The following is a 72,089-nucleotide window of genomic DNA, read 5'->3' as shown; positions in this document are numbered from 1 at the left end:
GTTTAATCTTTTAAGACTAGGATTAAACGAAATGATTAAGGTTTTGGGAAAGGAGAAATAATAATAATATCTTAAGTGATGATCGGAGTCGTTAAGATAAGTTCTCGGCAAGAGATCCAGAAAAGCAAAAGTTATTTTTTTTAATTGTTTTTTTTTACATAAGAAACTCAACAAACCCCACTAATCTCCTACATATCCCCAACTAAGGATGATTTACCCCAAACCGGATAGACAGACGTTACACCGGTTCTAGATGCGGTCTGCACATCTGTATACATTTATACAATTTGTTTGGGGGTCCGCGCACCTCACAGAACAGTAAGCTTTAACCCCTTATGTACCAGAAAGCTCATCACTGTCCCTTAAATTCATCAAATAGTTTAAAAAATTACTTGTGCCAAAAAAGAAAAAAATGAACATTAAAAATTCAGCGTGTTTTCTCGATTCTTGTAGTTTGATATTTTAAAAAAATCCCAAACTGTACAAATAGGAATCGATCAAATCATTTCAGATATTATAATTGGCTTTAATTAAATGCACTTCGTTCTAATTAAGTCTGAAATTTTAGCATGCACTGGGAGGCTGGTGTCTGATTTGATATTGTCAGTCCAGATGTCCTAATAAAATTCAATCCTCAATTCAAGGCTTCAATATTCAGTATGAACAAAATGCAAATTAAATGTAAAATCAGAAGTATCGCCAAAGGTATAATCAGGAAAGGTGTCTGAGAAGTTCTCACTTTTTTATTACTCTGTAGTTAGAAAATGCAGATCCCTTTCCTAACAGGACCTCTATGAATAGAACAGTGATTAACTCTTTCAGGAGGCATGTTGTAGTTCGAGAACTAGGCACTGAATCAGCCTGGAAATACCGGGGCAGTTAGAACATGAAACATTCATGTATATTCTTAAATCAATTCCAATCTATTAACTATCATGCCGATGTGTATAATATAAACTGAGCATGGGAAAAAAGACAAAAAAAACCTTAATTGGAATTCATTTATGACATAGATGTACATGTATGTGTGAATGAAGTATATGTATTTGAATGAATGTATACATAATCATCACCATGTAGTAAACATATTCTTAAATAATATTTGCTCAGTTGTCTTCAGGCTAGTGAATGGTAGGCATTAGATTTATATTAATGTCATGATAAAGTGTATGTCATGATAAAGGGCAAATGAGTCCTTATTTGCCCTGTGGAGTGTTCAGTCATCTTATCAATTAAGGAAACTGTTGGGATCATTAGGGTCTGACGGCAGTTTTTGATAAAAGGTAATTCCACTTCTTCAATACAGACTGAGATAACCGGGCACTATGTGCATTGTTGCCTTGTATATGTTCAGTCTGGAAGAAGCCTTGGACCTTTAAATAATTAAACCCTTAAAAGCATCTGTGTGGGCAAACGTACACAACGTGCTTTCAGTATGAGATCTCACATCACATATATAGTATATTTATGTGTATATGTATATATATACATGCATACACACACACATACATATATATGTATATATTAAAATTAATGGAGTATTTGCCCCTTGTGACTATGCCCACAGCATAGCTGGGGGCATGTAGGAATAAACACTGGAGATGGGAAGAATAAAGGGGGGAGGAGGCTTCTATTTCAGACTATTAATAAGCATTTTGTCCCACTGAAATTTACATGGCAAAGAAAACGTGTACATCTTGCTTTTGTCTCTGCTCCCTGTCCAGCCTGAGTATTGAATTCAGGGACATTAATGTTCCAATTGGTATCATGCAAATGATACGTATACAGTAACTGCACATCTCTTTGCTATTTTCTGGATTAGTTCTAGATACACTTGACATTATTATTACGCCTGAAATAATAAATAACTTAAATAGAAACAATAGCACACCACAGGCCCATGTTGATGATGAACACTAAGGGGTTGTTTTTTTAAATTGAGAATTAATGTATCATCCTCCTAAATTATAGAGTATGGTTAATATATGTGTATTTATTTTGTCTAAAACAGTTCCAATGTCGTTTCCCCTTTTCTTTTAAACAACAAGTGTTAAGTGTAGATCTCAGATTTCCTGAACGCTCCCATTTTGACACTGATAAGAATTAGGCTTTGGGATATTCTAGAGTGGGGAGAGAGCGCCACCTACAGGAGAAAGTGATAATGACATCACGTCACTTTGCCAACTTAAAAATAACAAGAAGCGCCTGTTCGTTATTGGAATTGCTATTTAAATCATCGGGAAACAAATATATATATATTTTTCATGTCACTTCGATTAGGAAACATTGATCACTTAAACAATAAACTTTTTAAACAGAGTGAAAAGTTTGAAAATAAAGCCTCTTGATTCATGGAATGTTTACCCATTAGATTAAAAAAGATATGAAATTGTAAGATAATGTAATTTGATTTGTTAGTCTAACTCTGTGAATTCGGAGTTGATGTCCCAAAAGACCAGACTTGCTTTTCCCCCCTTTATTTTTTTTATTAAAACATCAATCTACTGTAGAGGCTGGTGAACTCCATTTCACCTACAGAACATAAAATTCTCCATACCCAGGAAATACAGCACCTTCCATAAATCACCAGAATTCTTGACAGATCGATCAATTTTTGATTGCTAATCCGAAAGGAAGAGTTTTAATTGCACTCCGGGTTTTAGATTAGGATAGTATTCCTGAAATGTCTTCTAGATCAGGCTATGTATCCAGACACCCAAAGTCACCAGGGGTAAGGTATCTAATAATCCATCATCTCACGTCATTATTGCTTTTTGTTTGCAACTCATAAGCCAACAAGTATTGTTCCATATGGCATGTCATTTGCAATAATCTCAGCAATAAAATATAGGAACCGTGGCACTTGCAAAACAAAGTGACCTCATTGGGATGCAGTAACTGATCTGCGTCTTCTTTTGACGCAAACGTAATTGGCGCATTGTATTTCCTGACCCATCTAGAAAGGAGTGCTACAGATTTATGAATCAAACTGCTAGGATATTGGATTCTGAGACAATACGGATCAAAAAGACTAACATTTAAATATTGTATTTTATTTGTCTTGATTTACTTATTTTCCAAATGAAAGTGACCCCAATAACCGAGATGCCTCTTATTTTGACGCAATTGGCGCAGTGTTTTACCTGCAGTGCTACAATATTAAGAATCATAATGCTAAGAAATTGGATTCTGCAGAAATATGGTTCAAATAAACCTACAATTAAAAATATAGATTTGTATCTGGTTTTGCTTATTGGTATTATGACGAGTGAATCATTTATTCACGCAAAGGGTTATGTTGAGATTCTGCAACGGTCTTTAGAATGTCTTACATGGTTAGTTTACATGTGTGTCCTATCGTAGAATGTATCTATGTATGTATGTGAAATTCACACACAACAAGCCCTTTTGGACTGGTGTTTAGCAGGGATAACGAGGCCATATACAGAGAAGCCAAGAACTGGCAGTGTGCTAGGGCTGTACTTTCTAGGGTGCAGTCAATTTGGCAAGAATGCCGCATTCATTCCTAATAGATGATTTATCTTGTTAAATAATGCAACAAGCACCACCTGAATTATGTGGACCACAATTCACATAAAGCAAAAATGTTGCTTCTGCATACTGGGAGTTGTATACCGGATTCTGGTGTTAACCTATCAGCCATTGTATAATACCTATTGTTTATAGAAAATCTCTGATTATGTTTAACCCTTTACCTCTTTACCACATGGCAACCTTTTTATTATCAACCTGAGTCCAAATATTCAGCAGAGATCACTGTGTTGCTTGGTTATATAACCCACTAGCTGAAAAGTTCATATACATATTTCAAGAGTTCCAACAGAATAGATAGAACTGAACTGAATACTTCTAACGTTCTTTGCATTTGCTGCATGGATAAGAAGCAAGTCATTTCGTCCACATCTGGGATGTGAAGGGTTAAGCAGGATATCAGTGCATTTGAGTAATTTATGGGAAAGTCCAGGTGCATACTAGCTACATACTAGCTAGAGGTATATACATAAGGTTCGGGCACTCAATGAGTTAATCGTTGTGTGAGAACTAAGTGGTTTGGCTGTAGGAAAAGGGAATACAATCAGTTTAATTAGATCATCTTTTATATTTTTTGTTTTTAAACGAAAATCGTTATCTTTTTTTTTTTTTTATATTTCCCTGTTTTCGACATTAACTATGTCGTTGCCACATGTTAATTACATTGTGGCGAACTTTGTTAAAGGCATCTTTTAATACTTTGTATTAATTATGCTCACTAAACAGAACATTATATCACTTTTTGTTTTTTCAAACACAAAAGTAACAATTATATATTTGACTCGGTCTTGTACCACCAGTGGCTTCAGAAGGCTTTTCTGGAACGGCTAATATCAACACTATAGTATTTAGTCCATCACCAAATTGTCTATGAACATGTAGTCTTTTCTCATTTAATTAACAGATCTGCCCTAGTACCTGGCTTGACAAAGTCTAATAGAATATGTTAAATGTACTAATATAGGTATTCCCCTATGGCAATCCTGTTAACCCTTTACTTGGCCGAGAAAATTAATAAATTACCCACTGTTTAGAATTTCCGTAGGACAGTAGTGAGCTTTCTCACTTGCATATAAAACTGTATTTTGTGTCTTTGACACTAGGTGAACTAAAGCTTTTTTATACACGCATGGTAATTAAGTTGAATGCATTAACATGTTTATAAAAGTTTAACTTTTTGTTTAAAACAACATTTTAAAAAAACACCAAGATGTTCTCTCTAATTAATTTATGTTTAAGAGTCTTGGTACCAACACATCCTCAGAGCAGATCTGAGATCTGTAAATCAATACACCAATTTGGGACAGAGACACATCCTCTACAGATTGGAGTGAATGGGGTGGAAATTGAGATGTCCACAATGGATAAAAAAAAATCTAAAATGTAAAAAGTTTCAATCACTTTACATGAGTGAGTTAATGCAGCACTACTGCTGGTATTATCATTCAGAGGGCTTCAGTTGCTGGACTGCAACTACCATGACTCTCATCACTCTCAGGTGAGCATAACATCAATCAGCCAGCGAGTTAGATTCACTATCAATGCTTAGAATTGATCGGGTTGTATTTAACAGTTTTGGATAAGGAACATATAGGGTCTGGGAGAGTTGTAGAGATTTAAGACATACTGTTATACTACTTTAAGGATAAATCCATGTGTATTCACTTGTTCTACCTTCCAGTAATATGGGAAATTAAATAGTTGATCCAAGGGACAATTTGTCACTTTAATAAGAAACAACTTTAAACAAATATTCGATGTGCTTTCCCCATAAATATTAATGCACTCTTTTTATTCCAGCAATTAATCAGTGTAATAACCCTCTTATCAGTATTATTAATTGTATATGATAAATGTATATCCAGTGAAATTCATGTTTGTTGGCATAGCAAGTTAATTCCAGCTACTTCAAGTGTCACCTTCTTGCTTTGTCACTTATTGTATAGAATTTGTTCCCTGGAGCAGTATAATGTCACTGTTATTCAATCCTTACATTACTTAGGGGAGAAGGTGTGTGTCTATATCAGGCATCTAGACAGCTTGTTATAATTTCCATAGTGATCTAAGAGATGGATAACACAATTACCACTTAATGATATGTTTAGAAACTACACCTCTTTTGGGTCAAACAATTTAAACAGTTCCATTTATCACATCATGTAAACATCTTTTTTGATGGACAGATAATCTCTTTAAAAGGCAACCTTCAAAGTTGAGGACAATCTTCCTGTTCTCTGATAATGTGGTTACACATGCCAATAATATTTTACATTTCTGTATTATAAAGCTCTGTAGAGTGTATGGGTTTTTCATAAATAAGCAATTAATAATTCAAGATAGTCAAACTGACAGCGAGATAGATGGAATAGAGCCAGGTACACTTAACAAGGTAGATTTAGCCACTGAATGGTTACTGATGCTTTAAAAAACAATTGTTGTACAATGGGTAGACAGGACATAACAAGTAGTATATAACATAACAATAACAATTCAGAGGGTTGAATGATATCAACCTATTCTTGGTAAGGCTAAAAATGTTTGACCATGAAGTTTCACTACCTAGGTGTCCTTCTTGCCCATTCACCCCATCTATTCACTGTTAGCTTTGTCATATACTTGCCTGAATGTAATATTGTTTTGATAAGAACATTGCCTATAGGGTACCAGTGTCCAATAAAATCAGAGGTTGCTCTAGTAGGTAGAGAACCAAAACATACAATAAATATGGACTCGCCTTTCACACAACTGATGGGTTTAAATATACTCGGTTTGTATACAAACCAAGAAATGCAATACATTTGAAATGATTTGTTTAAAATACACGTGTAACATTATAGTAACATGGAATGGCAGATTACATTCAATAAAACGACCTAAATTTGCTTTACCCAGTGTTAGACTGTTAGTCTGTGCCTAGGCCTTTACCTCTCTTATGTCCTAATGGGTGACACCAAACACAGGTTAGTGAGCCAGCTAGTTGTGCAGAATAAGCAACGCTGGCACCAAAAGCCCTCACTGAGAATTTTGAGCCATGCATGAGATAAGTCAGACTTGTCTACCACATTAAGCACTATCTTGTGAGTGTCTGTTACGGCCAGAAAGCCAGGCTGAGCAAGACATTAGACTTGTGGCTGTCCAAAGCCCACGTCGACTCGCTCATTTGGGGACTGAGGAGCTTCTGAAGCTGCTTATATGGTAACATCATCAATACATACAGTCGTTAAGAAAATAAGACTTTCATAGTACATAGTAGCAGGGTTTTAACCAAGTATAGATCAGATGAGGAAATGGGCACCACTCGACCCTTGCCAGCCCTGGTAAAATGCATGCAAACAGATATCAATCATAACATACTGGTATCAAAAGCACTAATTACGAGTCTCAGATATCATCCGATCAATGGAGAGTATGAATAAGCCAGTTCCAGACCGTGTGACCTTGAGATTTTGTCCCTTCACTCTGAGACCCCGAGGTCGGAGCAAAAACCCTGAGACACCGGGTCAAACCCCGAGAGTTCCCAAATACGAGCGCAGAACTACATTTCCATACTCATAATTATTCCAGATAATACTTTGTTATTCGTTACAGAATAAATTGGTTGAACAAGAGAGATATTTCATGAGTTAAGCCTCCCTGGAACAAATTACAATAACTCCCTAACATGCCGAATCTCAGAATTTACCACTGTTTATTAAATATGACTTGGTTGGATCTGGCGCACAAGAAAACTGACAAGAAATATTGCCAGCACTACCCACAATGACGCACATTCACAGCTCAATAAAGTTTATTGTGGAAACAGCGTCCTAGTTCAGCAGCGGCTTTCCAGATGAGAGGGTACAAAATAACTGCAAAATAACTTTACTTGACAATAACCTTTAATACAAACTGGCGTTCATACACAGGTCTGGCTTCATGTGCAAGGTGCTTGTAGTGTATAAACACTTTTATTTCACCTCATCTATATGATGTTCCTGAGAACCTCTAGCATCTGGTTTAGGTTGCAAGAAATATGCCACGTTTCGTTGATTCTATTCTTCCAATAAAATATGAAACTCAGGGTTAAATTTGCAGAAAATGTAATGTTTGTTTCAGCTTTCTTATCTTCAGTCAGCAAACTCAACGCGTTTCCAATATATTAAATATCTCAGTAACCACAAACCAAGTATTTGCCATGGAGTTGCTTTAAAAATACACAGATGAAAATAAGGCATATTCAATTTTGTTTTTATGATCGTTTCAATTGGCACATGATAATAATTACATAAGCTGGCAAGAGCACGAGACATTACTGATATTTGCTATTTGTAAGAGTTTCTGTATGACACAACCTGTTTGCATATGTTGCTTTGCCATGGTAAAAATGGACCACCCTAGAGTGTAAATCCCAAATGTTGTACTCTCAATGCAGGTATACATGTGGAACAGTTAAAAAGTGCTGAGATGAGCTAAATGCCCTGGTCTAAAGCTAAAGTCTGACATTCTAAACCAAATTTTCCCTTCTGATATGGTAATCTAGTTACAGATAAATAATGATAATAATAATAATAAAGAAGAAGAAGAATTTGTGTTTTCTCACGTCATTGTAAGTCTCTGGGAATGTTGATTTCTCACCTACAGTGAAAATTATTTGATCCCTTTTGCAAAACATGACTTAGTACTTGGTAGCAAAACCCTTGCTGGCAATCACAGAGGTCAGACGGTTCTTGTAGTTGGCCACCAGGTTTGCACACATCTCAGGAGGGATTCTGTCCCGCTCCTCTTTGCAGATCCTCTCCAAGTCATTAAGGTTTCAAGGCTGATATTTGCCAACTCGAACCTTCAGCTCCCTCCACAGGTTTTCTTTGGGATTTAGGTCTGGAGACTGACTAGGTCACTCCAGGACCTTAATGTACTTCTTCTTGAGCCACTCCTTTGTTGCTTTGGCCGTGTGTTTTGGGTCATTGTCATGATGGAATACCCATCCACGACCCGTTTTCACTGCCCTGGCTGGGAATGTTGAATTCTCACCTACTGTATGTGAGCTGTTTGTGGATAGCAATTTTTAATGTCCAGTGCTGGTCATAGACCAAATGCAACCTAAGGCAAGAAGAAAAATCATTCATACAGAGGAGAACATCTAGAGAAGGGCTGATAAAATTTTGAATGATTTTCAGTATACACTTACAAATACAAATGCAATAATGAACCATATAACTGGAAAAGTCATATTTTAGTCTCCTTAATGCCTTATTGAGTAGCTGTTATTATGTTAAAAAAAATCCATAATTTAGCTCATGATTACTGTTAATGTGATATTGTTGCAGAATGTTATGGACCACCTTTAAATAAGATGGTATTGTTAACATTTCATGAGTGACTCAAAGATTAGGGTCACCCTTTCCACATAGTTTACTCTATTAACTGTAAATGCATGGTTTATACAAACCTAAATTATAGATTAAAGAGACAGTATTACTCCCATAAAGATCACAATTAGAAAAGCTAGATCCGTTTTAATGCATGTAGCATATTTTTCTGTATACACCATTGCAATGGTTCACTTAGTGAATTGCAAAACTTAATATAGGAAAAAGTAACCTATAGCTTATGTTTTTTGTTTTAAAGGTTTATGCCAAGGAATATGAGGCCTGTCTCAGACAGTGAAAGAACCAACGTTATCTGATCAATTTCCTGAAATTCTCTTCTTTCTACTTACCCTTCCTTACAAAGGCTGACAAACAAAAACAATGAGCAACTTAATGTTCCAAGAAATTGTTTTCCCCCATCTCTTAAGAAAAATACTACACAAACTTTATCTGGATACACATAATCTTATGGGAATCATTAGGAGAGCAACTACTCACCTTCTTGCCAAGTGGTATGGGACAAGGTTAGTGGCATATGAGTGCAACATTTATTTGGTGCGTCCAAATACTAACTGGCACACATACTAACAAGGAAACTTGCTCTAACACTCACTCTAACACCATAGACTTACATATACATAAATTCGCACATGCATTATTTCTCCTCTCCCATTCCTATGCACTACTAACCCTAGGCAATCCAACAACGTAAGATGAAACACATAATCATGCAAATGCCATAAGGTGACATCTACCACCACACATACTAACACTAAATACAGACACATACTAACACTATACACTAACATACACTAAGACACACTCCAACACCATACAGCAACAAACACACATACTAACACCCTATGCTCACAAACACTAACACTTTGAAATAACACACACTAAGACTGGACTGGGGATGATGAGGACTCATGCTATGTTTTATGCTCACACAGAGTACTGATGGGCATATCCAGCTAGTGGCCTCACACTGTAGCATCCGTTCTGCCATTGGAGAGGCAGATCAGGTGTGTATGGAACAATATATCTGCACAGACTTATTCTAACATTACACACACACAAGCACACAGACACTGACTCTAACAATATATATATATATATATATATATATATATACAGTGGGGCATATATATATATATATATATATATATATATATACTGTACATACTAATTGTGATACTATACATATACACAATTACTGGAGGGCCGTCATAGTGATTTGACCCTAGGCAAACATTTGCATGGGTGTTCCATCACCGTGCTGCAGGGGTCACATGTACTTGCAGCACCAACTGTAGATTAGGAGGACACTGTCAGAGACTGACCTTCTGCGAAGAGAATGCAAGAAGTAGGCAGTCTAGTTCAGGTAGCTCAATAAGAGAAAAAAAGGACAGTAAAAGGGGAGAGTGACTTGAAAAACATGGGAAAAAAAAAGAAAAATAAGTCATTAAAAGAGATGCAAAAAATATAGTAAAAGAAACTTTTTTGCAGACTCTTTTTTTGTCCTGCATGAGAACAAGACAGCAGGAGAGAAAAAAGGGTAGAAAATGGGAGAGGGACTTAAAAAGAAATCAGAAAAAAAGAAGAAGAGAAGTCATTAAAATAGATGCAAAAAAGAGATAGTAAAATAAATTTTTTTCCGGTGGTACAAGTGGTGGACACCATAATTCTCTGTGGCAGACACCGGTGTCTGTACGGGCACCTTGGCAAACACTGTTCACGTAAGGTTGCAACCTTTCCCCCCCAAAATACCTATCATAGTTGGCGGGTTGGCGAGGGGACCTACAAGGTGAGTACCTCGTTGAATTGGTTTAATAGAGTACCTTTTTTCGGGATAATGTTTGGTGTTCTCCCTAAAAACACAATGTAGACCAGGCACGGACCCCTTCAAAATTGGAAGAACATTTGAGGTCATGATTACAATATGATGTTTTGGAAACAGTATATGTCACTTAATTTGGAATCCTCAAAGAAAATATTTAGTGAAACAATATTATTCCTATTGTGAATTACACAGGGTTTACACAGTATATGCAATTAAACTTTTTAGTTACGCCTAAAGTAGATCCATTGAAAGCCACTGATAAATCAATAAATCTAAAAGTTACTGTCACATAATAGTTATATTGTTGTAGTGCAGTTGGTAAAATCAGTAAAAGGACTCCCTGCCTCAACTCTGAACTTAAGATGGATAATACTACAGGCACCTAAAGCAAGCACAAGGAAATCAGCATATGTTAAAGGGACAGTTACATATCTATCTATCTATCTATCTATCTATCTATCTATCTATCTATCTATCTATCTATCTATCTATCTATCTATCTATCCATCCATCTCAAATAGAAAAAAATGCACATATTTTATTAATTCATTCTTTGTTTAGTGCATTTTATAGCTAATCTAACAGTTTTAGATGAGAGCACAAGCTGCTTTCTGAGACAGGCAAATAACTAGCATTATGTAATCCATTTACTATCCTGAACTCATCTGCACCCTCCACCCGTATGCTTAGAAAGGCTGCCTGAACCAATCACCATCAATCAGCAAAATAAGAATGGGGAGGATTAACGTTATACATTGAGAACAGGAAGGTAGGACGGCTGTTACCATGTTATACGCATAAAGTTGATATCACATTTATTTTCTATTTTATTGTATTTTAATCTGTCTAAGGGAAAAATATTTTGTTTAGTTAATCCAATAGTTTTTTTTATAAAAATGCTTCCACCAAGCTGGGCTGACATATAGGTGCTGTGCAGCTAACAGATGGAAAATAATAAGTACATCCTCTCATTGCTACCTCTGTCTCAATTTCTAGTTTGGAAGTGTGTTCTCCCGATGCGCTCTGTTTTAAAGGCCAGAGTCATGGCTTCACCACTGCTGACCCGGTAGACATCCCAGCTGAGATATCTAACTTGTTTTCAGTTCAGCTGAATAATACGCTGTGAGCTCTTTGAATATTCAGAGCCATCAGGACTATATTGTTACTGGTACACAGGGCTGGTGCAAGGATTTTTGCCACCTTAGGCAAAACATAATTTTGCCGCCCCTAGCTCCACCCCCACAAGCACCTCCCATTTTGTCACACCCACTTATAGTAGCTGACTCGCTCCCACTCCTCCCCATAGTGACCGCGAGCGGCGGCCGCGCTTACTCAATGACTGCAGCCTGCACTGCCTGTGAGGCTGCCTGCCTCCCATCAAGCTGCCTATAGGTGGCGCCGGCCCTGCTGGTTCACTACCTACCACTATCTCCCAGATCTTTTCCTCTACCCCCCATATCTGATGTGGTTTGTTTCTGCTGCCAGGACAATTATCAACACAGTGATCCTCACAGCTTGGGGCCCTAAGAGCCATCAACGGTAGTGGTGATGACCCTGACTACCTCTTCCTCCATTGACTTTACAAAACTGATAGACAATGCAGAAAGAACTAAGAAGCATGTGCTGAAAGCATTTCCATGAACAGAGTACAATTCCACAATGGTAATTTCAAAGCATATATAGGACTGTATATTAATCACAAATTCATAACCAAATGGTATGAGGGTTTCACACCATAAACATGATTTATGGGTCCCTTGTACTAAAGATGGGTAATGATGCTATTAGCCAGCTGTTAATATCCTTTAAGTGTTATTAAAATAAGTTTTATATACCAGGTCCCAGGGCAATGTTTTAAGCATACTGCTCAGTACAGCCAAACAGGATGAATAGATGTATCCAATCAGCTGAAGAGGCGTATTAACCCTTTCCTGTGTCTCCGGTATGATTATAAGTTAGTTTGTAAAGATGGATCAGTATCAAGAAGCATAAACTCTTTGAAAAATACACAGTGAATGCCTTGCTGAGTTGGTCTTACCTTAAAAAGATGTAAAATCGAAGGTCTTATTAGCACATACAGAAGGACAGGCTTGCTTTCCATAGAACTTCTGCAGCAAAGTTGGGATGTTTGATCACGTGTTAACTCCTATTATTGTAGCCCAAAGAAACAGTTAAACAATTTTAATTCCAACGTGTTGTCAGCACCCATGAGTTTCAATCTGGAAGAAATAATCATCAAACATCTAGAGGCCCAAGGCAGCAATAAACTTTCTGACACATTTAATGTATGCAAGTTGAAATATATTATTCATTTCTTGTACTTTTTTGTATTATTTTTTAGTGCAAAACCTAAATTTTAAAACTAGATTTCAGTCTACTCAGACGCTTCTCCCCGGTGAGTTCCTCTGGCATTAGCCTTGCTCTTTGCAGATGACTCCCCTTCATTTCTTTGAGTGAAAAGGCAACTTGTCTGTGACATGACAGCTAAAAGCAGAGGGATAATGAAACTTAAACAGAAGCACAATACACAAGGGAAGGGTCTACTTTTGGTTTAAAGTCTTTACTACCTAAAATCATAGAAGACTGGCGTTCATCGTTAAAGTTATATTGTACGTCTCAAATGAAGGTGACTGCGTAGTTTACAGTTTGCCACAGCAGAGGAATAAAATATCCAGTTGGCTCAACAGCCAATACCACATTTCTTTATTCATTTTAGGTAAGAAAAATAATAAATGTTCAATATGGGAATAGAGGGAAGAAGAGGCTAAAACTTTGGGATATCAATAGGAACTTATACTAGGCCTATGGTGGCAGGTCCGGGGGGGGGGGGATGGTAGACTCCCCACCGCAAAACCAAGAGGAAGATGGCCCTCTTCGGTGACCGGGCCCCCCAGGGTGCCTCTGCTATAAGGGAGATCTCTGGTGCCAGAGGATGTGGAGGGACGGCGGCCATGGAAGTAGCTAGGGGCACTGTCCTGAGTGACGCCTAGGCATCGTTATTCTAAAAAACATCTAACGTTAACAGATTAATGCAAATATATGTATTAAAACACAAATTTCTATAATCAATACGTCCCAGCTAATGCAGCCACCGAGGGAGCAGGGATCCTGCTAACTTCCTGTTCTGAAAACCTCTATTATTTTTTCTCCCCATTAAACTTTCTTTCATTTTTTAAACAGTCCAGTTGTCTTATTGTGACTATATGTAACAAATGTCTTTTCTTTTTCTACACTTGTAAAGCGATGTATGAAGTGCGTTGATAAACCCTTACACTCAGCAACACAGACAAGCTCAGTATTGCTGTGTTGGGGTTGGCAGCCAGAGCTGACGTAGGTAATAGTGGTGATTTGGCAATACAAGGCGATGTGGTGAACCTTATATTACCTAATATTAGTGGCTTTAGGCCTCCAAATACAATAACAACATTGGGTGTAATATTTAAATTAGTTGATTTCTTAAAGGTGTAATCAGATAAAATTAAAGAGAGAAGATTGTATGTTAAGAGTTGAAAAACCTATTGACTTGAATGGAAGGGTCCTCCTCGCCTGTTGTCTCTGTAAGTCAATGTGTTATGTTACATACTACTTGTTATGTCCTGTCTACCCATTGTACAGCACTACGGAATTTGATGGCGCTATATAAAACAATGAATAATAATAATAACAATAATAATAATAATAATAAAATAATAATAATAATATATTATTCAGCACCATGGACAGAGTACTAAGCTTCAATGCATCATGTTAACACAACTCCTACACATCTTCACAGAGGTCTCTGCCATATCATATATGCTATTGTCTTAACTTTATCTAAGCAGAGTTTCTATTACGTACTAATAGACTTCATATATATTACAAGAAAATATTTGTATCCTTGGCTTGTTACGAGTAAACAGCTAATCCTCTTCCACGCTCCTGATTTCTGCACCATTAATAAACCTAATTTTAAAAAAACCAGAAAAAAAAATAAAGAAAGAACCAATCAGAAGGAAGAGGATGGCTGCATTCCGGGGAAATTATAGAATGCACAATACACAGAAAATTTAGATGCAAAATAGCTATTAAATTGCTAAATTGTTTAAGTGCTCAAACAATGTATTTTATATCCCTCTAAAGGTTCTGGTAAAGTTTGCTTTTCGATGAGATAGCAATTTTAAGTGACTCATAACATCAAAAACAAACTAATAAAATATATCCCTGTAAGCAAACCCAAATGGTTTTTATTTTGAAGAATATGTTGAATATGAAAACATGTTAATAATATTTTCTTAAGTAACAAAACTTATTTTTAGGTCTTAAATCTATCTTTTATATACATATTATCTTATGCAATTATTGGCAATGCATATTCATGTTTTGTATTTTGTGACAGTTCTCAAGTTCTATAAAAAAAGTTAGTTATAATAATAATTCAATGTAAAATAAAATTGTTACTTTCAATTAAAAAAAGCATACTGGTTCTCTGCTAAAACCTGTGAAATTGATAGTTCCCCTTTAAAAGGCAATTTGTCAATATATTAAATTAAGAATTGTAATAAGTTCAATTAATGCACCTGTAGATTTTGTTATTGTGCGATATTTCAGAAAATCTTAAAAGCATGTATAATATTCATCTTGTAGGTTTAGTATAACCAAAGAATCAGACGTACCAGGGAACCTAACATGATTATTTAATTATAGACCATTTGAAATAGTGTTACCATCCCTGCTAAAATATTCATGGAGATATCCGTGTGTAAGCAGTGTGGTTCAGTTTGAGTCATTTATATGAAACCCATCCTCTCCTACCCCCTCTCTCCTCTAACCCGATCAAGCCAGGCTTAGTGATACATCTGTAACTGTCTGCATTATATGGATCATTGACCTTCAGCAGTGTATCTATTGGAACAACTGTCCATTTATCTGGAAAATTACCACATGGCAAGATAGCTTGAAAGATTGTTCCAGTATATCTTCATTTTACTGGACTTTATACTGAGCGTGTTACCTTGTACAGCTAGCAATTTCAAGCCTTAGACTTATAATGCGACTTTTAGGTTTTTTAATGTGAACCTGCCAGCTAATTTTTTTTTTAACAAACTTTAAATCATCTGCTCATTATATATATATATATGTAAGGAATCAAAAAGTGACATACAATGTCTACTTACCTGCACGCCTCCACCTAGAATTCCAAAGGAGCTTTGGAAAATTTTCACTTTTTGTGACTTCAGAACAGTGTTTTTTTTAGACATAGGCATAGATTTCAGATATAGGTCTTTTCATGTCACACACATAACATGGACATGCCATCATGTGAGTTTGCAATATAGCCTACATACTGACGGAAGACCCACAAGATCTAGATATCCCAATGCCAGGGCCTGGAGAGCTTTTTGATTCTTAATCGACAATTATCTAGGCGATGTTATACATCGCTTTGAATATAGCACAGATTTAAATTATAAGCGACAGAGAGGTCCAACTACATACATACTTTTATGTTGTACACATATGACAATGATTTTGCTTGTTTCCCAACAAAAATGGATTCAGAATAGTTTTTTTGAATCTGGTTCGTTGAAGAGATTTTTGGTAGGGGAGGCCGCTGGTGTTTTAGCTGCCATTTCTCCTTGAAAATATGAGTGGTTGCCCTGCATGGAAGATCTAGCTCTCTTAATGACTTTTTGGTTAGAAAGAGATCCATTTTGGGGCGTGAGATCCCAGAAGAAGAAGACAGGGGACCTGGTGGTCTACTGTAACCTCAATGCACAGTAACAGTAAACGACTGACAGTAAACAACAAGCTCATTATCATTTTTATGAACTTTACCAGACATGAAATACAGAATTTGAAGCCCCTTTCTTTTTATTAGTTGTTAAGCTCTTTATACTGTTATCGTGTTGCAGTAAGTTAGAAGTATATGACTTATTGTGTTTTGTTATTGAAACCCTGGATTCCTCCTGCCTTTTCCCTCAGGTCAACATTTATCATGCATTCCTAGTTTTTTAGAAGAAAGTCTTCCTGGAGAGAGGTAAAAAAAAGCAAAAGTATAATATACTTAAATCCAATGTATTTGCCTGGCTAGACACTACTGCTGCAGTGCTTAGAATTGCTTTTCTTAAGGTTGGTAATGTATTCCTTAAAGGAAAAGCATCACCTCCACACTGTTTAACATAAACTAAATAGAATTTTGTGCTTAATGTTTTGGACAGTCGTTGTTTTGGAGATGTTTGGGTATGAGATTATTTCACCCTGGGGAGAAAGAATCTGATTTTTGGTAAAAAGTGACAAAATTACTTTCTTGTTCTGATGCCCCCTTTCTTCTTTTAACTTTAATCTGTAAACACCATTACATAAACATGGGTAGGTGCAGGGGTGTAACTAGAAATCACAGAGCCCTGGTGCAAAAAATTGCCCCAGGGCCCCCAACTTCAACAGCTGGTGGGTGCCATCATGGCCTCCAAAATTGCCCCTTGCCCCCCTCTTCCAACACTTTGGCACACATTTGATTAAAAAGATACACATCTAAAATTGTTGATCAGGTATTCATTTCTATCCATCTGTTGGAGAATAGAATTTTATATTTATTCCTGAAAGTTCTCACACCCTTTAAAATATTGAATTTATGAAATATGTCTCTAATAGTGCAAGCAACGACCCTAGTAAAGTCATAAATGTCCCTTTATTACAAAGGTTTACCTATGACACGTGTAATTGTTACTCTCTAATGATGGAGCCTTTTCCCATTAATGCTATTAATATGTAAGATATATGTTTAACTCTCATGAGGTTTTTGTTCATAACTCAGCAGAACGACACTCACATTTATTGCCTAAACTTTGAAGACTTTGCCCACCAATTTGTACAGAATTAGGCATTATTACCCTGGAGTCATAATTTAAGGTGTTTGAAGCTTGTACAGATATGATATAAATTGTTCAAGTCAAGAATCTCAAACATCTGGTATTAACTATGAAAGAGAACTATAAAAGACAAAGACATATTTGTGATCATTCTCAATAGTCTTTTTATGTAAGGTAATTACCAAAATAATCTACAGACATGGCTGTGATTATTAATGGAAAAGATAGCTTACAAACTTCTTGTGCAAGTCAGACGGGGAGCTGTATAATCTTATGAACAGCCTGGGGTTAGAAAATGGTTCAATTCATACTTTCAAATCTGTTGCTGCAGCTAATGTGCTGTAAAGGGAATCTGCCCCTTGTTCAAATTTACTTAGTTCTGGAAAAGTCATTTGCAAAATCCTTCAATTTTAATATCAAAAGGCACTCCAGAAAATGCTCTCTGCAGGGTTCAAATTTCATTTAGGAGATTCAGAGGGATCATAATTACAATTGTTTTCTGTATCAGAGGAAACGGTGTTCTGTCTAATGGGCTTTACAATCTTTCCACCACACAATAGATATGTATGTATGTATATATATATATATATATCTCACTGCTCAGTGGCTACTTTATTGGGTATACCTTGCTAGTACTGGGTTGACCCCCTTTTGCCTTCAGAACTGCCTTTGTTCTTCATAGCATACTACATAGCATTCTACAAGGTGCTGGAAACATTCCTCAGAGATGTTGGTCATCTGAACAATCAACAGCTTCAACACATCATTGGAACCAGATCAACTCATTCCCATCCAAGCAGTCCTCTCCTATTGTCTCACTTCCCCCTCAACCACCGACTACATTGTAAGCTAGCAGGCCCTCCTCTCCTTTGCACCAGTTTGTTATTGTATGTGTTTCTGTATGTGAAATTGTTCTACTGACTGTAACAGCGCTGCGGAATCTGCCAGCGCTTTATAAATAAATGTAATGTAATGTACTAAGGGGCCCAAAGTGTGCCAAGAAAATGTTCCCCACACCATTACACCACCACTACCAGCCTGAACCGTTGATACAAGGTAGGATAGATCCATGCTTTCAAGTTTATGTCAAAGTCTGACCCTGCCATCTGAATGTCACTCATCAGACCAGACAACATTCTCCCAGTCTTCCATTGTCCAATTTTGGTGAGCCTGTGTGAATTGTAGCCTCAGTTTCCTGTTCTTAGCTGACAGGAGTGGCACCCGGTAGGGTCTTCTGCTGCTGTAGCCCATCTGCTTCAATGTTCAATGTGTTGCGCGTTCAGAGATGGTATTCTGCATACCTTGGTTGTAACGAGTGGTTATTTGGGTAACTGTTGCCTTTCTGTCATCTTGAACCAGTCTGTCCATTCTCCTCTGACCTCTGACATCAACAAGGCATTTTCAGCCACACAACTGCCGCTCACTGGATATTTTCTCTTTTTCAGACCATTCTCTGTAAACCCTAAAGATGGTTGTGCGTGAAAATCCTCAGCAGTTTCTGAAATACTCAGACCAGCCTGTCTGGCACCAACAACCATGCCACATTCAAAGTCACTTAAATCCCCTTTCTCTCCCATTCTTATGCTCGGATTGAACTTCTGCAAGTTGTCTTGACCACGTCTACATGCCTAAATGCATTGAGTTGCTGCCATGTGATTGGCTGATTAGCTATTTGTGCCAACAAGCAATTGAACAGGTATACCTAATAAAGTGGCCACTGAGGGTATATCTACAAACCCTACTCTTCCGTACAGAGTAGATCAAGCAAAATAAAATACACTTATGTTTAAAAACAGCACTTAATTTATAAAAAGTGCACATTTTGCAAAGAACCTTTAAAGTTCTAGATGGCGACATGCAGATATGTGGCTTGCTGCTGTTCTCAAATTTTGTTGCATGGTTCAAACTCTTTCTATTCTTTACTGGTGAGGTCTAATGAGTATTGCTTCTTGGTCTTTGTGATTAAGTACAGTGCCTGTGAGAGAGGACCCTTCAAATGTACCATTTGCTTAAACTCTCCACTTAAATTGCCCTAGACTATGGTTGGTGGATGAAGGACAATTTCTATGATATAAGCCTTGTGTTTAATTTTGCTCAGTTTTTGTTTATTTTTGTGCACGAGTGATTGATTTGAAATACACTGATTTTGAAATCACTGGCCAATGCCACAGTGGGTGCCTGAAGACTTTTGGGTGGAGGGGGGTGGTGTTGTGCCTTTTGGCGCCATACCCTGTTGAAGATTTCAGGGGGTTTCCTCTTTGAGGGAGACCCAAGAAGATCTGCATCTCCGTTCTGCCAGGGAGTGAAGGAACGTGAGGCATATCCTACCACAGGTTGTCCTATCACTTTGGAGAACCAAGTTCACCTTATTTTTCAAGTGACAAAGCATCTCATATTGAAAAAACATTCTTGTATTGAAAAATTAAAATAAAAAAAACTACCAGAGAGGGAAAGCTTGATCCTTAAGGCTGAGAATGCAAGGAAGTCCTTAATGTCTTTATTGAGCCCTCAGGTCCACTCTCTTCTCAAGGTGATCAAGAAGACTACGGCTCAGTCCATTGTGGCTGGTTCTCTGCAAAGAACATGTGTTTGGCACATAACGCAACCTTGTTTTTTTATATATGGGAACACAACCCATCAAATTAAAAACCATTAAATACTCTTGCTCTTGACTAAGATCAAATTTAGAACCAGTGAGAGAGGGCGAACTTGGTCCTCTATTCTTGTGGCCCCGGTAGCTTGAAGACCGAAGTACTTAGAGAACTGTTCTGCTACATTTTTTTCTTTCCTCCTCTAACCTTATGTTTGAATAATACTTCTTTATCCTTAGGCGTTAGCTACTGTAGAACAGACCATTAGGATCCTCTTACCAGCAAAAATAATAATAGTCATTCTATCACAATTGATATTGTACAGAGCTTTCTGAGTCATATAATGGAATCTCTGGATGAGTTACAAAGTTTTAGGAAGTGTCTGTTGCTTTCAGCCTGTGCTAATTACCTTCCACATGTCTATGAATCAAAGCTTCTTAACAAATGCTGATTATTTATATGGTGAGCTGTATAGTGCCCCCCATCAGATGCTTCCCTGTAAATACACTCCAATTCCATAAATTTTTGCATTTTCCTAACATGTAAACTGTGTATATTGCGTATCACTAAGCAATGTGCAAATCATCCTGAAAACCTTGTGTGTGTCCCTTGGAGGACACTTCCCCCCCCCTAGTGATTCTTCCAGGCTGACTGACAGGTCTCTTAGAACAAAACTAACATTTGTGCTCTACCAAGTTTCAGTATCAGCATTAATTGTCTGTCTCATGTAATGCCAGCACTTTACTTGGCCATTTTTAATAAAGTGATCAAATACCTTTTTTCTGTTTGTCATCTAACAGGAAAAAATCCCTACCTTTCAGTGATCAACCTCCCAGATTTGCATAGCATTATATGCATGTGAAGGCAGGTGCCAGACGGCACATAAATCTGTATGCAGTGGTATGGGCTTACTAAAAGCAATTCATTTTAATTATGTTTGACATAAAAAGACCACCTACAGATGAGACAATACAGCTGTAAGATTCCCGGGGTATCTGTTGGGAATACTTTATAACTGAAGTATGTTTTCCCATAGGAGTCTTACAACCATTTGATTTAATTTTTTATTTTTACATTTGAATCAAAAATAGATCAAACGGAAGAGATGTCTCTGGGGACACATACTTCTGATTTAAAGCAGTGTATGTTTCTTTTAAATACGAGATGCTGCCATTTACGTGCAACTCAGGAATGACACCCTGTGTTGGAAACATACACCATGCAGAGTTACCCCAGGTAAGTTTCCTAATAGCAAAATGATCAGTTGTCAAACAATGAAAAACATGCATTTCTATGGGTAATTTCACTTTTTATGGAGATTAGTTGCAAAATTGAAAGAGATGATGATTTTGCACAGAATCGTGGAAGTTAAAACTTGTTTTTAGTTGTTTATTCTCACTTTAGTTCTAAGTTGTGTAGTAAGAGGTATTAGTAGAAGTAAGAAGGAAACAACTATTTGGTATGAGTGTCTGAAAATTAGGATGGACCCCATGAAAAAAACGAAGCAGAGAGATAAACATTTTCAATTGAATTTGTTTCTTTCATTCCTCTCACACTCATCCTTAGTCACTCTCTCACACTTTCACTCACTCTCTCACACACTCTCATTCACTTTCTCAATTTGTCCCTACCTTCTCCACTGACCACTGACTGTCTCCTTTTCCGCAGCTCTGCTTATTCTCTTGCCTGTTCTTTTTCTTCTGTCTCAGCCATAGCGTGCACTCCTGAACACAGGATCACCCCCTGTTCCTCCAATCGGGCAGAAGGTGTGCACAGAGGCTCCATCTTACTGTACAAGTCCAGAGAGCTGATACCGCTGAGAAGCAAATGAAGAAAGGAGACAGAAGAAAGAAGAACAAGAAGAAGCAAGAGAAGAAGCGGAGCTGGAGAAAAAAAGATACAGGAGCATGGAAGCGGTCGGCGGAGAAGGTAGGGAGTCATTGAGATAAAGTAAATGAGAGTCTGAGAGGCAATGAGTGAGGGTGATTGACAACAAATTTTGTTTCTGAATGGGAAAAGTCCTCCGAATTTTATCTGAATCGAAAGGGAAATTAAATATGTTGTCTGAAGTTAATGGACCAAAAACGCAGTAAAAACAATATAGCTATTCCTGAGCAATTCCAAAGACTGCCTGCTAGTATGGTTTTTGGCTTGCAGGATACCCATGACCAGGAGAGATATATTATATACATATATATATACCAGGCACAGTTAAATAAATCAAATTATGAATTGGATTATGTGATGATTACGTATTGCAGTTTTTTTCCTAAATTAGTTCTGATGCTTAAATTTAAGAAAGCACTGCAAAGATGGTGGATAAGACAATTAGCCTTCCAGTGAAGTATAAGTAGTCAATTGGGGGGTGAAAATTTAATGATAATTTGAATAAAATCTGAATGAGATAACAAACACACAATACCAAGCCAAATGTAATTTCAATTTGTGCATAAGTAATATTGATACCTAATCTTTCACTGGGAAAATATATACCATTTAAAATATATATAGTGAACAGTAACTGTAGGACTTAATAGCTTTAAAAAATGTTGGCAGTGCAAGACGAGTGCTTGAGGGGTATTGCGATGCTCAATTTAACAGACAACGAAAAAAACAATACATCATCTTGTGAGATCTGAAGAAAAAGGTTATGAGCTTGAGGAAATGTGGGATATCTCAAACTTAATAAAAAGAAACAAAGAGAAAAAGCAGGACATCCCTGCATTCTCCACTTTTGTTATTGGATGTTTAAATTAATTTTGGAGGCGGGTAAGTAGCCTGAAAACAACCCTAGTGCAATAAAGAGATGTGTTGGCTGGTAGTTAAATGTGGAGAACGTAAGAATGACAACTATACACGTCTTTTTAACAAATGGCAATCCTAACCATTGTAAGGTTAGTTAGGTCCTGCCTATTAGAGCACTGTGATTACCTGTAATAGAGAGAAACCTAGCATCCCACTAATGTATCCCTCGGTAGTACAAGAAATGGGTTCAATAACACATGTAAATTGAATAATTTTTCACATACATAAATCAAGAAGAATGAGAAAAGAATGTGTCCAAATCCATATATAGCCACAGGACGTAAAGTCAGAGCATGGTTCTATCTTGAAACCCATCTTGGACTACTGGAAGGTGGCCTTACTACAACCCTTTTTAGTTTAGGAATATGCATAACTTACTAGGCATGGCAGGTTTAAAAACAAACAAACACATTTTTAGGTGAAACTCTATCAATACAATTCACTTCCTTAATTGGGAACATGGAGTCTCATTTCAGTATGCCCACTCACCATCCGGGTTGGGAGATAAAGGAATAAACCTGAGATTTTTGTGACTTCTTGGGTGAGGAGGGGGCGGGATGAGTCTAACATCCACCTGATGTATCCGTTTGTCTCAGTCTGTCAATTCTAGTCTTGTCATACCCCTTTAACATATGTGATGTAAGAAACGCTGCATAAATTGTTGGTGCTATATAAATAAAAGATAATAATACTAATAATAATCCCAATACATTGGGCCATGAGAAATAATAAGGACATTCTTCCATTCCAAATACTTCTACAATAATTGCATTGATTGAAAAACAAAATGAACAAGATAGAGGTAGTTTAAAAAAAAATCAAGTATGACAGTTCCAATTTAAGTTGGAATATTAACCATTTAATGTGCAGTATTAAATCTAAATTTGGCATTTTATTTATTGTCTATTCTCAATTTGCATGTTCTTCTCAGTAGCAATCAAAGACAATAAATCACTCATTCTTTGTAAAATGTTTTATTAACCATGGTATAAAAATACTGCCTGATATTCACAACCATCATCCACAGTTACCGTTATATATATACTAATCAGACATTGTCAAAAACGTAGCAAAAGGGGAGAATTTAAAAATAAATGCCATTTTTTAAAAGTTACAAAAATATTAATTCATAGCATTTTTATTAAAAAAAACCCCACAAACCCAAATTCGGGTTAATGAAATTAAATATTGGACTAGTACAATAATCAACAATTGAACTTTCAAGCCCTTTTATAAAAATATTGAAAAAATAATGGTTATCCATATTATTATTTTCCCTTTACATAGAAGGTTGTGTTAATGCCCTGCACATAAAAGCTTTTGGGGAAAAAAAATAGTGGTATCAAAACCCTAAACATTTTAGATTTATAAAGCCTTTTATTAGCTAAAAAGGAGTGTGTGTTAATTGCTTTATTTTCTAATGTAAAACCCTGTATAGAAAAGAGATCAAATTCTGCCACCGCTACTGCCAGCAGTTTAAGTGGTTGCGCAGAGAGAATGTTTTTCTTGGCCAAGTGTATGGTATACAGTTCGTGACACATATAAATGGTGGAGGTAGTGAGCTCATAGCGAAATCTTCATTCAGTGGTAAAATCAGGAATTATGCTGGATTTCACCACTATTCTCTCTTCTGGACACAGCTCCAAATACATTACGCAGCTCTAGACACTCTACAGCCCGAGGATATGGTTGATGTGACCCTGGAAGGTTGAGAAAAAAAATTATTAAACAGATCTAAATGCATTTTATGTGTAAATAAATATGCTTTATTCATCTCTTAGCTGTGATCAAAATATTGGAATTTACTGTCAGAATTATGAAATCATTTTAATAATAATTAAGTTCATAATTTAGTTAATTAAACATAATAAAAAAAAAAGAACAACATCTCATGATCATCATTGTATTCTTATATGAGTACCCTTTTTGGAAGAAGATGTCAAATATTTGATAAAATTTTAAGCTGCCAAATGACTAATTTAATATGCATAATTGTTGCAGCAATTGATAAACAGTAATCCTTGATCCTGTCCATCATTTTGAAATACACTGTCTTTGTTCAGGTGATAGTAAACATGTTCTAAACCTTTTCTATGGAATCAGAGAGATTTCTCCCATTTTTTAGTTTACATACTTAAGTAAATTAAGTGAAAGCGTGAACAGTGAACTCACAAAATGAGTTATTGCCAGTATTATACATGTGCCTGTTCCCCGATTCACTTTTTAGAAGGAGCCAAACTATGATATGGCTGAAATGCTATCTTAACTATAGCTGCTGCAGGACTACATCTCCCCTAATGCTTTTTCAGCTAAGGGGCGGGCTGAGGAGGATGGGAGATGTAGTCCTGCAACAGCTGGAGGGCCGCAGGTTGGACGCCCCTGCATTAAGACCCCCATCTGGCACTGGGATACCTGGATTAATTTACAAATGTCAACATCTATACCGAGCCCCAATCCCAAAAAAGACATTTTAAAGAGGGTATCATTTTGTCTATAAACAGAGTCTGCCAAGGGTTTCATTGAAATATTTTCTTACATTACATTAGATTATATTAGATTGTAAATTTGTGGGTCGTCTTTTCCTAAAGTATAGGTTTGTCTTAATCTGTCAGTTCTAGTTTTGTCACGCCCTTTGAATGTATGTACTGTAATAAGTGCTGCATAAATTGGTGGCTCTATATACGGTAAATAAAATAGATACCAATAATAATAATAATAATAAAAGGCTTAACCTTGCATTAAAAAACAAAAAAGGTTAATTCACATGTGGCATCAAGCCCGATTTAAAAAATCATTCTGATCCCCTTCTAGGGGAGTGGCTTAATGTGGGGGTGGGGCTAGCCCCAGGCAGCCTTTAGTGAGAGAAACTGTGCAGGCAGAACACAGGTGGGAGTGGGTGTGGTCATGGGCGGGAGTGGGTGTGGCCACACACCTCTACCATGCCCTGAGAAAGAAGAAAGTGAGCCAGAGACCCAGGGATGCAGGACTTGAGCCAGAGACCCAGGGATGCAGGACTTCACCCAGAGACTCCAGGTCAAAACCCGATGAGTCCTCAAGTACGATGGTAAGTATGTGTAAAAATAGATGTTCTCACAGAGGGTAGTAATAAAGCCAGTTCAGGCTTACTGGTGTAAATTGGCCGGTTTGGGAGGTCTCCCTTGGAACTGGCCCATTGTGCAGCAGCACAGCGGAGGGGCAGATCGCCCATGAAGACGATTTGTATGCTGGTTTTGCAGCAGTCACACTGGACCTTCCAGCCTAGGCCAGGATACATAGTTTATACATAAAACATAAATACAGGTCAGTGCTGGTACACGCTGTACACAATGTAATTCATTTCAACATGCAGCTTAACAGGGGTTACACAGCTCCCCAGGCTGATACACCATGTAGGTAAAGTTATCAGCTTCCTCTCCTGCTTTATCTAAATGCTCATCATTCTGGAGACTCAGACAATGAAAATAAAAGATGAGACTGAGCAATGCATTTTCAAATGTTATTTATAAGATATGCAATCAATACCGCTACAAAGATAAAAACCCACTCGCACTTTCTCCCCGCTCCACACTCATTATTTGTATGTTCAATATTTACTTAGTCAAATCAACATAAAATGTTATTTTATTATTTCAATGTGTCCGGCTTCTTAAAATGCATTGAAAAATGTTTCCTTTCTAATTACATTTTAAGCCTACTGCTTGCCCATGAGGAAGGCGATTCATCTCACTTTATCATTTCCATTGCCTTATTTCTCAAGAACATAATTGCTATTTTTTATTAACTATACTTTACAGATCTAGTTGATGAACTGGTAGGATTTTGTTTGTGTTAATATACTTACAGATTCCCCGGCAATACATCTCTGGCAAGGCTGCGTAGAAGCACCACTTTCCTGATTTTCAAAAGCCTAATGAAAAAATAATAAGGTATTATTAGAAAGCTACATAGATGCAGCAATATGTACAGATATGTGTCCTAGGAAAGTAACCATACCATACAGTCCATCTGTATCTCAGGCTTCGGGACTAATCCAGGCATAGACTTTGTTTGTTCAGTGGAAATCTGCATTTGCCAGTACAGCATGTCACATTCATTAAACTGGTTGAATAAGAGGCCATCTCCATTGGCAAGGCTTCCCAATCCAGTGCATTGTCGCTTCTACACAAAAACAGGAACACAAAGGTTGTATGTTTGCATATACTGTAGACACACATTTGAAAAATCAGTTTTGACCAGCGTAGTACTTGGCAGGGGCTTCAGTAATTAGTTATCTCGAAGTTCTGAAATTCTGTTGTTACATTATTTCATTTTTATCAAATTTTGGATGTAGAATTTAGGTATCCAAGCATCAGTTTATCAATTGCAATGGAAACTTAAACAGACAGAAACATAGAACGTGACTGCAGCTAAGAGCCATTCAGCCCATCTAGTTTGCCCGTTTTTCCTGATGTAAAGAATCAGACATTTATCAGTCGTTGGTTTCTTCTTAGATTCAGGATAGCGTTATGCCTGTCCCATGCATGTTTCAATTCCCTCACTCTAATAGCTTCTACCATTTTTGCTGGGAGGCTGTTCCACTTATCTACCACCCTATCAGTGAAGTTAAACATTCATACATTACATCTAAGATGCCCTTCGCATAGAGGCATTAGTTCTTATGACACTTTAACCACTGAGAGGCAAAGTGCTTCCAGAAATGATTTTCCAGAAATGAAAATAAAACCTTAGCATTTCATACTATGTACAAGATCTGCTATTAAAATGAGTTTCCCCAGGAACGTTCTGGTTTACTCGTAAGGAATGTCCAACTAAAGTAGTAAAATATAGCCGAGAACACAGAAGGAATGGATTCCAGAAAGAAGTCAATGTTTCGGGGCCAGTGCCAGCTCAGACGTCTTTGTAACTTGTCACTAGCTACACATTTAACCTTTCCATCTGTATATATCTTTTTAATTATGATCTAAGAGCAGTCATGCATCAAGTCAAGGTGAACGTGAACACTTCTCCCCCATATACTTATCTCGCACAGTCAACCAACCATGTCTAATGTAAAATATATGAATAATACTCAAAGTATTGAGGGGATTATCCAGAGAAGTTCTCCTCTTTTTTGGACAGGTGACCCTTCATTTTAGGATTAGATGTGAATCATTTAATCCACTGGTGGCCGAGAGCTCCCACAGCAAGCACTAATGGAATATACATTTGCACTTAGCATTGGAAAATGTTCCAAGATACCATCAAAATTAATTCTGGTCTAGTAACCGTGGAGCCCATCCAAGAACTGGAGCCTTAAATCTTGTACATCAGACACAGAAAAATAAATAATGAAAACATATTTGAAACTATGAATTCCATTTAAAAAAAAACAAATAAGAAAAAAGGTTTATATGAAACGTATTGTCGCAATAGTGTTTTTTTTTTTAATACAATTGTTGTTAATGCTGTTCCTTTAATGTTTATACCAAGCCCATATTTTCCAAAGGGGTCACATCATCCCAAAGGAGCGTGGGAAACTCAGGGAATAATGACTTGCTCTGGTGATTAGATCAAAAATAATTTAAAGCTTTAGCTCCACAATCTCATGGTTCTCTTAAGACATAAACAGTGACATATTTATAGACAACAAATACATAAGTTTTCTAATATCTGATTAAAATAGAGAGATGGATGGGATGGATCTGAGGACAAATGATGCATACAAATGTCTCAATCATAAAAATGTGAGAACATGGTCACTTTGGGATTTATTCACTTAAGGGAGAGTTTGCAGGAGAGTTCTGGTTTTAACCCCTACACCTCACTATTCATGATGATGGGCCAACACTAGTAAGTTTCTCCATCAAGAAAAGCTGAGTTGGTCCTGCATAATGCAGAAGTCAAAGGGTGGGCAAAACCTCACTGATTTACCAATACATTATACAGGGCTGGCCAACCTCTTCCTACTGAAGCTCAAAGCGGCCTTCATAATGTATAATGAAGTCAAGAAGCTTAAACACAACTCTTTCACAAACTCTACTGTCCCTTTGCCCTAAAAACAACAATATTACGGATTTTGCCAACTAAATCAAAAATATATTACGAAACCAGTGAATTATGTTTTTGTATATTTCAGGTTTGGTCAAGCCGGCAAGCGTTAAATCACAATACAAATTCAAAACTGCCAACCACTACCAGATTAGCCTTAATGGCGACCTGCTCCACCCTTTTTGTGGTTAATACATTATCTTATTAAGTTCCAGTGAAGGCCTAATATTGATGGCAAATACATGCAAACCACTTAAAAGACGTATTTATTGGAAGCACGATGCTCCTGGCATGTGGAGCGCATCTGGCTTACAGAGCTGTTGAGTAGCTATGGAAACTTTTCTAGACAGGACTCAATGGCCTGAAAGCCAGAACAGGGTTTTCCTAAATGAATGTTTCAAATGGCTACTTAATATTCTCTCCCAATAACAAGGCAGACAACAGCGTAAAAAGGAATATAGTTTGTGTTCTTCTCCGTTTAAAATAATGCTTAGTATTGGATTCTGGTGAGGTCCATGAAGACACGACTAAGTGAAATAATGAAATAATAAAATATGAACAGAGGAGGGAGGTAGACCAAAAAATGATTGAAGATAGTCCCTAGTTAACACAAACTGATCTCTTCCTGATGTACAAGCTCAGGCCTTAATAAATTATTGGTCTCATCTTAGATTCTGGATAGTCATATGCCTATCCTATGCATGTTTAAATCCCTTCACTGCTTAGTCTCTATCACTTCTGCTGGGAGGCTGTTTCCCAAGGCAGGTTAGTGTAAGGACTTAATTCAATCTAGAATGTTTGGGGAATGTTCTTGGTGAGTTGAGCCAACACCAATATCAACATGATATTTGAGGTTTTTTGAAATTATGGATTATCATTGAGACAATTTAGCCATTAGTAAATGCCCCAAACCATGGTCTCAGGAGGAAAGCAAAGAAAAAGACCAACATTAGCAAGGTTTTCCTGCCAGGGCGGATAAGGTGGTCCTGCAGTATGTATAGTTTGATTGGTGATGCTACTATGCATTATACAGCAGGAGATACTCACTGAATTTGGCCCTTTCTTACATTCCATTTACAGAAGTAAATTTTATAACCCGTAACGTGACTGATAAATAGCATGTCAAGTTTCAACAAAGCAGGTTTTCACTTTGTTAGTGAACTTTACACTTTGACACCTAAGTCATATAAACTTGTAAACTTACAGTAAGGATTTTTTTTTATTGTTTTACTGTCTAGTAAACCTAGTTGTTAACATAGCATAACACATAACGCGTCAATGAAAAGAATAAAATAAAGTGAACATGCTAAATGATTAAAGAATGACCCTTCCATTATGTTAAAACTGGTAGAGAACTTAACAAAAGTGATCTCCTATTTGTATGGAGATGTATGGAGATCCTTCAGTGCCTGAAATTAACTATCCTTTACAGGGATTACTCATTTTATTACAAATTACAAGTGGATAACATTTATTTCCCAAAAAGAGTAACCTTTTTATGAAAATGACACAAACACTCTGAACACTCGCAGGCGAATTAATGTATCTTGTCAGGGCCATTATTTTAGTACAGTTGGGGGAGAGAGTGCACACAATGGGGAGCCCAATCCGAGACCATGGATCGCTCTCCCATCCTGAAAATGCAGTTAGTCTTGAAATGGCTTGCAAAGTTCGCCTGTCTTGATTCTATGAGTGGGATTGGCACCATAATTGCAAGATTCTAGTGATTATGACTCCATGTTCGGACCCCTTCATTACGTTAAGCACACAGCTAACAGTGTTACACAGCCAACCAAGAACAAGAAGTGAAACATATGCTGTTATATTCCAATTAGAAATTTGGCAGATTAGAAGTTTATTCATGTAACGCTGATTTAAAAAAAAAACTTGGTTTTCAAGCAATATGCATGGTTTCAATCTTTAGCCAATTCAATACAGCGAGAACCTGCTTTGCCATAAACCTCAGAAGAATTTAAAGCAGAGATTTAATGAATGCTCAAGTTCTTACCCCATTCTAAATCTAATAAATAAAAATAAGCAATTCGGTGTTCAACATCAACAAAGTAAGTAAGCAGTAAGTTGCTTGTCATTTTACAACATTAGACAACCCTAAGGGCCTTATTCACAATAGGTCGGGTCAGAGGAGCGCACTTACATTGTTGGGATGCTCTGCCACATCACCCATACACGGACGTTTTCGCATATTACAAAACTGTAGTTCCATAGACATATCTTCACAAACTTCCATTCTCTTCAGGTAAGCCTGGTATGATCAAAACATATATTTAAAAAATTAAAGAACATCAGTATCATCCTTATTCAATATAGTTGCGTATCAGTGTCACTACTGTCTTCATGTCATTTGCTGAGGTTTGTACAAAAATATAGGTTACACAAACTTTAAGGAAATTTTTCAACTCTGTTATCCATCTCAATTTAAGATTCATTTACAGTCCACGGTCGTGTTTTCCAAAAGTAATAATAACTGAGCTAAAAGGTACATTTTTTGGCACTTTCACTCCCACCTGGGGTATGCACCAGGTTCTACTCTAGTTAATATTACCAGGCTGTCTTCTAGATTACGTACCAGCATAAATGTTTATGGCCATTTTAAAGGGACAGTGTAATATCCCATATAGCCCTACAAATGAAGAATGCATATTAAAGTACCTTGTAAGTTCTTTAATATGCATTCTGTACTTGTAAGAAAAAAAAGCAATTAAAACACCCCTTCTGCTCTCTGGGTTTTGCTTGAAGGAGTCAATCCCTGGCAGGAAAACATTCTGATTGAAATCAATTGGAACACTTTCTGTGCATGGAGCTCTTGTTAGAAAATCTCCTGTGAGCTATTGCTAGAGCTGGCTGAAAGTAAGTGTACCGTACATGCGCACAGGTATGTTGGCCAAACACATCTCCTGTAAGCCAAGAAGCTGGGGGATGGGGACACAGTGCAAATACATAGAGGGGATGGCCATCTGTCATATGCATTAAAGCTTCAAGGCATAAAGGAGGAGTCGCTAAACCCCTGCTGAGAAGCCCTAGTCATATTGTAATGCGGATATCACCATTTGAAAGTGTCTATAATTCTTTGTATAGATACATATTCTCATGTGGCTGCCTACAGGCCATGCACAGGGTGATAAGATCTTACCTTTAAACCAGCGAGGTTTATTGAAAATTTACACTTAAGGGCTGCATTCCATCTTGTATCTAACAGTCACCGGAACATCCACCGGTATCTTCGTACAAATCAGAGATATAGGGCTGACCTAACAAGGTCTAATACGGTCACTGAGTTCTATCGACTCTCAACTATTGCTTACTTAATGTATAGGCGGAGATACCACGCATTATCTGCAGCATATCTTAAGCTCATGTACCATCTGAAACGTCAAATCTGTATGCTAAATAAAATAAATCTTCATTAAATCACGTGTACAGACAGAAGCTATGATATTAATGATACAGAACCATTAGAAAAAGATATAATGGTGGTTCTACAAACCCCACTGGAATCTTCCTTGGAGTTCTGTAATTTCCGCGCCCAGCCCTGCCCTTACCTGCCCGAGACCTCCTGGGTAACTTTAAACATCTTCCACGTTATCCATTAAATTGATTTCCTTTAACAGGGACTTCTTTTTAGTAATTTTCTAGTCTTGTTAGATATGCCTATATTTCCCCCAAGAACATGTCACATGACACAAAGCAGGCAATGATAGATTATTGCCATAGAAATGGAAAAAGCTTGTTAAAAGTGATTAACTTGGCAGAATAAAATAATAGATGTGCCAAGGATTCTTTGTGTAGCCTTCCAGAAAGTACAATGCATGTGTTGTCTAGGTGGAACCGCATCTTTAAATTATGACAGTATATCATATTTATGTGTTAAAAAGTCTACAACTCGTATCATGCCTTACTGCTTTATTGTGAATCATCTAATATTAATACAACTACTTTGGTTTTAAATGTAATTCACCTAAAAGCCTTGTTGCGTTGCATTACTTTTTTCTAGGTAACGCATCCTCACCTTGGCACTGAAAGGGTTATGCATTTGATTAGGATCACTGATCTGCCCTCACACGTTCAAAGGGTAAAGTAATGATGTTAACATTTGTATAGGGGCAATATTTTGCTTGACGCTATCAGCGAGGCTTTTAATCTTGTGTATTGTGGCACTGAAAGCGTTAACACTTAGCACCGTGTCACTGAGTTGCTGTTTGCTAGAGGTGGTTTAAATGAATGAATGGAGTGGAGACTGTCGGGGTGACATAATGAAAGAGCAGGACTTTGGGTCAGAGATCTGCCTCCTGGTTCATTTTCACTTCTCCGTCCTGTGATAGATGGCTGCGCACCTCCCAAGTGTCCCCTTTTTGGATGGGAAGTCCCTCTTTGGAATCCAGATCCCTCTGTCCGATCACGTGTTTGCGTATAAAGCCAGAAAATGTGGCTCAGAGATTATTGTTTGTAAATAACAAATTATTCTAAATGTCTTCTTCTTATTCTGCTTATCTTTTATTTATATAGCACAGACAGTTTACCGAAGCTCTTCTAACAGGACATATAAACAAAGGGTATGACAAAACTAGAATTGACTAAGATGAACTGATACATTAGGTAAACAGGGCTGCCAATAATTTACAAAGTCACCTAAAAGTATCTCTAAAGTCCGCTACAGACACAGCCCCTAAAACAAAAGTATCCCTCTTTGGCCGTGTTTCACATCGGAGGTGTGTGGCTGTGCGCTTTGGATATCACCCTTTGTATCACATACCTTGTCCCTGTAGCCCCAGTGCTGCTGCTTGAAGAACTCTCACTCTCCAGTTTGAAATTTGAAGCTCCCCTACCCCAGCCGGAATACCCCCTTCCCCTCTCCCCTGGCCCTCTTTGATAGGCTGAGCCTTGGATAAACTCTGAACGCAGCTCTCTCACTACCCCTCCTCCTCTCTATTCTGCATCTCTCCCTCTCCTTACAGGCTAGGCTAGCAACCGGGACAAGATATTGCTGTCTCGGGATAAATAGATGAAATGCGGGACTTCTGGCACGTCACGCACACACTATTACACCGCTAACGTTATCATCAATTTTAGATTGTCTATGTTAAATATTTTCACTGCCCTCTTTGTAAAAGACTTGCGGAATCTGCTGGCGCTATATATACATATATATTACATTGCCTGTATATATCTATATCTATATATCTATATATATACATACATACATACATACATGCAATATAATAGCTGCCAGGCATGTGCACGAGCTCCCAGTGGTTGAGAAACAGACCGACCAGGGAGAGGAGGCAGCTTGACAAAGGGTACAGCTGCGGGGGAGACTAGCACCAGAACCTGGCTAGACGTTGCGAGGGAAAGATTATGAAATAACATACCATTTATTCTGAAAAGGTTTTCCTTTCAAATGGTCTTTGATTCTTTTCAAAATGGTGCGCCTTTCAAAAGCTCTCTCCTTTCTTCCTTCCCCTTCCCTCCCCCCCTTCCACTGTGGGCGTTCCAGTACAGCACGCCACGGACATACAGTGACTTACACACGCTGTGTTTACATGTCCTCAATAACACAAACTGGGATCACACAGACACCTGTGGCATTTAAAATATTTTGTTCAATGTACTTTAAGTGTTTCAGAATATATACAAATTTAGAGACGGTATCGGACGTATACCAAGATCTCCAAAGCAAACTGGAGGAGGTATCCATTCATTTACACCAAGGAAAGCAGTTGGTCTCCGGGTAAATGGGGATTCAGGGAGCGAAAGTATAAAATAAATGAAGCAAAGTTTCACGATGTCGTGAACAGCCCAACAACCGTTAGGTATGAGGCATATAAAGAGTGTGAAACACTTGCCCAGATCTGCTGATACAGTGCATGTCAATAGAAGCTCATGTGGTCACAACACCCGCCCAACTATTGCCATTCCAGCCAATCAGAACCCTGGGTTTGAACATCAGTGACGTTAATAGACCCAGCCAGGCAGTAGGGACAATGAGGGTTTAACTCTTGCTGTGCTGGATAAATATTTCTGCGGGAGGGTCTAGGTCTGTTTCTCAGGATAGCACAACCGCATGACGACCGTTTTACGGACCGTTCACTTTAATGCATATGATTACTGAGAGGTCCCTTTAAATGTACGTAATGTTCCCCTCGATGAAGCATGGGGGCATTCTGCAGAATCCCACCATATGCATTTCCCTCTCTGCCTGTCCCACTGCTATTTTCCGTGGAGGAAATGTATTCGGCCGAACACATCTCGTTGCACGTGGCGTGGCAACCTGCGAGTCAGCAACATCACTGGCTTGGCGAGTGCTGCGGGTGGCCAGCGCATTCCTGCCAATGATTGTACTTAATCCAGAATTGAAGCAGCCAATGTACCAGAAGGGAAGCATTTTGATGTTTAAATATATCCATTTGAGTTTACTATCATGTTATTTAATAACTAATTTAATAACTAAAAATGCGATACATTACGGTGATTGTTACACAGCATTACTAAAGTATAGCAGTGAGCGCCTTTGTCATCACTCAGCTTAGTGACCTATTGAACATGAATTTAAAAGGCATTTGCTCCACTTGTTATCATTTTGTGATTTGTTTTACTGTGGCTTATGATTTATTAACATGACTAACTGATCATGTCTTCTGATTATACATTTCCATTAAATAATAAGGAATTCAAATTTAGTGTAAAGTATGTTTTCTTGGCTTTGGTGGGATTGTGGTGTCTCCTTGGGCACGTCATATATGCATGTATGTATGTATGTACACATGCTGCTCTGACATTTATCTTTCTAGTGTGCTCTGGGCATGCCTAATGCAAATCACATGTGCAGTACATGCATGTATCATCCCATACAGCACTCGCCTTTTTTAACGTCAGTAGCAGCAGACGGCTGGTCCCAAGTGGGGGACCGTTATACCAAATCTATATCACACAAAGGAGATGTTTTTGGCCCAAAACATGTCCTGTATGGAAAAAAAAGGCGAGGGAAGGGGCAAAAACATATAAAGTGATTCTGCAGAATCCCCACATGCATTAGAAAAATGGACACCATGTAGTTTTAAAGGGACCTCTGAGCTGTCATATGCTTGAAAGTGCTTTAAAGTGCAAATGATAGCTAGAGTGTCCCTTTAACCACATAGCACTTCCCAAAACAATCAGCATAGGAAAGGTGTAACTATAAGAACAAAGGTTCTCACAGATAATGAACACGTCAATGTTTGTACCTGTCACCATCTAGCTGACCGGTAGATAAGGGGGTGTTTGTTACCTGTATGCTTGTTATAAATGGAGACTTGGTCATTCCAGTATTTTTGGCATACAAGGTACAAAAATATGGTATTTTAAAGTAGTAAAAAATTTGCTGCCAGGTTTTATGACCCAACTCATTAAGTGTGACACCATATGTGACAAAGGAAGATGATTCCTATAAAAATCGGAATCTGGGGAAACTTAACATCCGGATATTCCCACCGATTATTTTACTTTTGTATAGTGTACGTTTTCGGTGTGTTACGTTAATCAGTTCTCCCTTTGTGCTCTTATTATTATTATCTTTTATTTATATAGCACCAATAAGTTACACAGTGCTTAATACAATACATATATTCAAGGGATATGACAAGACGAGAGTTGACAGACTCTGCGACAGTAGTGTACCCAGGGGCAGTAGAGAACATTTGATGGCGCTTGGTCAGCAACCTGCTCCCTCTGGGTCACCCCCGCGAGCCAAATAGCCTCTATGCCCGTCTGCCCCCACCCTGTCGGGGTAATTCCGGTACTGGAAGATTCTCTGAATCCTCTGCTGCAGGGGCACAGATTAATTTGTATGCACTTTCCTTTGCGAGTACAAAGATTAATATAGGTATATCAGACTTGTCATAATTGACTTTCATTCCAGAGAGGCTACTGAACCCTTCAATTTTCTGTAATAAATTAGGTAATAAGATGAAGGATTGTAAAAACATCAAAATGACACAGTCTGTATAAAAAATGACCTTACTGCCTGGGTGATCCATCTGCATGGGAGAATTGTTCAGATGTACTTCACACTGTGCCGGGCTTGATCAATATTTGCTGCAAATCTTAAAAGGAAAGGGCTACAGTATGCTGTTATGAGTATTATTGTTTTACATGGAAATTAACTTTAGTCCAAAATAAAAAAAACCCATAAAATTACTCATTGCAATCTATGAGAACATATTTGTGTAAATAGTAATATATGGAATACTTAAATGCATTTAACAAAGTACTAATGGAGAGTTTATTTCAAATAAGGAGAAAATGTTAGAACAAGAGCCCATAGTCTAAAACTAGAGGGTTAGTTATGAAAGAAAGTTTTACTTAGGTAAAAATGGATGGTGGATTAACAGCAGACGTGGTAGAGGCTCATACTGTAAGGGAATTTAAACATGCATGGGACAGGAATTAAGCTATCCTGTGACAAGGGCTGATTAAGATCTGAGTCTTTACATGAGGAAGAATGGGCAGACTTGATGACCCAAAATGGTTTGTATCTGCTGTCAGATTCCTCATTAAGTATATGTTACAGTTAAATTAGGGCAATTTAAACTTTTGGGGCATTCGGTTAGAGACAACTAATTTGGTTAGCTGAACAAAATATAGTAGGTTACTTTTGGTTTCAAAACAAAATTTGGTGCAGTATTTTTTCTCTCTCACTCCCAAAAAAGGAGTGATGAATGCATGACTGGAGAAAGAATATCTGGAGGTTCCTTTTCTTTTGTTGAGGCTTCCTTCTCATTTTGGGAGATTCCTACAAATGCACAAATTAGGCAAAATTTACTACAAATAAAGTTCATATGAATCCGAATCCACGTCTGTCCTCATGTACAAAAATAATAGGAACAAAGACATTAACAATTTAGACACAGAGTATACAACACAGTTTGTAAAAATAAACAAGGAGAAACACAGAAAAACCTGATCATACAAAACACGTATAGGTCACCTGCGGGAACCTCAATGTCTTTGTTGGGTGGGATTGTTATCGGTGATGTTACAAATCCATAGAAAGTTCCAGAAGTTCTCTATGAAAAACAGTCAATCCTATCCCCTGGCGAGGTGTTTCACCCCTCCAGTGTCGCAGAGAGACACCCCAAGCCTAGATCTTCGTATAACACATACATCTGCTAAGATTGACAGATCCCATTGTGTGCTCAAGATGACCCAAACCCAGAGTAGAAGACATCACCCCAAATTGTATATTATAGGGACTAATGGTCACTGAACCGGAGTGAAGTTATGGCAGAGCTCTGGTTTGTAGAAGGTGTCGGTCAGTCTGTGTGGCTTAAGAAGGAAAGTTGTTGGCTGCAAAACACATCAGGGGAGGTTAACCCTTCCAACACCAATCCCCTGTGTTAGGCCAACACAGGCTCTGCCTGACACATAAGTTTACACATTCCGCACACTGCAGGGCAGCACTTTACCTGAGCCCCTTAGCAACATGTGAAAATTATATATATCTTGGAAACACGGCCAATGTGGTCCTCCTGCCAAAGAGGGACCGTTTCTTTGTCAGTTGGACACTTGGGAGTTATGCAATCCCAGTAAACATATAAACCAAATTTAAATTACTTTTTAGCTGGCTACAGAATCAGAACGCCGCACTCTGCAAATTCAATTATTCTGTTACTTTATAACGTTAGGAAAATGTTGAAATCAATGTATCTTCGTGCACCGTGTGCTCACGTGCCACGGTTACTTGTTACAGCGTCTAATGTATCGTGCGTGTTGAGGTGATCCGCGTCTCTGCATTCGATTGGACTAGCCTGGATTCGGGGCGGATTCGCACGACTGTCACACGCTTCGATTGCTCGAGGCTCATTGACTTCTCGGCATTCGTTTTTTTAGCCTTGTCCGGGCAACATGGCGGCTGTGTTGGATGCTGGTTCTGCATTGCAGTTTGAGGAGCTGCTTCAGAAAAGTGAGAAGTACGTGTCACGTTAAGCGTATCAGATATTTATATCTTCCACTACTGTAGCAGGTATCTGGTGGTTATACGGCCATGCTATAGGTTCTTGTCACTGTGATGTAAGGCTGGTATGTACAGTCATGTGCTACAGGCCCCTTATTACGCATCCATCGGGTACGTGACGTCATTACACCGGTTGGTTATGTAACAGGCCTTATTTTGAATAGGGCGTGGGTGAAATCCCGACACATCGTCTTCTAGTGGTTTCCAATGGCATCTCTTAAAACGTTTCATTATATATATATTTTATATTTATCTATATATGTCTATATATATTTATATGTGTATATATATAATGTATAGAGAGAGAGATTTTTTTGACAGCTATTCATTCATCTGATTTTTATGTGACTTTTTTTTATAACTTTTTTTTTTTTACCTCCATTGAATTGCCCTTTATTATAGGTTCATTAATAGGATTAGTTCGCATTTCAGCATAATATATTCACTCTGTGGTATTTTAGCATCTAAAGCCACGACAGCCATTGGTTTTACTATCTATTAAATTACAAAAATAACTTTTTTTTCAATCAATTAAGCTTAATTACATTACTGTCTTACCTGAATAATGCGTGCTTTTTTTGTGAACTAGTCCGTTGCATAATATTAATAACTTAATTATTCTAATAAAGTAAAATCTTTAGACAGCCTAGATAAGTTTTTATTTTTGAACATTTTTCATCCAAACACATATTGCTGATTGTCATGTGTTACTGATGCCAGAGAGTTATAGCACCATGGACAGCTGCCTTAGAAACGTGTTTCATCCTTCGTAACACGTAACTAATATTACTGATTTCTACCTATATAACATTTGAAGATTGTGTTTTCAAATCGGACCGGCCAGTGATGAAAAGCCCGGTAGTATCAATACCTAATGAAAACACCACAATAATTATTATTTTAAAACTACACAAAACAATTCACATGCCAAATGCCACAATGTCTTTTTCATTTTAAACAATACTCCACTTCTCTGGCTGCGGGCTTATCGGGTTTAGCCAAAATCATCTCACCAGCCATTGTAACAATACACATGTCATAATCCTCAAGCTCATCATAGTAGAGAAGTAAAAAATTCCAAAGATTGTCTAATTATAATTATACAGTATTCTCATAATATTAGCACTCCCCTAAAAGCGGAGGGTCAGCGTCACCCCCATTCTACCAGAATGTAAATGCACACAGGGAGAGATGTTTTGCCCCAACTGCGCCACACAGCAGTCATCAGTAACGATGTATCTTCAATATGAAAAAGCTCTCATAGGTGGGCTAATTTACTCATGGTGGGGGCATTTATATAAACATGCAACAACTCAATAGCATATACGATCTCTCTTGTCAGTCTGCACTGGTACTGGATCTGTGACTCCTACAGGTGCCACTGGTGGTCTGTCTGTGACAAGAAGGAATAAAATCACCCAACTGGTTTTGTCAGGCTACATCAATAACTTTTTTCCAAGGGATATTCATTGTGTCACAGGTGGACCAGTAACCTATATAGTGCTAGTGTCTAGTGAGGTGATATTTTGTACATCCACAGATTTATTGCAGATATAAATAAGATATATTAATAATAATCCCTTCCCTACTCCTAGAAGGAAATCAGACATGTTGCTGAAATGCCAGGCTCCAGAGTTCTAAGTTTAGTTTTTTCCAATGTCTATCTACCGTATATATCAATCTATATATCTGTCGCTATGATTTTTTTTTTTTTTTTTTAAACATGCCCCCTAGTTTGTTTTAAATTCAGAGTGGACACCGGGAGTATTTTTGTTTGCGGTGACTACAACAATATGTTGAAACCTGTCACTTTGGAAATAACACTTGTAACTACCTCTCTTCCAGTACTATTGCCCTTGTGACCCAAGTTCTTATTGCATGATTTACTTGTTTGATTGGAGTTCTTTGTAAAATGTGGGTAGCAGCAGTGTGGGAAATAGAAAGGTACTGTTCTTGCTGTGTACAGGTCACTGCCCACCTACAATAGTATAATGCAACAAGCACAACCCTGTGACGCGCTGACCTCCTTTTCTTTGAGTTCAACTATAAAATACCTATAATCAGAGAGCCAAATACTTTGTCTAGTGGTGTTTTTTTCAACTCTGTCGAGTTAACTATTTTTTTAAGCTCAAAACTGCATTAAACCATAATCCCGATGCTGCAAAAACTCTTCCAAGATATTATTATATTTTCAGGGAACTATAGCATTTCATTACATTTGTTTATATAGCACTAGCAGATTACAATAGAGTCAGTAAAATAGTTAAAAATCACAGAATAACAAACTGGCACAAAAGGAGAATGGGGCCCTCCTCTTGGGAGCTTACAATCTATAATTGTCATATGGCACAAAAGCAGACTTTCATAGGAAGCTACAATTTAAACAGAAAAGAGGTGTTCTAACTTTCTGTGCTGCTCTTATTTAATTAAATCGTTATAGGAAAGAATATAACGACCAATATAATAAGGTCTATTTGCTTAACATGCCAGATTGTGTAAGGTTTTGTCCCAGTGGAACAGCACCATTTAATAGTAGGACTTTATGATAGATCCATGGAATTGTTTTTGGCTATTAGCTGGTTCTAGAAAGTATAGATGTATAAATGTAAGTCGATTATGGTTTGCGGTGGAAAGGCACGCAAATGGTTTGCCCTGCGCTTCTGCTAGGATTTATTTCTATTTTTTTTTTTTAAATATGCCAGATACCCAGATTGCCACATGGCTGTTCTTCATTTATGCCCATCTCATAGCCTTGATTCATAGACCTCTTTCAGATCCACTTAATAGGGCTTGTATACAAGAAAACATATATTGTGTAGTGTAGGAACACACTTGCTATACATTCACAAGGGATGACTGAAAAAGCTCTTCAATCAATGCCAATCTCCACACTGCTGAGTAAAAGGAGAAAATGATAATAGCTCGGTACTAGAAGGACTTTACAACAACAAAAAAGTATAAAAAATTAAGCTCCATACAACTTATGAAAATGAAACCACACTACCTCAGCAGTACATAATCCAACAGTGCAATTGGTGGTCCTCCCAGGTGGGTTCATGTTTTATAGCCAGCTGGGTGTAGGACCTGGCTTTCTTCAGTAAGCTTCTGTTTGTAGAGCAGCAAGATTGATTTCTAAATAAAATGGATGCTTCACAAAAAGATATAGTATAATGTAATATAAAGTATTTCTTTTGTGATTGAATATTCTGCTAATTATTTCTGAGAGTTGGTTGAATCCTTTTTTTTTTTTTTTCTTTTCAGATCACTTTTAGTTGTACATTTTTGGGCACCATGGGCTCCACAATGCTCCCAAATGAATGATGTTATGGTTGAATTGGCCAAGGACCAGCCTCAAGTTACGTTTGTAAAGGTATACAGGCGTATGCTCATTTTGTATTACATAAGTTATAACACCAGAATCATCTTGAAATTCTGAGGACTGTTGTAGTTTGACTGTAGTATGTTGTGAGAACAGTTGCCATACATTACTCTAAATCCACATTTAGTTTCATTGAAGTGTTCATGTTTATGTAAGCCAATTTATTATTTACATGCATTAATAAGTTATATGTATGTATACACACGTACATAAAAGGCTTGTCTCTGTCATAACTCTGTCACTGTGACTCTGGGTAAGAATTCACACCAAAGCTTTGCCTGATACCGTTCTAGGCGCGGGAGGAGAGTGGCTGCCAGGTAACGTTATGTGCAAGGAGGAAAATGCAAATCAGTTTATAACTTATTTGAAATGCGTTATTCTGGATTTTTTGTTGTTTTTCTGCCTCTCACTGTTCAAATAAATTATAGACTGACCATGTCTTTGTCAGTGGGAAAACGTACACAATCAGCAGGGGATCAAATGTTTTTTTCCTTCACTGTATATATGAGATAGAAACTAGTGCTGCTTGAGTTGGAGAAAACAGTTTTCTGTTTGCCTTTACTAGGATTGTGGTACCGTTCAGTATAATCCAGGGGTTGACAAATTTGGTTTGGATCAAGGAGCAAGCCAAAAAAGTTAGGAGCGAGCTTTTTGTTTTTCTTCCCCAATCGTGTTTTTTTTTCCTGGCGCCCAGGATTTGTCGAGCCTTCCCATACACTAACATACGTTTACGCACTATAACACCTTACAGTAACACGCTAACATTCTACACTCATGTACACACATGCTAACACTACACTAATACACACACTTTAACACTATATGCTGACATACACACTATTAAGGTACAGTAATAATAAACAACGTAAACAACACCATACACGCTAGCACTGCACTCTCATACACATACTGGGTAACACTATGCATATATAAAGTTACACACGCTAGCACTATGGGCACGTACACACTGAATCTGGCACGATAATACAGTAGATATACTGAATCTGGAACTATATATTTACACACATACACATTAATACTACAATATTCACAGACCGACACTACAGTATACACATACACACACCGACTCCAGCACTTTACATATATAACAGCCACGTCATTGGTCCGCCATCGTGAATTCGGTACCCTATGCTTTCCTGCAGGGGTTTGGTGAGGCGAGTGCCATGAGGCACCCAGCAGGGCCACTTAACATGCATTACATGACCCCGCTCGGAGCCTCATGGCACCTGCTTCACCCCGCACCCACAGGAAAGCATAGGGTGCCGGATTCATGATGGCAGCCTTGCGAAACCCTGGGCGCTCGGGGTAAGTCGAGCCCTGTTATAATTCTTTGACACTTCAAGTGGGGCCGTCATCAAAAAAAGCGAGTCTATTGCAGGTAAATAACATTGTGCTAGTGGAATAACTGGGAACTGTGTGCACAATAAATACTGAGCTGAACGCCCATCCGGCATCCTTGTTTTTATATAATGGTGTATTTAGATAGTGTGTGCTTTAATTAGAAATGTCAGATGCTGTTTTTTTTCAATTTTATATTGCATATTCAATATTATGTTTATTATTGTAGGATATATAAGTTGTTGTCTTTGCAAATGAAAAACCCTACAAACAACATATGGCCAGAACACGCAGTGTGAATACAGTTACTTGAGGTGCAGCTTCATCCGAAACCCATACAAAAATCCTTACATAAACCCTCATTGCCGGTGATCCTCGGCTGGCTAATTTCCAATGTCTGCTTTCATTTGTCTTTAAAAATTGCCCAGCAATACTGCTCGTTGCTCTAACAAGACCGTTGTTTGATATCCAGTTGCCGTGCAAGGGTTAAGCGTGAAATTTACCAGACGTCAATAGTTTATTGAAGAAATACTCCTTTTTTTATTTTTTTTTTTTGCTTCATAATTTGCAGAGAGCCGCAAATGTCAGCCTTGATGTACTGCCTCTCGAAATTAGTCAATAGAGCAAACAGCTAGAATTGCTGTGGGCAGGAAATGCGCACTGTAATCATGACATAACCGGGGTCAGTGATTTATGGATTTCAATATAGTAGTAGCTGCATATGATTGAAAATTTACTAGGTCACTAGTGCACCAAAAAATTTTATTCGCAGCCTCCAGGCATCTTCTGAAATGTGCAACAAAATAAGAACCCTTGAACCTGTTTTGTCATAGTGCAAGCTCGGTGGATGACAGGGCAGCCCAGCGAGTCTCATTTAAATGCAAATGACTTGCAAACTTTTGCATTCGACTCCTTTTAAACATGCCAAGTATCCCTGGGAGGCTTTCATAAACATAAGCCATAAAAGAGGACATGAAAATAAAATCACTGAAACATTGCATTTTTCCACCCCCCCCTCTTATTTTTTTTTACTTTGTAGCTTGAAGCCGAAGCCGTTCCAGAAGTGTCAGAAAAGTACAAAATTACCTCGGTGCCAACATTTTTGTTTTTTAAGGTAAGGAAAATACTTTTCTTGGCGTATTGTTATATTTGCATCGGTAGCCAGCATGTATTTTACCTACAGGTAGGTGTTTGTTACGATATGCGTGGCCGCAAATGATTTTAATTGCTGGGCTACTTTACTTTAGCGGTGCAGTATCAAGTTCCATTACTAAGGCATTTATAGCGTTGAAATAGATTGTAAGCTCTAGGGAGCCGGGCTCTTCAGAGTTGCTCTCCTTTAGTATTTCACGGGTATTTATTTTGAGTCATTTATTGGTTCCCTTGTAGATGTTAACCATCCACATGATGTTGTAATGCTTGGAATTTTCCTAATTTAACATTAATTGGTCTCATTAAGTTGAGTTGTGCATCATATTCCAGGTACATGTTCATTGAGCTGATCATGCGACATACACCCATGATGCACAGAGGAAAGCCGTGACTGATAGGAACCGGGATTTTTAATGGCTCTATTTCTCCCTCTAATGGCCACGTCAGTGGATTATTCTTTTTGTTACAATAGTTTGGGTTTTTTTTCTTCTTGAAGTGTCTTTCTAACATTCGAGTTGGCAAAATAGTAACACTTTTGCATTCTTACCTTCATGTGACTAAAATCTCTTCAGATAAAACATTACAAACCACTTCACCTTATAAAAAATGCATTAAAAAGAGCATTGATAAAAAAAAGCCTTGTATGTTATATGTTGATATATGTGTTATTCCAATGCTCCAGTCTGTGATCAGACAGATGGATGTTTTTCAACTGATGTACAAAGTGCAAAGTAAAAAAAATAAATAAAAAACAGTAAATTCTGCTGTCAACACAACATGTGAAACATGTACACTCGGGTGTGAGGAGAACGCATCTGGTGAAGGTTATTCTTGATTGGAGGACATATAGAGGAGAGACGGTGTAAATAGTACATTACATAGTTGCTCAGGGGATTCAAGACAAACACGTGTCAAGTTGGGAAAATCTCCCAAGTTTCAGAGTAGTAACTTTGCACCTCGCCTAACTTCACACTATGATTCTCAAATACAATAATCACAAGCTTTTCTATGGACTTATCCTCAGAAAACCAAACTGAACCCAGTGGAGTCATCGCTTACTACAACTGTATGTCCATGTGGCTTGGTGTTCCAAACTTCAGTGTACTAAGTGTGCTGTTCGTAATTGTGACGGGCCACCCTTTAATCACAGCGAACAGGCCAGTCAGCACACATAGTATACGAAAAAGGGACGATTCTAAAAAAGAATTTAGGGGAACTCTGTGTGTTCCCCTTTCTATGTCAGGGACGGGCTGCAGTCGTGTGTGTGTGTGTGTGTATATATGTGTTACTTTTGATCTATGCAATAGTGTGGTGTGCTTCTAATTTCAGAATTCCCAGAAGATTGACAGACTAGATGGAGCACATGCTCCCGAACTCACCAAGCGTGTCCAGCGGTATGCCTCAAGTGCATCTTTCCCACCAGCCCCAAACAATACCCCCAAAGAAGACCTCAACGTTAGGCTGAAGAAGCTCATTAATGCAGCTCCTTGTATGTTGTTCATGAAAGGTTCTGCCCAGGAGCCCAGATGCGGTATGTTATGTTTTCTACTTAACCAGCGCATCAGCAAACTGCTTAGGGTCACTTCAGTTGGAATGCCTAATGTGCATGTGTGTAGGGGGTCTCTGAGACCCCCCAGGAATCTCATGTGAGCCAGAGCTGGCTTGGGGTAAGCATCCATAAAGTATTTCTCCTAAATAACTGGTGAGTCATGCTATGCATTTTCATGAAAAAAAGGTAAAATATAACATGAAACTATGCTATTATATGCATCAACATGCAAAATGATGGCTTTAGTTATGCCGATCAGTGAATTGTCATTATCTTGTGTCACCTTTACCTATCTAGTATTACAAGTGATCTTTGGTTTCCTCTCACAGCAACTAAGCTGTGAGATAGACAGCTTGTAGGACTAAGCAGAGCAATCCTGTAAGATTCACCCAGTAAAATTGGGATGTCAGATTGTAACCCAACAAAGTCTCCTACTTGAGCCAGACCAAGTTGACTCTCCAGTTGTATCGTTAAACATGCTGAGATAAGAGTGATTGTTCCAGAGCTTTTTGTACAACAACTTGGCCCATAACCGCATTGCCTTCTCAATAGTGTTCTTTGGGAATATAGCTTTGTCTGCTTGGATAGAGAGTCCATTCGTTCTTCCATGTGAAGCGCTGGGAACACAAAATAGATTGTAGTTGCTGTTCTATAATACCAATAGGAATCCGAAAAGATAAGTGCTTTTTGAATTTATTTGAAACTTGCAGTTTGGGTCTTATCATGCAAAATATCTTGTGGTACGGTTAGCTCTATCATGTTGGGTAAAGATATTTAGTTTCATGCTTTTCTGTTTTGTTTTTAGCCTGACATGTGCTTATGGAAATATTTTACCTAAAAGCATAGAATTGTGTGTTCATTTTTTTATAATTTTAGCGCAGACTTAAAGCAGTGATACAGTTTTATCCCACCGCGTAACATTTATGCCTGGCCACGTTAACCCTTAAAAAATGAAATACAAGCCATCAATCTTTCCAGTCTTCATCTTGTAGCCTACAGCTCAAACAAAGCTTTCTGGTGGGGGAAGTCCAGTAAAAATGATTGAATGTATTGGAAACAGAATAACCAAAAGCAATCAGCCTTTAGCTATTTACTAATGAACTCCCAGATGGATGAGACATTTCAAAATCAGTGTTTTACTCCGGGCTGTACATGAACTTAACACTTCAGTTACAGCATAAAATAAATAAACTCATACCTCGATTGGATGCAGATCATGGAATCACCACAACTTCGCTGCAAGGAAAAACCATATTTCAGAGGCTTATATATGAACAGAGGTCATATAAAGGCTATTCACATACTGTAGGTTGTAAATATTGTTCTACTTATGCAAGGTGACTTTGTTTTCCTTTCTTTTTTTCTTTTTTTTTTTTTATTATAACCAGTGGTCAGTATCGTACTGGAACTGTTGAGATTCCCCAAGTTATATATTTTTCCACTTAGAATAATACTGTATTTATTTCATAAAAATCTGCATTTTTAAAGTGTGATCATGGTATGCATAATTTATTTGCATTAAAATAAACCATAAATGTGTTTCATACGTTCAGCCTGCTGGGAAAGAAGTATTCTCGTGATTGGGATTATTTAGGAAAATTGGTATGCGTGCAATGCACTAAATCCGAAAGATAATCTCACCAACAATGTTCCCTCTAATTTTTCTTAGGTGATGTGCGCAGAAAATTTCTCTTGTGCAAACATTTTCCCAGAGCCAAAATTTTGTGCGCACAATATGCTTCTGCAAACTGTAAATTTAAATTGTTGTTCTATATTTTTGGAACAGCTCGCTCATGGTTAATAACACTACATTATAGTGTGATAATGTAGTATTAGTTACACAACAGTATTACTTAATGTAATGTTTTTTTAAAGGTGAAATTCTCACTGCATAAGTAAATTATGAGCGAATCACGAGCGGAGGCTCCAGGCCGCATAAAGGATAAAAAATTTTTGGGAAAAACTGTTGTGCGCAGGGGCGTACCTAGTGTATTTGGCACCTGGGGCGGATCCTGTACGTGGGACCCACACACACACTTTAAAACTGCATAGCTTCTATCGTTAGGCAAACATTGACAGGAGTACAGCATAACTGTTATCATTATTTACTAAGGCAGACATTGACGGTGGTACAACATAACTGCTATCATTATATACTGAGGCAGACATTGACGGTGTTACAGCATAACTGCTATCATTATATACTGAGGCAAACATTGACCGTGGTACAGCATAACTGCTATCATTATATACTGAGGCAAACACTGACAGTGGTACAGTATAACACCTATCACTATATACTGAGGCACGCACTGACGGTGGTACAGCATAACACCTATCACTATATAGAGAGGCACACATTGACCGTGGTACAACATAACACCTACCAGCAATCTCACTCCTATCATGCCCAGGCAGCCAGTACATGTTGGAACCTGAGCATGATAGGAATATGATTACAGCCTCCCTATGCCATGCTATCCCCCCCCCCCACACTTACACATCCATGCTAATCACACACACACACTCATTCACAAACATTCGGTTTAAACTACAGCATAACACCCATCACTCTCACACACTAATTCACTCTCACAGAATGTTTTCCTACCTTTTCTCTGTCACTTTTCCAACTCTTCGTTCTTCCTCTTCTATGTCCTCTCCTTCCGGTGCAGTAAAGACGGTGGGCGTGGCTTTAGTGCTGTGCGCCAGGATCTGACATCAAATCCCGACGCACGGCATCGGTTATTAACAGACCTCCCACTCCCTTTATTGATTTTAAACCGGTCGGAGGGAGATCCTTGATCTCCCCAACCGAGCTTGCTCCTCTAGCGGCGGACATTACTGTCCGTCTCTGGAGGGGTGCTGTGCACACAACCGGTAGCGGACCGCCCCTTCTTCGTTACGCTACTGGTTGTGCGCACAATTTTTGTTCGTGTGCGCTTCCTCTGAAAGCTATGTGCGCGCGCACAAGCGCACACCTTAGAGGGAACACTGCTCATCAAGCGGTGTATTTAAGATGTATGTTTGTACATTACGTCTGTACTGAAACGTGATTTTTTTGTCTTACAGGATTTAGCAGGCAAATTGTGGATATCCTTAACATGCACAAGGTCCAGTTTAGCAGTTTTGATATATTGTCCGATGATGAAGTACGCCAGGGGCTCAAAACATTTTCCAACTGGCCCACCTATCCTCAGTTGTATGTCAGTGGTGAGCTGATCGGAGGACTGGACATTGTAAAGGTGAGTTTGGGGGCTGGGGTTTGGAAATCGGATGCTCTCTGCCAAACTTCAGGGTATCTCTGCGAAATAGATCCATGTTGTGTAATGTCTTTTACAGGAACTTGTGGAGTCTGGGGAGTTGGACCAAATTTGTCCCAAGGCCCAAAACCTAGAAGACAGGTCTGTATTTATATGTTATTTAGTGTAATTTTTGTGCGTATGCCAAATATAAATTATGTTCCTTTTTAACTATTTTATATCTATCTGATATCTAACGTTTGTATAGTTATGTGTTTGCCAAAACTCTTTATGATTGTGTACAATTATAGTATGTCATCAGGATTGCTCTACATTTTACCCTAAAACTGCCCTTTAAACAGGGCTTGACAAATTTGTTGTGAATCTAGGCGCCAGGTAAAAAAGTTAGGAGCCAGGTTTTTTTTAAACTAACAGTTGGTCAGGAGTGATCTGATCATCATCAGCCCACTTACTAAAATCACAGCGTTTGACCTGGAAGCACCCTGGACTTTCAGGTCAGTGCTGTTTTTTTTTTTTGTTTTGTTTTTTTTTACTCTTTCGATGCTGATGTTCCATTGGAGCACAGCATTGACTGATATTTAGTCCCCACAAGCTTGTGGGGACAAATGTTAACCCCTGCAATGCCACGAATGTGTCATACACAATTGTGGCATTGAAAGGGTTAACGCTGCACTGTCGCTCTCATGGAGCGATCAGGCAGCAGGGGGGTGTTGGGGCTCCACACTCATGTGGAGACCGAAGAACCCTCTCCCCCTGTCCCTGAAGCTGCCTCTGGCAGCTGGGAAGCAATTGCTGGTCTATAGACCAGCCATTGCAGGGGGAGTCTCTTTGATGACGACTGTAGGCTTCCATGCCTACAGGAATCATCAAAGGGCTTGTGGGGGCTCGTTTTTGCTGTTGCTGGTCTGCCTGGGCTTCCAGGCAGACCACCAGCAGCAGAGTCCCGAACAAAACGGGAATTAACCCCTAAATGCCGTGATCGCGGCATTGAAGGGGTTAACGCTGCACTGTCGCTCTCATGGAGCGATCAGGCAGCAGGGGGGTGTTGGGTCAGGTCCCCACACTTGTGTGGGGGCCCAATCAACACACAACCCCCTTCCCTGAAGCTGCCTGTGGCAGCTGAAAACACGATTGCTGGTTTTCCAGCAACCGTGTTTTCAGCCTACAGGATCACTCTGTGGGAGTGATCTCAGGCTCGGGGGCGGGCTCTGAGTGGCTGTGCTGTCTGCCCAGACTCCTGGGCAGATAGCAGCAGCAGCGCCCCCGTGTGGTGACTCACCCTTGTACATCCACTATTTTTTCTGGATGTAAGAGGCTGACAAAACCTAGGCGCCAGGACAAAATTCTCTGTCGCCATGGCGACCTGGCGCCTGGGATTTGTCGAGCCCTGCCTTTAAATATGTCTCTGTGTATTGAGCAGTGTTGACAGTTAATTCATATTAAAAGTGGTGTCTGGCTATTTTAGCATGCTGCATATATAATGGATAGTGATAACACTCAACAAAAATGGTTGCTCTGCGAGTGTTAATTTACTAATGACATTGCAATGGTGGTGTATTACCATACATAACACTGTTATTAGGATTTCCAAGACTGCAAAACACCAAAAAGAATAATTGCTTACCAGTAGCAGATCAAGTCAAAAACTCAGAAATATAAATGAAGCAACGGGGTGCAGGAGGGCAAACGCCTGGGGCAAAAAGATGTTTCTGCAAAGACCAACCTTATCCTCTTGCTAAAGTCTTTTTTGCTGAATAGTCAGACAGTGACTTATTTTGCCCCAGGCATTTGCCCTTCTGCATCCCCTTTCTGCCTCTGTTAAGTATTTATTCTCTTTGTCATTTTGTATCTGACTGGTCTGGGTATGGCTTTTCATAATTCCTAATTCCTCCAAACTCTCAGATTAGCGATTTACCTACTAAAACAAGTATGATAATGGCAGTATGTTGATTGAGCTAAGAAAACAAAACACAATACAATTCTTCTGACTATGAAAACTAAAAATGACAATATTAAACAAAATATTCAAAGTGATAACGGTAATATAAAACTGGTGGAATCCCCCCTTTAATTTTGCCGTTTGCCTTGCCTTGTACTCAACTGACAAATATTCACACATTTTGTTTTATGGCAGACTCAAGGCACTTATAAATAAAGCTCCCGTTATTCTCTTTATGAAAGGGAACAAGCAGGTATGTATATGCCCTCCACGGAACAAACCATACCATGTTTAATGTCATTAGAAATAATTGTGGCATTTCTTTTTTGTTAGATGGCAAAATGTGGATTTAGCAGGCAGATTCTAGAAATACTGAACAACGCGGGGTGAGTACAGTGTTGCATTTATATTAGACTTCACATTTTATTTGCGTAACATAAGTGATACGCTTTCCTTGCCGGTTGTTCATATACGAGGTCTAGTTTTGTGTATTGATAACATGTCATTGTTGTCTCTGGGAGTTATTTGTCATTGTGGTTGTGGTGTAGCTACTTATTCAGTACTTTCTTCATTTTTTCCATTTTCTTTGTTAAAGCTCAGTTATATAGGAAAGCAGCAAATTCAATTAACGCTTGGCTTCTGTCAAGTGAAATATTTTGTAATAGTGCCTATAACCTTCACTTGAATGCATGCGCTTGAATTTGCCAGTAGAGAAGAATATACATTTGTTTATTATGTGTGTGTTTATAAAAAAATGACTCCATCATTCATTTTTTTTGTTTTTATCTATCTTTTTACTATTTTGCTTTATCTTTTTTCAGTGTTGAATATGAAACTTTTGATATTCTGGAGGATGAAGAAGTAAGTCAGATATAAATGGCGGTTAAAAAGTAAACCTTATAAAGGTGCCTTTAGCAGTTATCTTAACATTTAACCCCTTAACGTCCATTGACGTCACACAAAAACGGTCAGGTGATGACCAATGACGTGCCTGATACGTCATTTCATTAAACAAGCTTAGAAAGTGATCCAAGATTACTTTTTTTGCTTTAACAGTGTTGCTGTAATGCCTCAATGTTGAGGCATTCAGCAACACCGAGATCGGCATTAGGGGCCGTGTCTGGCCCCTCCCCGGAGCGTCAACATCAGCCATACACTATATGGCCCATAAAAATTACACACATTAAAGAAATGTTTTCCAGCTTCTATAACAAACAATCAGTACCTGCTTTTGTGTCCCGTGAGTTTTTCTGGCCAAAATTCTGAGTGGACACATCGTGACATATTTCTGGGAAGGGTTTAGGCAGTAGGCATGCTGTTATATTCAGATTTTTCTTGTGGATTTTTACATTAGGTGAACATATTTTTTTAAATATGACATCGGTATTTATTTATTTCTCTTTTCGTTTTAAAGGTGCGACAAGGATTAAAAACCTACTCCAACTGGCCTACCTATCCCCAGCTTTATGTGAAAGGGGAACTGATTGGAGGCTTGGATATTGTCAAGGTAATTACAATTTTCCTTAGTATCTTGTACTGCTGCCTCTTAATTGTAATCTTCTTCAAATAATATCTTGCAGGTTTGATTGACTAACCCACATTTACAAATATTTTCCCTTTCTTAAAATGTCCTACCCACCCTCTTAAAAATAGTAACTAATTTGCTTTAGAAGCATCCTCTTTGTTCTGCTTCTAATCACCAATAAATGTGGCCTTCAAAGCTGTGTGGGTTCTGATGTATCAAGGTGATTGATGGCAGTAGAGCTCTGAAGTTTTGTCTTGTGACAACCTCCAGCAACATCATTTAGAGTAGGTAATGGAAAGTGATAACGCCTTCACGAATGTTTACCAAGTAAACTCTGTTGTAGCTGTTAGTAATAAGATGTAAATTTTTTGGGTAATGTCATATAGATTTGGCCAAGGCGTAACGCACATATAACTGATTGGACACCCGATTCGCACATCTGTGCACATTCTAGGAAAATGGATTGCAGAATAGGATAAAGCTGCTGAGCTACTATGAGTAACACATTTTAGATTTGTTTTTAATATGCAACAAAAATTATTTAAAGAGGCACAAGTAGACTACGTAATGATCATAATATACTGTCCAAAGTTTGTAGCTGTGTCCTCTTGCCAAGCAATTGCCTTTGCAGACTGGTTATATATCTGTATCAGACAAGGTGATAATACGGTCTTCAGAAGATAAATGTCTGCTGCTCCACCACAGTACATAGTGTTTTGCTGGCCTCTGCAACTGTGAGAAGGTTAAGCAGAAAAGAGCACACAGAATTATTAACCAGCAGATGTTGGCTTGCTGCAAATCTCATACTTGTGATGTGAAACTGTTTTACATTGTGTTGCGCTTAGCAGCAGATGGGCATATATTTGCCCATTCTTTGATTTAAGTGATATTGAAAAATGTGGAGATTAGAGTGCACAGAATAGGTCTTTTCTACGTGCATTTTATGTTCTCTCCACCCTTGACTTGACACCCTATTTCAAAATAGGTTCTTCAATGATATACTCAGTAGAATGTTTTCACCATTATTTTCTTGTTACTACACTTTTATGCCTTTGGCCTTGTGAGAAAACCTGAAAGGTTTGCAGCTTCAACACAGAGTATCATAGAATCTGGCAAGAGATCACGACGCATAACATTCTTGCCTTCACTGTAGGGATCAGCATTGCTAATGTTTCATGAAATTCATGCCCTTGTGAAACATTTTAGAGTGATTCCCATGAACTTTGAATCCAAGTGCATCTTTATTTTTGGCACTGTTTAATAAGATCCTTTTGGGAAACACCAAGCTTGCTGCTGTTGAAAACTTGAACGGTGTCACATTGTGCTAATGGGCTTTTAGTAGTTGTCTGAAAAGTGACTTTTTATCTCTGTGATATGCATGTTATAATAAACTCAAACATCTCCTTTCCCCTCCCCACCCAGCTGTGTTAATCAGAGATGTCCTGGTGCACCTACATTCATGCTTCCATGTCCTTATTTATTAAAGACAACTTTTGACATCATCAACACCTAGTAGAAGTGACTTTCACACCCTGACGAGTTATAAGAAACAGCTTTACACCCTGGTTACTTTAATTGCTTTTTGAGGACAAACATATCCCATATGTATACGAGGGCCTCTCGGGTTTGCACTTGGGTTTAGCACTTAAAGGAGCAGTTATGCCTAGCATTTATTTATTCCACCCTTAGGATCGTTCAAGAAAACTGATTTAGGTGAGAAACATTGCTCGTTCGCTTGCCCAGTGGCTGCCATCTGTCAGTAACTCTGTTTCTGTGTTTGTCCTGTCATTTGGAGCTATATTAAAAATGACCATTTCATGTTCAATATATCTTCAGGCATGATCAGACAGCTTTGCAGTTCTCATTCAGAAAATATAAATGTATTATTTTTTAAATAAGATATTGAGGTAAGAAGAAAAACATCACTTACAGGACAGAAACATTTCTGTAGACGTCATGTATTTAGAACATCAGTTCTGTAAAAATATGTTATTAACAATATCTGGTCCTTTCCACAGGAATTAAAAGAGAATGGTGAGCTGACTACTGTTCTAAAAGGTGAATAGTACCGATATGGAGAAACTCTCAAAGGGACCTGACCACCGCAAAACCCCAAGAAATTATATTTACTACGTTAGTCCAACTCTCTGGCATCAAACATGGACTTTTATTGTTAATTGTAGCTGTTCTACATTATCTTCCGGATACCATTGAATTGGCATGGAAAACTGCTCCCAGGTGTTCTTGTGGAATTAAAATACGTTAAAATCCTTAGAGTTTTAATTTAATAAATATTGTCACAATCACTCGTTTGATTTATTAACGGAGATGTTGAAACACAGACAATTGTTGATATTGTGGGTACTTGTTTATGCACAGTTCTCTTAAGGTCCTGCTACAGTATTTTAATCTGGTTGAGGTCTGGACTTTGACTGGGTCATTGCAACACCTTCATTCTTTTCTTTTTCAGCCATTCTGTTGTATATTTGCTCCTGTGCTTGAGATCATTGTCCTGTTGAAGGACCCAATTTCGGCCAAACTTTAGCTGTCGGACAAATAGCCTCACATTTGACTCTAGAATACTTTGGAATACAGAGGAGTTCATGGTCGACTCAATGACTACAAGGTTCCCATGTCCTGTGGCTTCAAATCAAGCCCACATCATCACCCCTCCACCACTGTGCTTAACAGTTGGTTTGAGATGTTTGTGTTGATACGCTGTGTTTGATTTTCGCCAAAAGTGGCCAAACATGTCCACTTTGGTCTCATCTGTCAAAAGGGCATTGTTCCAGAAGTCTTGTGGTCTGTTCAGATGCTTTTTTTGCAAAGCTAAGCTATGTTTAGAGAGAAGAAGATTTCTCATGGCAACCCTTCCAAACAAATCATACTTGTTCGGTCTTTTTCTAATTGTAATGTCTTTAACTTTAACATTTAACATGCTGAGGCCTGTAGAGTCCGAGATGTTACCTCTTGGCTTTTGTGCAATTTTTCTCAGCATTGCACGGTCTGACCTTGAGGTGAATTTGCTGGGGCATCCACTCCTGGGAGGATTGGCAACTGTCTTGAATGTTTTTTCCACTTTTCAATAATCTTTCTACCTGTAGAATGATGGACTTTTAAATTGTTTGGAAATGGCCTTATAACCCTTCTCAGATTCATGAGCAGCAACAATTGCTTCTCTAAGATCATTGCTGATGTCTTTCCTCCTTGCCATTGTGTTAACACATACCTGAATGCTCCAGATCAGCAAACTGCTAAAACTGTGGCTTTTATAGAGGTGGACACTATTGTTGATGATCAGTTAATCAATGGCATTTGAGTAGCAGCAAATCTGTGCTACCTAGCATTTTAACTCATATGGAAGCAGTAAGGGTATACTTAATTTTTCACACATGGCTTCTCTATTTTGGCTTTATTTTTGTTAAATAATGACACGGTGTAATATGTCATATGTTGTTTTTCTGAGGTTGTATTTACCTAACTTTTAGACCTGCTAAGGAGCAGATGATTGTTATTATGTCCTGATATATAAAACCATAGAATTCAAAGAGGGTGTACTTTTTGTGCACAAGACTCTAGGAGGATACACAGTCCTTTGAGAACAGCATAGCACATCCACATATAACATATTTAGTGTATTTTTCCTTTCACATAAATATTATTATAACAATAATTTTCTGTTTGACAGCTGCCATCTAGCTACCTCTAAGATATTTGTGATAAAGCTTTTCAAGCATCATAGTTAAAGATCATTTTATTCATTTATTTTTTTGTGTTTTGCCTGATGATTACTTTAGAGGTTAGTTGCAGTAGAGGAGATGCATACCCCACCTCTACAAATAAGTAGAGTTTGATGAACACTGGGTTTTTCGGTGAAGCCTGATGGTGATCTCTTTTTATTGGAGCAACAAAAGAAGGACTCGTCAAATGTGACCTCTGAGACTTTTAATGTGACGTTTTTAGAAATTAAATTAAATCTTTCATTACAAGTGCTTTCAAACATAGAATTTGATGGCAGCCCTGTTCATTTTTTCTGATATAAAAGACTCAAACTTTAAACAGCCATTGGTCCCGTCTTCAGTCTTTCAGGATAGCCGTGGATAGCTATATGCCTATCCCATGCATGTTTAAATTCTCTGCTACTTCTGTTGGGGGGGTGCTCCACTTTATCTACCACCCTCAATAAAGTTCATGCATTAATACTCAGCAGAGCTATGTAAAATAGGCAAGCTAATGCTGCCACGTGAAAAATACCTTGTGACATGGGGGACTCCTGGATTGCATTACATCCAGCAGGTGACAGTGGACACTAATTGCAGCGCAATATCTGGTTCCCTTGCTTGGATTTATGTTTGTCACCCTGTACCTGATTAGGGTTAGAAAGCCAGAGATCTCTCTTTACCAGTTTCCTCCTTCCTCCTGTCTTCGATGCTAGTCCTGCCTGACGGTTAAAGTTTTGTGTTCCCGGTGGCCATGGGGAGAAGGAAGGATCGTCTGGCAGGTGTACCCAGTCGGGGTACAGGTCTTTCCCTGTAACTTTAAAAACTTTAATTTAACCTTAGTGTGTCCTCCATTTATATCAAGTATGATTGACTAATTTCCTCAATATCTTAATGAGCTAAATTTGGCCTGATTAAATGATTACTTTATTTCATACAGTATTAAATTCACAGTAGGTGGTACAGCTTCTTTTGGAACACAGGAAAATTAGTTAATTAGTTTTAGGTAACTATATATATATATATATATATATATATATATATATATATATATATATATATATATATATATACAAATAGTTTTACTAGGATGAATACAGTTTTCAGGTTTTTTTTCAGTCTTTTCAGGTTTATTATTAGTGTTTAACATAATAACCACATGATGGTGCCCCTACAACATACCAGAATACCTTCCACTTTTATGTGTAGCACTATCTGGACACTAGATGGCAGGAAAGTGCCAGTAATGGCTGGAACTAAACAAAAAATAATGCACCTAACATAGTATTGAACTGCAATGATATATAGAAGACTAGTTCAGTTAAAATAATAATATTTTGTAGAAGGGAGATGAGAGCCATCTTATTTTTGCAATATTTGGTAGCTATTATCTTCATGAAAGGTTTAGTTCTTATTTTGTAAGTATGGCCTAAAATGACTTGCAGATAAAATAAAACTTTGGCTTTGCTTCTATATTGCTGGAAGTTATAATAATATTGGTGTGTATTACTTAATTATAAAGCATCATATTGCTGTGACTTCGGCAGACTAAATGAAATATATAAAAAAAAACAGGGCACCTGCCCCCACCCCCAGTAGGTAACTTAAAGACTAATACTATATATATACTATATGCACTTATGCACATACACACACGCTAACACCATAAAATAACTCACACTCATGATAACACTATATACTAATACTCATGCAGCCTCACTCAATCTAAGACCATACACTTACACACACTCTTTCTCTCTTCCACCTCTCTCTATCTGTCTCTCCATCTTCCATCTACAGTGCCACGTGCCACTTTTTGTGCGAACTACTGTAATGTAATGTGCATTATGTGACCCCACTGGACACATTGGTTAGCAGGGAGCCTGGGTTCTGTTCACTTGCCGTAGCACACCTTTGATAATGCCTCATTTGGATAATGCATGAACTACAAAAGTAGTAAAGTATAAGTTAATGCTAGTGAGCGCAAAATATTCTAATTAATAAGAAATTATCACATTTTTGTTTGTTCACTCAATTGCCAGCCAACCCCTGCCAAGTTGTATCATGATATACAAAGTTGGATGACCATCCTGCGTGGGGAAGATGCCTAGTGGGCTGATACCAGATAAAAGCTCCCACTCCGTTACTTTTTAAGTCTCGCAGGCAGCTAGTATTGTAGCATGCAGTAATGGCAGCTGGTAGGAACGTGTGCTGGATATGCCTGTCTGCATGCCTCTGATTTATAGACTGCTTTGCTTAAAGTGCTGCTTTTAAGTTAGCCCCATATGCTCTAGGAATTACAACTGATTATATGGCATGTAGGGCAACTTTTCATCTTATTGGGTAAAGCTGTATTTGAAAATAATATTAGATATATCAATGTGTGAATTCTCATAGAAAAATAGACTTATTATTTATTCATGTTTATAATGACTTTCATCACACAAGTCCTTTTCAGTTTCTCATTGTGACAACATGATAGAACAACCTGTCCTGGTTTACCTCCAGTTAATAACTGGATAATAACCTGCGATACAAGTTTTGCACATATTTCTTTGTATCAGGTGTACCATCTGGCACGCTGGGCAAATACCCAATGGGCCGCTGCTTGAGCATAAAAACATAACATGTGGCCTGTCATAGCCAGCCATCAGATGCGCTTGTTCCATTAGGTGGCTGTTGGCCTTAAAGTGCCAGGCCAATCTCATTATCTCAAGTCTGGCTCTGCTTTGTATTGCTTGCTTCCTGTTGTTACTATTAGCAAATTACTGTGTTTTAACAAACAGGTAATCAATGCTTGCAATTATTTTTTATTTTTTGTTTTGTTTTGTGATAGAACTGTTAGGATTTTTGAGTACAGAAGGGTGTTTCAAGCTTTGATGAACATGGCCATAAGGCTTCACAATAGAAACTTGTAAAAGATTCTAACACATTTAACATCTCTTTTAACCTCAATTAAGAAATGGACCATATATAATTATTGGTATAGGCAATAGTCTAAGATATGTAATCATTGTTCATAAATAAATGATTATTAAGATATATTAATATGTTTCAATGATAGGCTTCAAGGTTTCCTTGACCTTAAAATATGGAATGAAGGATTTGCTGAACAGGCATTCTATAGATAGGATAGAAGCTTGCTAATGCATGGTATAGTTGTAACTCTAAAAGGGCATTACAGTATGCGTACAGCCACCACCTAAAATAGGGTTTCGACGTGTAAAGATCTTAGTGAGCATGTTTACCCAATTAGGTGAAGACCAATAGACTGACAAGACTGACATCATTATTCAAACCGTGTATATAAGTTAAAGCCTTGGAGAAGCATAGGAGGAGAGGTAGAGAGGAGATGTACTTGCCATCCACGGACTCTTCTCGTCCCAACACTCCCTCCCTCCATCCTCAGGAATGCATAGGACAGATGTCATGAACTAAATTCCTCTCCAAGGTTTTGTAAGACTTGTTTTATATTATTTTTGTTATCTACTTTTTATATTCTATTTTTTGTTCGTATTAAATGTTTTACCTTTGTTTGCATCTAAGTGACTCTGCCTATTTTTGACGCACATACATTTATATGTGATCCAATTATTTGAAGTTTTGTATTGGCCTGTATACATTTTATTACAAAACTAGGCTTGTACATTCATTTTCCGTACAAAAAAATGAGGAGGGACCCCCAACAAAACAAAAAAGTAGAATCTCTGAACCTTCCAATGTCTGTCAATTTGTTAATGTTTCCCTACCTTCCTAAACTATTTTTTAAAATAAAGTTTGCTGTATCGTAAAAAAAAACTAATCATGATTTAACTGATATTTCATTTTATTATGTTTTATATTTTAGTATATTCTACAAACATTCATCATGTTATAGTTATGTTCCTACAAAAAGTTAGCACATTGGACCAATGTGTCACAATCCCTTGCACGCTTTCCTCTCTCTGCCTTTACTCTCAGACTTATGTTCCTCCGAGATAAGGACATTCTTATAATGTTGGACGCATCGAGAATAGGTTAATTCAAACTTTTGTGTTGTCAAGAATAGATGTAAATTCCACAGATCTGGTTGACGTGCGCTGAATATAAAGAAAATATCAACCAAAGCATAATGTGGATCATTTCCATTTTGTAATGACTCTCCGCTGTTCTGACAAGCAAAGTCAAGTCCGCATCACTAAATTGTACAGATTCAATGAATATCTGTAACAAAATAAATGATTTGAGAAACAAAATGTTCAAGCAATTAATTAGTAGAGTAAACTGCATTCACAGTGAGATTAACATATGAAGCTTGAATTAATTCCTGTCTGACTTTCATCACAATAAACACATCCACTGTAACTTTAAATAGTTTGACCAATTTGATTTATTGTTTATAACATATATATGATGTATATTATTATTGATTTATATAGCACCATCATATACTCCAGCCTCGTGCAATGGGTTAATAGCTAGAACCGAGTCCCATATAGCCAAAGTCTACTTTTTAGTCTCATTTTGGTTCTGGCTTACAATGCTGGCGTTGAGTAGAGGTTTCACGCAAGCTGCAATGGAGGTCTGTGCTTCCCCTCTCTGCAGACCAAGAAGATCCGTCCCTCCCTGAATGTGACCCCTGAAGACGAAGACTGGTGGATCCCAATGTGGCCCTTGATAGACATTTGGGCATCGTTTTCACCATTTTTATTCCTCTACATCAAAGCACTGACCTTGGGGCTTCAAATTTTTTTTTACTAACTTTGTAGCATCAGTACAAGACCAAGAACCCTTCATTATAGAGGACACACGTGACATGCTTGAACACTCCACACAAAAAGAAACAGATGTTCTAGAGGGAAGACAGGAAGCATCCAGAGATCTTGATGTATTATATTGATTCTTAATACTGTCCACGGCCATATACTGAACTGCAAGAAAAAAAAGAAAACCTCCTTAATGGGAAGCACAGCCCCTCTTTTTTTAACGAAATCCCTCTCTCCTTATTTCTTCAACTAATGTTCCTTCTTTTCCAGGAGCTTAGAATTTTTCCTGGGTGTTTGTCGACACAGTCCTAAAAGTCAAAATGTGTATGTAAACAACAGAAATTTTAAAACATACACAAATATATTTATGTAAATACCTAGCAATATGTAAGTAAAACTGCTCCATTGCCACACCTCTAACCCCGCCCCTAAAACAAATGTGCCCCTCTTGCAATCTGAAATTTTGGGAGGACTGGGTCATAGCCAGGAGTCCTCTGCTCTCATTATAGTAGCATTTTGCAGTTTAACGTTTTGTACTCAAAAATGAATAAATTGTATAGGGAACATATAGAACTCTGAGGAGCACACACTCTTCAAAAAGAAAGAAAAGGAATTAAAATAAAACCACTTACTTGAGATGGAAGCTGCAGCCCCGCTGCTGCAACTACCCTCCTCCATCGTTCAAAGCAGCCAATCAGTAGCATAAAAGCACTCCCATTGAAGTCAACAAACGGACCTCGATCCAGCGCTGGAGTGTATCATATGCATGGAAATGTGTTCCGCACATCTCCTCCAAGCAAAAGGAGCACCACAAAAATGTAAAGTGAACCCAGAGCTATTATAGGATGGCTGGAGTGTTCTTTTAATTCAAAAGTGGTTTGAGAAATAGAAATTTGGGATTCATTCATAGATGTGGGGCTTTTAAAACAGCTTGCTTGGGGTCCCAGAATCTGTACTGGGTTCCACTAATCCCGTAAGCATGCCATTATAAGAAATTACAGCAGGCTATAAAGACAATAATATCATATCTGGGTTCATTGGCCTCTGTGAATAAAACCTCTGAATGATAAACTTGTATTTTTCTACCTGCTGGGAGGAAAGCATTAGCCTTTGACCATTACGATCAGCAGGTATGTGCCGCATGGAGAAATGTGTTATTTAAAACAGAATACTGTTGTTGAACTGAAACACTAAGGTCCCATTGTACGCTGGTGCTGAATTTGCAAGTTCCTTGTAGATTTCATAAATTATTAAAATAAACTTACAGCACAGCTTTGCGGGAATATAAAAGCTATCGTACACTTACAAGAAATAACCCTAGAGGGCGCCAAGTCACTATACTTTTTACCCCTCTGACACTCGACAGTTTACATTATATTTCTGTTTGGGAAATGACCGCAGGATTTTTTTTCTGCATACTATGCTAATGATAAAATAATTCATGAAAACCTTTTTGTATTGGTAACATAGGTGAGGTAGGATATGTTTATAGTGATTTCAATGCCACGTGCGTTCTGTGTGTTTGCTGCCGTATGTATTTTACTAACCAAATTGCTTGGTACCAATGTGTGCCAGATCGAAATGGTATCACAAACCATGGGAAAATCCTTATGAAATTCAACTATCATCCTCAATTGGTCAAACAGTGTGCTTAATAAACATAACTATATATATATATATATATATATATATATATATATAGATCTATACATTGAACCACATATTCCACAACCATACATATATTTTAATCTATCGTTTTAAAACAGTGTCCAACAGTGAACACGTCTAATTGCATATGCGTGAATTCCGGCATTTTGAATGAGTTTTGAGTTGGGGGCCAGGCTTTGAGAAGAATTAATATATGACTTATTGAGATATTCCAGCAAGTAATGCTAGAAATATTTATTTTATGGTTTACTTGACTGTGACGTTTGGAACACTATTTATTTATTTACAGAATTAAATATATGAACATATTATTTGTTAAGAATTCTAAAAACGCATTGGTTTTAGGGCTGTAGAACACTAGGATACATTCTGAGCGTCTAGAAAAGAGGACATCAGGGACTGGTGGAGAAGGGTCCTATTAATGCGATATATTTCTATGCATTCATAAGCCTCCTGAGCATTTTTGTTTATCATGAGCAACACAGAGATCTCCAAAAGCTGAATGAGTTGTAGTCCATGAATAGCTAGAGATCAGCTGGTTGGCTGGCAGGCATCCTCTTTGGATACGTTTGTGTATCTTGTATAGGGAGCTATTAGATTTCATTTTTTATGCATCCACTGCAGGGCGCTCCATCTATGTCTGGTGAAGAGTGTTCGTTTGCAAGGACCTTCATTTTATTTTTGGATTTGTCTCTGTGCTGAAATGATCATTGGACAATTTCACTTGCGCGTCGCATTTTATAAACTATGTTTCACATTTTGGTCAATTTCAACACATTACCATAGCTGTTTTCTCTATTAGACAGACTTGAATTGTGCAGCAAATTCAAGGTGCCAGTTTTGCATTAAATGCCTCCTGATGTCAACAGGAGCTCCCACCAATGTCAGCTGACATCAGTGGTTCGTCCTGGCCGCATCCTGCAAGGGGGGTTCCGGGTAACTGAAGCGTCAAAGTTCCCAGGTATGCATATGGCAGGACCCTACTTAACTACCCCACTGGAAAAGTTTATTTACAGGAACGCATATAGGGATTTGGGGCTATTCTACACCCTTTTTGTTTTTTATTTTGTATCCGGATTATCAACAGACATCCTCTATCTCTTTTAAAGGGTTAATATCCTAATGAGGTAATTAATAGATCAATTAGCTGCTTTTATGATGTCATCTTAGTACCATCATTATAATATGTACTAAAGTATATTAATCTTAGTGAAAGGCAGATGTAGTGCTGTTACTTTGGTGAATCTTTGCAGTATTATGCAATAATAGCCAATTAGAGCATAGGTGTAATATATATATAATATTTGCAGCAAAATTCAGTTTTAGGAAGAATATTTCTGTAAGATTTCACGTTTGGAGTGGAAGCCAAGCACGAGTGTCTGTGGGTGGATGTTCTAACAGTGAACCTGAATGACTCTTCATGCATCTCTTTGTTCTTATTCAGAGGGAATCTAGAAAAAAAAAACATTCGAAACAGATGCACCGTGGTTACAAAAAGACACCCTGGAGTGACTTGGGAGACAAACTTCTCAATGTATAATACCTGTTGTTGCCTTCAAAATAAAACTCGGACTGGGAGAGAAGAAGTAAAAACCCTGACTGTGATATAATGCTCAAAACAGATAATAGAGCTGTGAACTCTACCCTTTCGGCAGCCTTTGCGGTGTAAAAATAAAGAACGCTATAGAACTTTGCCAATGTACGGTTCTGTACAGACACATGACATCACAGAAATATAAAGGGACCACTCAGCCATCATATACATTCAAGTGCATGCGTTGGCTGGAGTGTCCACTTAATCAAGTAGGGAAATGCTTACTTGCTTTATGTGGTTTATCTCTATGCCTTTCTATGCCATAAAAAATGAATCATTCAGGACAACAAAGATTTCATCACATGTTCACAGTGTGTATTTTCTATAAACGTCGCTATCTGATCACCCTAATATAGTGAGGTCACAAAGAGAGAAAGTGAGTATATTCACTAAACTGTGAGGTTGTAGGTGAGGTGCTGTGAATGAAAACAGCCAGCTTATAGATTGTAATCGTATTATTATTTATTGGTTTATTCTGCTTGGTGGTGGCTCTATGTATCATCCACTCCTCATAATATAAATGATCTCAGCTGTGCATGAAATTAATGGGCCAATGTCCCCAGTTGTAGTTGATATGTAGTTGTAGTTGTTTACTACCCATTGGCATTAAACTTTAAAGAAAAGCATTATATTATTTGCCTGATATCCACCTGTAAACAATAGCGACACGGCTAAAACTGATTTCTATATTTTGTGTGTATTTACAGTGATTGTTTTTTTTTTTAAAAAAAACCCCTTAAACTCAGATAAATAATAAGTACTATTTTTTTAAGAACTTCTCTCAAGAATAAAGTTAGATATTTCTTTCGCTTTCTTCCGACAGCTTAACCAAAAAGCATATGACATCATTTAGCTAGAGAATGCGCACAATCAGCACAACAACATATCCTGCTAATGTACAAAATATGCCTACAGAATCCAATGACACAGAATGCAGGGCTTAATTGGCTCAGTTAAATGTTTTTCAGAGGACAGTAAAATTTGACACTTTGTCATAAATGAAAATGTGTTTTTTGTCAACAGTGTAAAACTTAAACGCAGGCAATAGAATTTAATTTGCATCTCAAGCAAGAACCGAATGTTCACGTAAGCAAAGCGCTTATATTAACCCATACGTGTGCTTTGACACACGTGCAGTTGCCTAATAAAGTAGGTGTTAGTGGACCATAAGCACTTATCCAAAGCCACAGATGTGTTTGAGTGATTGAAATACATGGGAGCTTCAGACATAAGGCTCAAGGGGCATTTGCTAGCCATGGGAGGGAAGCGCTGGCTACAGATATTAGTTATCTGGGCTGCCCCCCATGATCTAGGTGCATGAATGCAGAAGGACACTGTGTCTTGAGTGCTCAAATGCCCCCTTTTTTAATCCCTGACAGATAAATCACACTTTTGTGAAGGATGCAATGTAACCGAGCCACTACAATGCATTTTTCTCCCTCGTTTATTATATCTTCTTCCTGATTTGTGTGGGTGATTTTTTTCCGCAATGAGTTGGAGGTTCAGTCCTCACTGGTCCATTGAACTTTATCACCAGAAGACAATGAGTGTGCTCTGCATCTGGGTACCTGTGATTTTGTATCTGTGATTTGGTAGCCGATCCCAGCAACATGCTTTGTATCCAAATCAGAATGTGAAATCCCTACCATAACCATTAAACAATACTGGCAGAGGAGGGCTGGGAACATTGAACCTTGAGTGCAAGTCTCAGCAAGAGAACTGGTGATAAAACAGCCCAAAATAAATTTGCCAAAGTTAATGTGCATCGTTCAGTCCTCTGCAAAACATATTACCGTAAAGGGAATTAATAGAAATCCCATACTAGGAGCACAGAAATGATCTAGTTACTCTGTGAATGTCATTTAAACCCCTTGGTCCTTTACTACCCCTGTTGACTATAAGTGGAATTACAAGTTAAATACACGTCCAAGCTTAAAAAGATCATTTGCCCCCCCTGCCTTCTACTACCATTCTGAATGTATTTTTACGTTTCTGAACGTTTCTGTCCTTTGTTGCTGTAGGTCAAGCAAGACTGCAGAAGCATGTGCCTCTGATACTACAAATACTTCTTCTTATGAGGACTACTCCATTACAAACGAGAGGTGCCATGTTATGATATCATAAGCCCACCAGTCCCAAACTGATCCCTCCACAGATCACCAAATGCCATTATCAATCTGCTGAACTGGCTAATTAACTGGACACCTTCTATACAATAGAATATTTCCTTAATTAAACTGCAACTGGTCGCTGATAAAATGAGGAGACACCAACTGCTTCATAGACCATATAGTGTTGATGCGATATTTAAACAGAGATAGCTTGGCCTCTGAGGCTCTTTTACAAGCTTTCACACATCTTAAAAAGTATATTTTTTAACATTACAAAGTGCAATTTTTGTCTAGGATATTTTAGACAATATTCCTTTTGATTATATGATTTGGTAATCCTATCACATCCCAACAATGATGGCATTGGCTTTATAGAGCTAGGAACCTTTACGTGTGCCAGCCCTTAACTAAAGGAGTTTAGGGCTGGCATTTTTTGTGTTTTGGAAACATTTTTGGCATCCTCTTCATCATGCCCAAGGCCAGTTCACAATGATGTGGAATACAGATGTACTTGCAAGTTTGACTGTGACATACGCAGGACCCGGAGAACCTGTATCTCCTGGAACTTAAAGAGCCTCTTTTGAATCCGGTAAAATGATACCATAACATATTCCATTTGACACAGCTAGAAAGAAGATTTTTTTTATGTACTCAATTTCATCTTATTTAAATGTTATATTTTCACAAAGGAACCTATTATGCTACCATAAGGATGCCTAACTAAGCCTTAGTTGAAATATGTATATTTTTGTGCAAGCCTACACTTATTGGTGAGCTTCTTTTGCAAGAAGTACCAAATAGGTATCTTGTGATACATAGTGAAGTCAGCAGGTCGAAAGGATTCAGTACTCAGCAATAAACCTGGAAACTCATCATTTAGCGAATAAACCCCCAAAGAATAAATTGCTTTGTGTGGACTTTTTCAGGTGTTCTAGCACCACAGTGGGAAATAGGTCCCCTTGCCCTTAAGTAGTCAATACTTCTCCTTAAAAAACTTGTATTGATCAGACAAGCTGCGATAAAACTTGGATTCAAGCAGTGTAAATGCGTTAGAACAAGGTATAGATGCCAGACCCTCATATACAGTGAGGCCAGTGAAGTTACTCTTGGAAGATTCATTCATTCAGTTTATTTATATGAATAAAGGATTACTTCCAAGGAAATGTCTATGTGGAAGGAGCTTTCATCACTGGAAAAGAAACAAATTTAATTTAATCTTTGTGAATTAAGGATTAGTGATATTATTTCTGAAGAGTGGTGAAGAAAAAAATATCAGACCATAGAGCAAGACTTAATTTCCACGTTTCAATACAATAAAAATTCCATAAAATTGAAAAAAAATATATAAAACTTGCTCTTTATATGAACACATTACAAAATGGACAAGCAATAATTGCTGGAGGTAGTACAATTATCAACTGCGCATTCTACTGTGACAGATATACTCAAACACTCAGTAGAATATTACATGTGTTAATGTCTATTATTTATGATACACCCCAAAGGAATCCTTCCAAAGCAGGAGCTGCCCTAATTAAATATGAACTTCAACCATTATATGAACTTTAATGCATGTCATTGCTGAGAAGCCCCTTTAACTTTACATGTTGTCCCTGTGGCATATGCATGGAGGAATTCTGCAGTATCCCGTCATATGCCCCTTCTCACTATCTACCACCTCTGCCCCTTCTCACTGCCTTCCCCCCTGCCCCTTCTCACTGCCCCCTGCCCCTTCTTACTATCTACCCCTCCTGCCCCTTCTCACTATCTACCCCCTCTCCCTATCCTTACTGACCTTGTTGCCGGAGTCCTGCGGTGGGAGCGAGAGGCGCCCGTCTTCCCGCTCTGCCGCGGTGCGCGCTTCACAGCTGAATGCCATCCTCCTTGTTAAATAAAGTAAAAAAAAAGTTTATTTAACATGGAGGATGTTAAATAAAGTAAAAAAAAACGAACAAACCCCCCCCGATGTTTAATTCCCGGGCAGGCACCCCTGTTGCCATGGCACCCTGTGCGGCCGCACAGGTCGCACACCCCTAAGGCCGGCCCTGATACTAACCTCCAGGCAGCTCCAGCGCTGGCTCGGAGAATGCTATGAGGTCCATTAGGCTCTCAGGCTGACCAAACATGAATACATGTTTGTCACGGTTAGGACTACTTGCCAAGCCGTGACTGTGTGGAGGGCGTGGGCCTGAAGGGGTTAATAGCACCAGGCCTCTGGATTTACTAACTTGACCCCTTAACAAGGCATAAGCTATACCAAATTAACCCCCAAATCCTGCCTGTATCCCCCCAGGTAGTCTGCCACCACTCACGATTTTGATACCGGATTCGTGAGAAATCCGAATTAGAACCTTTATCTCTATATATATATCAACCCACCCTGGGCAACCAACATATATATATATATATATCCTGTAGAGCTTAATAACAATACGGTAACGTGTTATCCTCTCTTAGGGTTCGTGGATATCAATACTAGAGCCCAAAGACAGACTTGGATTTTGAATATTTTAATAACAAAAAGACAAAGATCACACAGGGCCAGAATTACAAAAAACAAGACATACAAAATAAAAATAAAACAGCAAACAGTTCTTAAAAACAATGGGACTTAAACACAGGACCCTCACTCACGAGTTTCTCCAATAAGTAGGCCTGTGGGAACTCCTTAAGTCCAGATGGTTTCTTACGATGTTGTTCCGATCAGAGTATATCATGGAGTTCTGCTTTGAGGTCGCTGCATTGTCCCTAAATTTGATTCTGTTTCAAGAAACGCCCCTCTGACCACATGACCGATTATATGACACCATCCCCAAGAATTGGTTCCCATCTTTGATGTGCCAATTAGTTACGGTGGGGTAAAGGTGATGGAAACCCCTCCACTTAAGATAGGAATGGAATTCCTATAACTCAGGTTCCTTATCTGTTAGGCCATGAATCACCACAGGGGTCCTTTGGGAAGATGACACCTCTAGCCAGAACAGATACAGAGGGCATGCACAAAGAAACACATTTAAATCAACCTCAGATTAACTCATTGAATGCTTAAACAAAGTAACTAACCACCTCTGCTGGGTTACGCTTCCATGCATCCACTACATTATGAGTTAATCATGACACATATACCTATACTTATCTTCTTAATGGTTTAAATACAAGAACTAATATTTAAAAAGCGCCCACCCGGTGTGACTCAAAGTGCTTTGTTTCTTTCTTTCTCTCGAAATTAACCATATCGGAAGATGGATGATGGAGGTTATTATATAGCAGAGCATATAGATAGTAAAACCTGTAGACTATTTTAGACTAGCGCATTCGATCTTACACACATTACATAACAATGGGAGACTAAATCAGGCAAACTGTTTTGCATCTAGATACTTAGGTGTACGTTCACTAAACTTCACATTTTAGCTGCTGATTACAGCTCTCCTGAAATCATTTTTGTTTTGATGGGGATTCTGGTTTTCCGCTCAACTCATTAGGAACCTGAGAGCAAAACATTATGCGCAAGTGATTACTGCATTTATCCAGATCCACATGAACATAGAATTTGATGGAGACATTTAGCCCATCTAGTTTCTTGGGTTTCTCTATATGGTATGAGAACGTAACACGCATGGGATCCGTGTACCCTAGAAAATCCATGTTTACACGTAGTTATTCAAAGAAACCTAATGCTTCTCTCTGATGTTCATTATCTTGCATCTTTATAAAGATGCTCCCTTCTGAGAAATACCATCCCCTGCTGTTTTTATCCTAATAAAGTTTTTGGGATATTGCATTATTAATGAATACTAGTCTTCGTGTGTCATTCCCCCAGCTTCTTGATTATGCAACCGAGAATTTATTCCAAGTCAATAATAAAAAAAAAAGAACAGTTCCTGTGCAAATCATTTATTCTTAATTGCTTCCATTAATTACCAACGTATCTTTGTCAGGGATGTTGCGATATTAGAATGATACATCAATAGTGTCAGACCGCAGAGTTCCATCAAAGCTTGACACATGGTACGTTTTAGGGTGATGCATGCCATCATATTCCTAGGAGCTCCGTATGAACCTTTTAAATGACCTCATTTAAAATGCTTGTTCTGATCTAGAAAAGTACACAAACATATAAATGGATTTTTAAAGGGGAATGCCCACCATTTAATTCAAATTACTAAAATCAGATTAACAAGAATTTTTCTAAATATAACCTGTTTTCTAGTTTTTGCATGTTTTTAGATAGTTGCATATTAGCCATTTGTATGTGTTACATCTCTGTTATCGCAGTCCAAAATAGTAGACAAACATCCTCACTCCTTATCACAAAAATAAGTGACATCACTGCGCTGACGCACTAGATCAGGCATACATCACTGAATAAAATACTGTATTTTATGTTTAAATAGGAAATTCTCCTCTAAATAAAAGTATTGTTGATTTTCAATTGGGAATCTAATTTATCTGGCAAGATAAAAAAGAAAAAAAAAAGAAATGGAAATAAATTATTCCTCACTATTCCTCAGTGCAGGAGGAACTTTTGGCCCACCGTTTATATATTGAGAAATAAGAGAGAAGCCAAACATAAACTCCCAGATTATATCAGCAGTGCCCAAGGGCCACACACTGAGAAAGGAGCAGTGAGCCCCAAAATGTTGTGTGCTATGATAAGATCAACATTATTATATACTAATATGGTTTTGGTGACACTTTTGCACGGTTGCTAAAATCGTGGAGTATTTGTTGGCTTTTCTCTCATTTCTTAAATAACACAATGTATGGGAATTCGTCCTCCTGGGTCATTAGCAAAGGTAGGGAAGGCTGAAGAAGCTGCACAAGATTAATATCGTATAGTTTTTGAAATCCATATTGGTTGGACATACGTAGGAGGGGGATTTATGATTAAAAAATAACAGGGATTTGTGAGAGGGCTTAAAAGGAATTAATAATTTAATGAGAATAAAATTTAATAGGAGGTGAAAATTGGTTGAATAGACCAACTGAAGTACTTGATTGATAATGTCTTTTTCCCCACTTGGAAACTTTTCCACGGATGCCCCAGCATCAGAGAATAA

At 38.1% G+C, this 72,089-nt stretch overlaps 1 protein-coding gene across 1 annotated transcript; it reads left to right on the top strand.

The window, feature by feature from the left end:
- Window positions 1-38,914: 38,914 nt before the first annotated feature.
- LOC149299040 (glutaredoxin-3) lies at window positions 38,915-55,255 on the top strand. Its single transcript, XM_089486936.1, has 11 exons — window positions 38,915-38,979; window positions 42,285-42,393; window positions 44,801-44,875; window positions 46,243-46,444; window positions 49,535-49,707; window positions 49,805-49,866; window positions 51,860-51,917; window positions 51,998-52,050; window positions 52,486-52,525; window positions 53,079-53,171; window positions 55,208-55,255. The coding sequence occupies exons 1-11, from the start codon at window positions 38,915-38,917 to the stop codon at window positions 55,253-55,255; spliced, it is 978 nt and encodes a 325-aa protein (XP_089343062.1).
- The last annotated feature ends 16,834 nt before the right edge of the window (window positions 55,256-72,089 follow it).

Source organism: Sceloporus occidentalis, unplaced genomic scaffold (assembly GCF_023333645.1).
Source record: "Sceloporus occidentalis isolate IW3139 unplaced genomic scaffold, rSceOcc1.0.p SCAF_30, whole genome shotgun sequence".
NCBI classification, from domain to species: Eukaryota; Metazoa; Chordata; class Lepidosauria; order Squamata; family Phrynosomatidae; genus Sceloporus; species Sceloporus occidentalis.
The sequence above is the reverse complement of the archived record's forward strand: the minus strand, read 5'-3'. Positions and strand labels throughout refer to the sequence as shown.

Coding starts and splice junctions, on each gene's coding strand:
- LOC149299040 (XM_089486936.1), top strand. CDS start 38,915: ATGGCGGCTGTGTTGGATGCTGGTTCTGCATTGCAGTTTGAGGAGCTG. Junction 44,876..46,242: donor CAACATTTTTGTTTTTTAAG/GTAAGGAAAATA, acceptor TTCTAATTTCAG/AATTCCCAGAAGATTGACAG. Junction 46,445..49,534: donor TGCCCAGGAGCCCAGATGCG/GTATGTTATGTT, acceptor TTTGTCTTACAG/GATTTAGCAGGCAAATTGTG.